The following is a 72,089-nucleotide window of genomic DNA, read 5'->3' on the forward strand; positions in this document are numbered from 1 at the left end:
AAACTTGCTCCCAGTCACTGAAGGTGCTGAGTGATGTCCCAAATACAATTCAATGCATTCTCTCAAAATATAAGTTTTATATTAGGGTAAAGCTTATAATAAACTATCAAAAAACTGATATGTTTCCCCATGTTCAGTCCAACCTACCTTCTTCTTTCTGGTCAATTTCAGATACAACTCATTCTCCATCTTCAGTGTCTGCCTAAGATGGATTAATTAAATAAATTATTCTTCTGTCTACGTATCCTAGCAATTTGAAGCCTCCATTCATCTAGTTTTGGCTCTGTGAATTATTACCGCAATCTTTTCTGAGCAGGGAAATCATTGAGAAGGCCCTGTGGTATTCTGAGGTTTGAAAAAAGCAATATGTCATCAACAATCAATAATATCTGGGAAAAGGAACATAGAAAGTAATTTCATTAAATGATCTTTTGATTATTAATATCAAATGAGTTGATATTAATTAATATTAATAATTGATATTAATAATCAAATGATCATTTAAGGAAATCCTTTATATGTTCTTCCTTGAAGCAATAATATGATCATTCTTGAACAGCCATTTCTAAAAACTAGAATCTTTAAATTCCCAGATTGATTGCATCACTTTTTAAAAAACGTTTTTTTTAAAGTTTTGAGTTCCAAATTCTATCCTCGCCTCCCTTCCTCTTTCCCTGAGGTGTAAGCAGTAAGATATAGTTTATACATGTGCAATTATGTAAAACATTTCCATATTAATTATTTTGTACAAGAAGACAAAAAAAAAAGAAACAATGAAAGAAAGAGAAAAATAGCGTGCTTCTGTGCATATCCAATCAATATCAAGTCTTTCTATGGAGTAGGCTTCATCATTAGTCCTTTGGGATTGTCTTGGGTCATTATATTGCTGAGAGTGGCTAAGTCATTCACAGTTCTTCATCAAACAATATTGTGCCTACTGTATACCAAGTTCAGGTTCTATTCACTTCACAATGCATCAGTTCATATAAGACTTCCCAAGTTTTTTCTGAAATATCCTGCTTGTCATTTCTTATAGCACAATAATATTCCATTGCAATCATATACCACAGCTTGTTTAGCCATTCCTCAATTGATGGGCATTCCTTTCATGTTCAATTCTTAGCCACCACAAAGAGTTGCTACAAATATTTTTTGAACAAATAGGTCCTTTTCCCTTTTTTTGGATATCTTTGGTATATAGACCTAGCAGTGATATTGCTGGGTATGCACAGTTTTATAGCCCTTTGCACATAGCTCCAAATGGTTCTCCAGAATGGTTGGATCAGTTCACAGCTCTACCGACAGTGCACTAGTGTCCCATTTTACCACATCCCTCCAAAATCCAACTTTTTTTTTTTTGGTCATATTAGCCACTCTGATACATATGGAGTGTTTTAATGTGTTGTTTTAATTGTGTATTTTAATGTATATTTCTCTGATTATTAGAGGTTTGGAGCATTTTTTTTTCATATGACTATAGATAGCTTTGATTTCTTTGTGTGAAAACTGCCTGTTCATATCTTTTTAACATTTATCAAAAAGGGAATAACTTGTATTTTTATACATTTGACTCAATTCTCTACATATTTGAGAAATGAGACCTTTATCAGAGATATTTGTTGCAAATTTTCCCCCAGTTTTCTGCTTACCAGATTGTTTTGATAATTACTGCTTTATAATACAGTATGAGATCTTGTACAAATAGACCACCTTCTTTCGCATTTTTTCCTTGAGCTTTTGTTCTTCCAGATGAATTGTGTTATTATTTTTTCTAACTCTATAAAATAATTTTTGATAGTTTGATTATGATGAATAAATTAATTTAGGTGGAATTGTCATTTTTATTGTATTGGCTTGGCCCACCCATGAGCAATTAATATTTTCCCAGTTGTTTAGATCTGATTTTATTTGTGTGAAAAATACTTAATATTTGTATTCATATAGTTTCTGGGTTTGTCTTGGCAGGTAGATTTCCAAATATTTGATATTGTTTACAGGGATTTTAAGTGAAATTTCTCTATCTCTTGCTGCTGGACTTTGTTGCTAATATATAGAAATGCTGATGATTTATGTAGGTTGATTTTGTATCCTACAGCTTTGCTAAAGGTGTTAATTATTTCAAGTAGTTTTTTAGTTGATTCTCTAGAATTTTCTAAGTATAATATCATATTATCTGTAGAGAGATAGTTTTGTTTCTTCATTGCCCATTCTGATTCCTTTAATTTCTTTTTCTTCTTTTATTGTTATATAATATTTCTAGTACAATGTTAAATAATGCAGGTGATAATGGATATATCTATTTCATCTCTGATTATATTGGGAAGTCTTCTGTCTTATCCTCCCTACAGATAATGCTTACTGGTGGTTTTAGATAAATACAACTTCTCATTTTAAGGTAAGTTCCATTTATTCCTATATTCTCTAGAGTTTTTAATAGGAATTGGAACTGTATTTTGTCAAATGCTTTTTCTGTCTCTATTGAGATAATCATATGATTACTATTAATTTTGTTGTTGATAAGGTCAATTGTGCTAATAGTTTTCCTAATATTGAACCAGCTCTACATTCTTGGTATAAATCCTACCTGGTCATAGTGTATGAGTACCTGAAAAGGCCTTAGCCTAAAAGGTCATTGTCTTCCATTGTATCCTGGGCCATCTCCAGTCATCCTGATAAATATCTGATCACTGGATCCAGATGGCTCAGGAGGAGAAAATGAGCCTGGTGACCTTGCACAGCCCTCAAAACAAAGTCAAGTACAAGTCATGTCATCATTTCTCTGATGTCATGGTCCTCTTCAAAAATGAAGAATGAACAAAGGCTCTAATATATTATTGAAATCTCTTATTTTATTCTAAAATTTTGTATCAATACTAATTAGGGAAATTGGTCTAGAATTTTCTTTGTTTTAGCTCTTCCTGATTTAGGTTTTAGTACCATATTTGTGTCACAAAAGAAATTTGGTAGAACTCCTTCTTTGCCTCTTTTCCCAAATAGCTTACATAGTATTGGGATTCATTTTTCTTTAAATATTTGGTAGAATCCACTTGTGATTCCATCTGGTCCTAGTTTTTTATTAGGAAGTTTAAGTTCACTGATGACTTCAATTTATTTTTCTAAGATTGGGTCCATTTAAGTATTCCTTTCTTCTATTAATCTGGGTAATTTATATTTTTGTAAGCATATACCCATTTCTTTTAAATTGTAAAGCTTATTGGCATATAATTGGGCAAAATAGTTCCTAACAATTGTCTTAATTTTCTCTTCATTGGTGGTAAATTCACCCTTTTCATTTTTGATACTAGTAATGTGGCTTTCTTCTTTCTTTTTTTTAAATCAAATTAACCAATGTTTTATATATTTTATTACTTTTTTCATAAAATCTGCTTCTTGTTTTATTTTATTAGTTCAGTGGTTTTCTTTCAATTTTATTGATCATTCTTTTGATTTGCAGGATTTTCAATGTAGTGTTTAACTGGGGACTTTTCATTTCTTCTTTTTCTAGTTTTTTGTTGTTGTTTTTGTTGTGTGTCCAATTCATTCTCCTGCTTTTTCTATATTTTATTAACATAAACAATTAAAGATATAAATTTTCCCTTAAGGACCTCTTTGACTGCATCACATAAATTTTGGTATGTTGTCTCATTGTTGTCATTTTCTTTAATGAAATTGCTGATCATTTCTATGATTTGTTCTTTGATCCACTTGATTTTTAGGATTAGATTATTTAATTTTCATCTCTCTTTCCAGTGTCCATTATTGAATGTAATTTTTATTGCATTATGATCTGAGAAGGATGCATTTATTATTTCTGGTTTTTTTTGCATTTGGTTGTGAGGTTTTTATGGCCAAATACATGGTTGATTTTATGTAGGTGACACATACAGCTGAGAAAAACTTATATTCCTTTATGTTCCCATTCAACTTTCTCCAGAGATCTATTTTATCTAACTTTTCCAGAATTTTATTCATTTCCTTAACTTCTTTTTTATTTATTTTTGTTAGATTTATCTATTTCTGAGGCAGGAAAGCTGAAGTCCCCACTAGTAGAGCTGTATTATCTATTTCCTCCTGTAACACATTCAATTTCTTCAGAAATTAGATGCTATACCATTTAGTGCATATATGTTTAATACTGCTATGACTTCATTGTCTATGATACCCTTTCAGCAAGATAGAGTTTTCTTCTTCATTTCTTTTAATTATATCCATTTTTGCTTTTATTTTGTCTGAGATCATGACTGCTACCCCTGTTTTCTTATTTCAGCTGAACCATGACAGATGCTGCTCCAGCCCCTTACCTTTACCCTGTGTGTATCTCACTGCTCCAAATGCGTTTCTTGAAAACAACATATTGTTGGATTCTTGGTTTTAATTCATTCTCCTATCCACTTTTGTTTTAGGGGTAAATTCATCCTATTCATATTTAAAGTTTTTATAAATAATTGTGTATTTTCCTCCATGCTGTATTTTGTTTATTTGTCCCCCTTTCTCTGTTCCAACCTACCCTTTCCCTCCTCACAAGTGTTTTACTTCCAGTCACCACTTTCCCCAATATAATCTCCCTTCAATCAGTACCCTTTCTGCTTCTATGGTTCCTTTTCCTTTTTACTTCCTTATAGGGTAAGATGAATTTCTATATCAAACTGAGTGTATATGTTATTCTCTCTTTGAGTTAATTTTGATGAGAGTTAGGTTTAAGTTTCACCCACTTACCTCCATCTTCACCTCCATTATAATAGTTCTTTCATTCCTTTGTGTGGGAAAATTTACCTCCATTCATTCTCCCCTCTCCTTCTTCTTCCAGTGAAATTTTCTTTCTCATCCTTTTATTTTGGGGGAGGGGTAGATTTTTTCCCATCAATGTCACTTTACATTCCCTTCCTGTATCTACATATACTCCTTCTAATTGTTCTTATAGTAATAAAATTTTTAAGATTTACAAACTTTATCTTGCCATATAGAAATATAAACAGTTTAACTTTATTGAATATCTTATGTTTTCTCTTTCTTTCTTCTTCTTTTTTTACTCCTTTATGTTTCCCTTGAGTCTTCTATTTGGAGGTCAGATTTTTTATTCAGTTCTGGTCTTTTAATTAGAAATGCTTGAAAGTCCCTTATTTCATTAAATGTCCATTTTTCTCTAAAAGATTTTATTTAGTTTTGCTGGGTAGGTGATACTTGGTTGTAATCTTAACTCCTTTGCCTTACAGTATTTCATATCCTAAGCCCTCCCATTCTTTAAGATTTTTTTTCTTATTTTTAAAAATTAATTTTTTTTTATTTTTAGTTTTCAACATTCATTTCCACAAGATTTTGAGTTTCAAATTTTCTCCCCATTTCTCCCTTGCTCCCACCACAAGATGTCATCCATTCTGATTACCCCTTCCCTCAGTTTGCCCTTCCTTCTATCACCCTCCCCTTATTTCCTTCCCCTTTACTTTCTTGTAGGGCAAGATAGATTTCTATACCCCATTATCTGTATACATCGATGACCTTTTAATTGCCAAATTTAATGGTCTTTTCATAATCCCCATCCTTTGATACTGCTCCTCACCATCTCTTACTAGAAGCTCTTTCCTCTCTTTTTGTGACTTTTCTTTCTTGATTTTCCTTCCCTAACTGTTCTTTCTCAATCTCTTTTTTCTAATTAACTTATTTGTTTATTTTTAGTTTTCAACATTCATTTTCACAAGATTCTGAGTTCCAAATTTTCTCGCCATCTCTTTTCTCCCCTCACACCAAGACAATATACATTCTAATTACCCCATTCCTCAAATCTGCCCTCCTTCCTATCACCCACTCCTTCTCTTATCCTCTTCACCTCTCTTTTCTTGTAGGGTAAGATAGATTTCTATACCCCACTGCTTGTATGTGTTATTTACCAGTTGCATGTAAAAACAATTTTTAACATTTGTTTTTAAAACTTTAAGTTACAACTTTTCTCCTTCCCCGCCCTCACCAACCATCCCCACTGAGAAGGCAAGCAATTCAATATATATTATACATGTGCAGTTATGCAAAAGACTTCTATGAAAGTCATGTTGTAAAAGACTAACTATATTTCCCTCCATCCTATCATGATCCCATTTATTTTATTCTCTCTTTCAACCTTGTCCCTCCCCTAAAGTGTTTACTTCTGATTACCCCCTCCTTCCATTTGCCCTCCCTTCTATCATCCTTCCCATCCCCACTTATCCCCTTCTCCTCTACTTTCTTGTAGTGCAAGACATATTCTCATACCAAATTGAATGTGCATGCTATTCCCTCCTGAAGCCAAATCCAATGAGAGTAAGGGTCACTCTTTCCCTCTTACCTCCCCCTCTTCCCTCCATTCAAAAATTTTTTCTTACCTCTTTTATGTGAGAAATAATTTACTCCATTCTATTTCTCCCTTCCTCTTTCTCCCAACATATTCCTCTCTCACCCCTTAATTTTATTTTTTTATATCATTCCTTCTTATTCAATTCACCCTGTGTCTTCTGTCTACATGTACATAATCCCTCCAACTACCTTAATACTGAGAAAACTCTCAAGGGTTACAAATATTATCTTTCCATATAGGAATGTAAATAGTTCAATTTTCATAAGTCTCTTATGATTTCTCTTTCCTGTTTACCTTTTCATACTTCTCTTGATTCTTGTGTTTGAAAGTCAAATTTTCTTTTCAGCTCTGGTCTTTCCTCAAGAATGCTTGAAATTCCTCTATTTCATTGAATGACCATTTTTATTCCCTGAAATATTATACTCAGTTTTGCTGGGTAGGTGATTCTTGGTTTTAATTCTAGCTTCTTTGATTTCTGGAATATCATATTTCAAGCCCTCTGATCCCATAATGAAGAAGCTGCTAGATCATATGTTACAATGATTGTGTTTCCACAATATTCAAGTTGTTTTTTTCTGGCTGCTGGCAATATTTTCTCCTTGACCTGGGAGCTCTGGACTTTGGCTACAATATTCCTATTTCCTTATTTTACCTCTTTCAAGAGGTGATTGGTGGATTCTTTCAGTATCTATTTTTACCCTCTGATTCTAGAATATTAGGGCAGTTTTTCTTGATAATTTCTTGAAAGATGATGTCTAGGCTCTTTTTTTTATCATGGCTTTCAGATAGTCCAATCATTTTAAAATTGTCTCCCCTGGATCTATTTTCCAGGTCAATTATTTTTTCAATGAAATATTTCACTTCTAATTTTTCATTCCTTTCTTTTTGTTTTATAACTTCTTGATTTTTCATAAAGTCATTAGCTTCTATCTGCTCCATTCTAATCTTTAAGGAATTATTTTCTTCAGTGAGTTTTTAGACCTCCTTTTCCATCTGGACAATTTTGCTTTTTATGACATTCTTCTCCTCCTTGGCTTTTTGGATCTCTTTTACCATTTGGATTAGTTTTTTTTTTTTTTAAGGTGTCATTTTCTTCAGCATTTTTGGGGTTGCTTTTAGCAAGCAGTTGACCTGGTTTTCATTATTTTCTTGCACCACTCTCATATGTCTTCCCAATTTTTCCTCTACTTCTCCTACTGGATTTTCAACATCCTTTTTGAGCTCTTCCATGGACTGAGATCAATTCACATTTTTCTTGGAAGCTTTGGATGGAGGAGCTTTGACTTTGCTGTCTTCTTCTGTTTGTGTATTTTTGTCTTCCTTGTCATCAAATTAAGATTCTATAGTCTGATTCTTTTTCTGGTTTTTGCTCATTTCTGCAGCTAGTTACTTAACTTTTGAGCTCTTTGTCAAGGGAGCCCTCTGCTTCCAGTGGGGGTAGGAGGAATGTACAGTCAGTCATTTGATTCCCCCACAATCTATGGGCCTAGAGCTCCAGAAATAGCCATTGGCACTGCTCCTGCTGCTGTGGCTGACATGGGCACATCTGCCCCCTCTGCTGGCCTGGAGCTGAGACCAGAACATACTTCCCTCTTACAGAGGTCCTACAGGGTTTTTTTCCACTGACCTTCTGAGGTGTATTCTGTGTTTTGGGGTCAAGAATTCTGGAAACTACCACAGTTACCAGTGATTCAATCCCCCAAGGCCTTCTCAGACTCCATCTGTGCTGATGATGCCCACGCTGGAATGGACTCAACTCCCAACCTGTTGACCTTCCAGACTGTCTTGGGCTGGAGATTTGCTACATTCTGTGGGTTCTGCAAGTCCAGAATTTGTTTAGAGTCATTTTTACAGGTATTTGGTGGGGTTTGGAGGAGAACTCCCTCAAGTCCCTGATTTTATCCTGATGTCTTGGCTCCACCCCCACCCCCACCACCACCACCCCACACCAGTTCTTTCATGTAAAAACTTACCAAATCCTGTGTAATCCTGATTAGCTCCATGGTACTTGAATTGTCTCTGTTTGGCTGCTTTCAATAGTTTACCCTTGATTTGTAAGCTTTGGAATTTGGCTATGATGTTCCTGGGACTTTTCATTTGGGAATCTCTTTCAGGTGGTGATGAGTTGATTCTTTCAATTTCTATTTTACCCTCTGGTTCCAATATTTCAAGGCAGTTTTCTTTGATAATTTCTTAAAAGATGTTGTGCAGGCTTTTTTTTTGTAAGTCATGGCTTTCAGGTAGTCCAATAATTCTTATATTATCTCTCCTGGATCTATTTTCTAGAGCAGTTATTTTTCCAATGGGAAATTTCACATTTTCGTGTATTTTTTTTTTTACTTTTTTGATTTTGTCTTATCATATTTTAATGTCTCATAGAGTTATTATCTTCCACTTGTTCTATTCTATTTTTTAAAGAATTATTTCCTTTAGTGAGCTTTTGTACTTCTTTTCCATTTGATCAATTCTCTTTTTTTAGGGAGTTATTTTCTTGGTAATTTTTTATGTATTTTCTCCATTCTATTGACTCTTCCTTACATGATTCCCTTATATTACTCTCATTTATTTCCCCATTTTTATTCTACTTCTCTAATTTGCTTTTCAAAATCATTTTCAAGCTCTTCCAAGAATTATTTTGAGGCCTGAGACCAAATTACATTTTTCTCTGAAACTTCACACATAGCCCTTTTGATACTACTGTCCTTTTCTAAATTTAAACCTTAATCTTCCTTATCACCTTAGTAACTTTCTATAGTCAGGCTCTTTTTTATTTTGCTTTTTGCTCATTTTTTTCTGCCTTTGTTTTGGGATTTAGTGTTTTTATGTGAGAGTTGGGCTTTGGTCTTGCATTGTCCCAGGCTTTTTGTACTGAGTCTGGGTCTTTCTTCTGGCTTTCCCTGGGCTTCAGGGCTTAGCTACTTGCTTTCTCTGGAGGGTAGGCTTCCCTTCTGGCTTGTACTGGAGGGTGAAATCTCCCTGTTGGCCTCCCCTGGGTGTGGGGTTTAGCTGCTAACCTATTCAAAGAGTGGAGCCTTGCTGCTGAGTTACCATGGGAACACTCTTTCTAGTGGCCCGAAGGATGGATCTTGTTACTGGTGTAGCCCAGGGTAGGGACCTTCTCCTGTGTTGCCATGGAAACAGGGTCTCTCTGCTGGTAGGCCTCACCAGTAGGGTCTTACTACTAATCAGTCCTGGAGTGGGACTTCATTACTGGTAAGCAACGGGGTCAACGTCTTGCTGGTGATTTGTATTGGGGATGGGGTTGCTGGGGTGGGGGGCCTTAACGTGTTGCTCATTTGCCTAGGGGGCTGTTGGCTTTCAGAAAGGGGAGGACCTTGCTGGTTGATTGCCCCAGGCTTGGAGCCTGTCTTCAGGCTACCTACTGTGAGGCTGACTCCTGGCTCTTGGACTTAGCTCCCTTCCCACTCCAGTGAAAGAGATTATCCTCCTGCAGAGATAATAAGTTGCTTCCTTGCTTCTAGATCAATTCTCAGGCAGTTTTCTAGTTGTTTGGAGGGGAATTTGGGAGTATTTAAGAGGGTTCCTTTCTCACTCCACCATCTTGGTACCAGAAGGATTTTCTTATATGAAGCAGAGAAAGGAAATTTTAATATTGCAGTTTGTTCTGATTGAACACAAATAAGCACATGGATTTTGTTTTCTTTAAGTCAGTTTTCTTATTAGCTGTCTGTTCACCTGGATAAGACATAATGTTCTAGAAGCTTTAATATTTTCTGCTCTGAAATCCTGCTCTGAGGTTCCAGCTGTTCTGATTGGTGAGTGCCTCATGTGGCATACTATATCCAGGTGTGTTTTAGTCATCACTCACTTTAGTTTCTGTGTCATTAACTACCTATGTGCTATACCACCATACCTGCCCACTTTCCATTCCTGGAACCATAATTGACTCAATACAGTCATGGCTATTGGAAGGCTTATGTTGATGTGCTTTCCTATGGCTTCATTCACCATCCTTGAAATTTTTGAAACCAAAATGCCCTTCCTTGACCACTTCTCCCCACATGAGCTATCTACCACTAGAATGTTAATTCTTTGAGGGCAGGGACTGATTGGTTTCACTAAGGAATTTCTATGCCAACACTTAACACAGTACTTAGCATTTACTAAATACTTTGTTGTTTTTTCCGTCATTTTTTTCACTCAAGTCTGACTCTTTGCAGCTCTACTTTCTTGGCAGAGATATTGGAGTTGTTTGCTATTTCCCTTTCCAGTTCATTTTACATATGAGAAAACTAGGGCAAACAAACTGGAGCTAGTGAGCCAGATTAGAACTCAGGTCTTCCTGACTTCAAGCCTGATGCTTTATCCACTGCATTACCTAGCTGCGCCAGCAAACACTTAGAAGCTTTTTTCCCACTCATTTATGCATTTGTTATTTATTCAAGAAATGGTCTACAACACAGTATTGTCACGAAAGTCTTTCTCTTCCCTTCATTTTATACGTATCCAATTATAACCCAAAATTGTAAATCAAGGGACTCTCCTCCAATTGGGAAATGGCTAAATAAATGATGGTATATAAAAGCAAAGGAATATTATGAGCCATAAGAACTGATGAAAGGATGGCTTCACAGGAAACTGGGAAGACCTTGATGAACTCATATGGAATGAGGTAGATAGAACTAAAAGAACAATTTATAAAATGAATACAATAGTATAGAGAAAAACAGCTTTGAAAGACTTTGGACTTAATCAATACAATGCTAAACTATGAGTCCAGAGACTGAAGATGAAACACACTACTCATCTCCTGTCAGAGGGGCGATAGAATTAAAATGCAGAGACACACATTTTCAGGCACAGCCAATGTGGGAATTAGTTCATGGTAAGGGTTCATCCATCTATCTATCTATCTATCTATCTATCTGTCTGTCTGTCTGTCTGTCTGTCTGTCTGTCTATCTATCTATCATCTATCTATCTATCTGTCTGTCTGTCTATCTATCATCTATCTATCTATCTATCTATCTATCTGTCTGTCTGTCTATCTATCTATCATCTATCTATCTATCTGTCTGTCTGTCTGTCTATCTATCTATCATCTATCTGTCTATCTATCTGTCTGTCTGTCTATCTATCATCTATCTATCTATCTGTCTGTCTGTCTGTCTATCTATCATCTATCTATCTATCTGTCTGTCTGTCTGTCTGTCTGTCTGTCTATCTATCATCTATCTAGCTATCTATTTGTCTATCATCTATGTATTTGTTTACTGTTCTTGGTGGAAGAAGATGCATTAAGGGAAACAAGCTATAAATGCATGTAAAAACAAATAAGCAAATTTATTTTTCAAGTATGCATTTGATTCACATAAAAATTTTCTAATAAAGATTTGCTAAAAGTTAGAAAGTAGGAATATGGTTTGGTAGTTGTTGAAATCTTCTCATTTGCCTTTTGGGGGTGATAATATAATACATCTTTTTTTCTGATCATTTAGGATCCTGCCCTTTTTCAAGTGGCTGAAAATTTTATTGTTCAGTGTTTTCAAAACTGTGTCACTTTGAGAGCAATTGACTTCTGACTGGACTTGACCTCATCCAGTCTTAGGATTGCTGCACGATGAGTCCATTGATGTCCACTTCCATTTTCAGAAGTTCTTTTAAAATTGAAAATGTATAGAGAAATCTGTGAAGGTATATGAAAGATTTATAGAAGAAATAAGAAAGCTAGCATTATCAAAGATATGTCCTTCTAGTTACATAGAGAAGTAGATCAAAATGCCCAGTAAATATAGCAAAGATGTCCCTTTTTGTTAGGTTAGTTTTCTGTAGAGACTGAGTTTTACTCTGTCTCAGATCATTCCTAGTTTACATGATGTTGTTTCATATAGAACTGGCAGCTAATAATCCAGAAAGGGATGAAGGATTTTTTTTCTTGGAGATTTATACTCATTTTAAAAAAAAATCTCTCCTATAGTGTGACATAGTGGGATGCTTCAGCCATATATTCTCAGAATAGCAAGGTCAACTTTCCTAATAGAATGCTAGCCTTCTTTCCACAGGGTTGTGGAAATGTAAGAAAAACATTGGAGTCTAGGTGGCCAAAACTGGGAGGGAACAGTTTTTAATTTAAGCATCTACTAAGAGCCAACAAAATACTTAGCAAATATAATTTCATTTGATCCTTACAACTGTGCCAGGGAGGCGTCATTGTTCTCATTTTGCAGTTGAGGAAAGTAAGGTAGATAGAAGCATCTGAAGGACCTCATCATCTCTATGGAACTCCTCTTCGATTTGGATTCTCTGATGTTTTTTCTCTATGAAGGTGGAAAATACCTTTAGCCAGAATACAAGCCTATGTTTTCTGCTCAATTAATATTAATAATCAAGAATTCATGCAACATTACATGCATACTTCAACCTTGTATTCTCTTCAATTTATAGTTTAAAAATGACTATAACATATAGATTTCTGGAAAATATCATTTGCATAAAATCTTTAGAAGACATCCAAAAAACTCTATCATATTTTCTAGACATACATATAATGTAAGAAGATCACTTCCTGCTCAATATTAAATGGCTAAAATGGACATTCTCCATTTCATTCATATCTTTCTTTTGGATAAACATGGGAATTTAGGGGTACCATCTGACAGAGAACAGTTACTAGCAAATTAAGTACTTTCCAAAACAATAGAGTTATTGGCTTTTGCTACAGATAGGCAGGATAAATAAATCCTTGCCCAAATGGAAACCAGTTCCACCATCTTGCTGTACGTTTTAACTCATCAAAGTCAAGTTTTAAAAGCCTCATTGCTTCATAAACACTGTCTAATAATAGGGATAAATGCAGTGTAATGCTGGTAAGTGTTTAATAAGAGACTCTCTGGGAAAAAACATGCCATGTGACTTATTTTTCAAGTTTAATCCACATCGGTAAGATTTTCCCTATCACTTTCTTAAGGATAGTCAGTCAATGAAACAAGAAATCAAGCCCTGATTTGTAGCATTTGCTGATTTCTGGGGTGTAAATGCTCAAAATTTGAAATTTTAACAATTGGCTTTTGAGAATCAGTATAAGCTAACTCCAATATACCCTTAAATAAATGTAAAGTTATATTTCAATGCAAATTTCAGCTCCACAATTATAAGGTAGAGAAAATGGATGGCTACAGAGTAGTTTGTCTGATAAAGATCTGGCGGTTTTATTGTACAACAAGCTCAATATGGGCCAATAGTAGCCAAGAAAGATTACGTAATCTTAGATTTCATTAAGGGAGGCTCTGTGTCCAGGACTGGTGAGACAATAATATTGCTTTATTCTTTCCTGGACAGACTTCATCTGAACTACAGTATTGAGTTCTCCGATTTTCATTTTGGAAAAAACATTGATAAGTTGATGAGCATTCAAAGGAGGTTAGCCAATCTGCCTAACCATATGAGGATCTATACCACACGAGAATCAGTTGAAGGAGATTTGCTTTATGTCAAGATGAGTAGACTTGAAAGTAGGGTAATGGTGGTAAAGAGACATGATAGCAATCTTCAAATATTTGAAAAGATGTCAATTGAAATATAAATTTAACTATTTTTTCATGTCCCAGAGGGCAGAGCTAGGGTTTACGGGTGTAAGTTGCAAAGATTTTAGCCTCTATGTCTGGAAAAAAATTTCTCATTACAATTAAAACTACACAAAAGTGAAATATGCTACCTTAAGAAGGAGTGAACTTCCTCTCCCAGGAGAAGTGTATGATGACTTGTTACAGGGTAAAGACACCATGGGGATTGCTGTAAGCGATGTTCTTGATCAAATTTAGATTGGTCTGGATAGCCACTAGGCCTCTTTAAACTGAAATTCTGAGATTTTAGGTAGATTATCTACTGAGAGCATATGGAAAAACCATTAATGAAACTCAAAAAGGATGAGAAGATGTGGAGGAATTGGGATTTGCAATATTGGAAGGATTAGCCCCATCCATGACTTAGCATTTACTGAAGTTCTAAGAAGAGTTCATTGTTGTAACTCATGTTTGCAGTCTTAATAGACTACTTTCAAAGATGTCATTCCTGTTGGTTTCTAACAGGTACTACTATTTTTCCTAACTGAATAGGGACCATAGACCAATTGGAATATAAATTTTTCAAAAGTGTAAATCTACTTTTATGCCATAGGTGTGGTTATAGTCATGTGCTATGTGAATCAACATAGACTTGTTCCTTTAAAGAAATAAACACATTTCCACGAGTAAAATAGTAACACTGTAGGCCTGCATTGAACTTCATTGCTTTCCCTACCTCCTCTCTCCCCTCTCAAAAGTCCACATATCTGCAAGTGCTATTCCTTAAGCACAAATTCTTAAATGCCAATGTGTCTCTATTATCTCTAGGATCAATGCAAACATTCCCACTTGGCATTTAAAGCCCTTCACGATCCGACTCTGACCTAAATTTCTCTGTTTATTACAAATTAATCCATAGAATCTACCTTCCAAGTAATCTACCTGTCTTGTTTCTCACACTTGGCATTCTCTCTCAAATTTGTACCCTTGAACCTGTACATAGTTCCTGGTTCCTGGAATGACCTACCCTTCTACCTTTGCCTTTTAGAATCCCTAGTTTCCTTGAGAATTCATTTTAAGGAACACATCCTACTTAAAGTCTTTCCCTTAGTTGCTAGTGCTTCTTACAAAACATTTTTTAATTAATATGTATTTATTTAGATTCTTTATATATGTATATGCTATTTCCCTCAGTTGAATGAAGGTGCCACAAACTCAGGGGGCTATTTCATTGTTTGTCTTTACATCTTCAGGGCCTAGTATATAGGATCATAAGTTTAGAGCTCAATAGGACTTTAGAGTCCATCTAGTTTAACTTCCTACTTTTAAAGATTGAGGAAACAAGGCCCAGTGAGGTGAAATGAAATGTCCAAGATTGCATAGTTAGTAAATGGCAAAGGTATGAATTAATTCTACATACCTTGATACCAAATGCCATACCCTTTCCATTCTACCATGTTGCCTCTCCTAGAGTTTAATAGATTGATTTTTGATTGATTGATTAGTATATCTTTTTATTTCTCTGTTTCTAGATCAACATCTTACTAAACCATAGTTCATTACTAGATTTGTCTTGCAACCTGATTTCACTTTTCTCCATGATGCTTATGCCAAAAACCCACTGAGTTGGCACTGATCACCTGTGGGTGCTATCTTAGAATCACAAAATCATAGAGTCTTAGAACTGGAAAAGAAGTTAGAGCTCAACCAGTCCAACTTGTACTCTTCCCTCCCAAAAAAAATCTCTCTACCACAAAGGCAACAAATGGTAATTCTGCATTTGGTGAAAGGCTTTCAGTAAGGGGAAAGCAATTACCTCTCATCATAGACCCTTCCACTTCTTCCTGATGGTTCTAGATGCTAAAATGCTTTTTTCTCTTAGCCTAAACTTCACTTTTTGGAACTTTATTCTGTTACTTCTAGTTCAACTCTATAGGGTGAAGTTGACCAAGTTTCATCCATTTTCCCCAATGACTGTTCTTCAAACATTTGAAAACAACTATCCTGTCCCTCCCCCCAAGTCATCTCTTTCCTAAACTAAATATCCCCACATAACATGTACTTGAGACTCTTCACCATCTTAGTTTCCTTTCTTTGGATCTTCTTCAGCTTATCAACATCCTTCTTAAAATGTTATGGTCAGTCAGTCAACAAACAATTATTGAAGACCTACTTTGTCCCAGGCACCATGGTTGTTGTCCTTTGTTCTGGAGGAGGACCAAAATGACATCACCATGATAAAGCCAAGTGTCAATGTGTCTGTCTGACTGTGGTTGATCAGACCAATATGAGCTCAGAATGCTCCACCACAGGTTGGGCACAGATAATTCGTTTGAATATTTGAGGTAGATATCCAAAATTTGTGCATCCTTTGTTTACTTTGTGCTGTCTCAATTCTGCTTTGGTCAAAGAGCACAGCATCTTTTCTTAAGTGGGCATGCCATGCTGAGTGGTCCTGTACCAGTGTCTCCCACGTTGCGTGGTCAAATCCAAAGTTCTTGAGAGAGACATTGAGAGTATCCTTGTATCGTTTCTTCTGGCCACCATGTGATTGCCTGCCCCATGCAAGTTCTCCATAAAATAGTCTTTTTGGCAAGTGTACATTTTGCATTCAAACAATATGGCCAACCCATCGGAGTTGCATTTTCTGAAGCATAGTGTGAATGCTTGGCAGTTTAGTTCGAACCAGACACCACACTAAGCATTGAACTACTCAGAACTGAACCCAGTACTTCAGATGGGGCCTGATCAGGGCAAAGTACAGTAGGATAATTACCTCCTTGTTCTTCATGTCCCTTGTTTACCCTGAGATATCATGACCTAAAAACATTTGCCCTTATAGAATGTTTGCAAATTAGTACCTTGATAAAAACTTAATACGACATTTGGAGTTTTCTTATTTTGTCATTCGAACAAGAGCCTAGTGCTCACTCTGTGGTTTGTTCCATTGTTGGTGAAATATAACAAATCTGAAATGCATTTAGTCTAGCAGGAAATTGTATGGCCTCCAGGTGCTGGACAATTAGATAATCTTAACATGTAAATGTGTACCATCTTGCCCTCTGTCTACTCTGTCTATAAGCTCCTGATATTAGTAACTATTCATAACTGCATCTTGACATCTTCATGAAATAAAAACAGATTAATTAATTTTGTTTTGAGGACAAAATAAGGAATTGTACAAGCTCATTGAAGTTATGAGCCTTGGAATTACCACCCTAACGAAAAGAGTGTATAGCCTGCAGTAATGAAATGATTTTAAAATTGTGTCCTATAGAAATACATTTAATTTGTCACTAGTAGCTTAAAGATACAAATTTTAATACTTTCCCTCATATTACTATGCTGCTTTCCATATTTATTAACAATGTAATTTTTCCCTTATTAAGACTGCTAAACTAAGATATCATTTTAATAATATTTCTTTTATGTTAAAAAATCCTCTTACAAATTAGAAGAGAATCAGATAAGGTGACTTTTATCATTATGGCTTGGGGTTAGGATTCTTAAGCAAACAAAAGACAGAGACAGTCACAAAAGGCAAAATAGATCATTTCAGTTACATGAAATTGAATGGCTTTTACAATAAAGGTTTTAATGCAACTAGAATTTTTAAAAAGAAGCTCATAACTGGGGAGAAAGGGAAGGAATCTTTTCATCAACTATGTCATATATGGGTCTAATATCTAACCTATACTGGGAACCAAGACAAATACCAAGAACCATTCCCCAATGGACAAGTGATAAAAGAATATAAGCAAACGCTTTGAAAGAAGAATTTTAATCTATTAACAACCAAATTACTAATAAAAAGAGAAATCTAAATAAAAACAACTAAGTTTTCAGAACACATCCAAAAATTTGGCAGATGACAAAACACGGAAATACTTCATGTTGGAGGAGATATGAGAAGATAGACGCAATAAAACAATGTGGAGATGTGAATTGGTTCAACCATTTTGGAAAGCAGTTTGAAATTTTCCTTTTAAAAAGGGACTAAAATTCCATATCCTTTAATCAAGAGTTCTCATTGGTAGGCATATGCCCCCATTGTGATCACAGGTAGAAAGAAAGGTCCCACAAACACCCCAAACTATCCATAGTTGTACTTTTGTGGCAGCAAGAATCCAAAACAAAGTGCATGCCCATTGATCTAGGACTAGTTAAACAAGTTGTAATAGGATATTATTTTACTCACCAACTTTCCATCAAATCCTCTTCCTCTCCCCTATAATATGTTCCTTGAGGTTTAGCAGAGAAGAGAAAAGAGCCATTAGTGCCAATCTTGTGCCTCTTTCCATTCTCCCTATGCCCCAGGCTCATGGACTTTACTGTGGGTACTTCCCATAATCTCTACCCTGGAGATCATAGACTTGAAGAAAATTAAAATTATCTCCTCACAAAAGGTTAAGCGTTCTGGGGTGTGGTTGGTATAATGAATAATAGAGCCCTGGATTGAAATTCAAGAAAATCCAAGGTCAAATCCCGCTTTAGACACTTACGAGCTGTGTGACACTGGCCAAGTCACTAAGCCTGTCTGCCTCAAAATTGCAAAATGGGAGTCAGAATTACGTCTGTTTCTCAGTATTATGAGGGTTAAATGAGAAAATGTATATAACGCACTTTTCAAACCTCAAAATGCCATTTATATTATCTGTGTGTGTACATATACACTTGTTTATTTAGGTACCTGTGTGTGTATATATGCATATATATTTAGATAGATATATATGCTAGCTATTATTAGATACTGAATGATAATATTCTCTATACCCAGCAGTTATTAGTGTTTCTCACTCCTAAAATTACTTTAATAGATATTAAGTAAATAGCTAGCATTTCCTCCTTATTTATTTGTGTACTTTTATTCACTTAGTTTATTTAATTACTCTTTATTTACCTAGTCTATTTATTTAGCGGTGTATTTTTATTGCATTTTTAGTTATTTATCATTATCTCCTTAATTGAATGTAAGCTCCTTGAGAACAAGGGCCATTTCATTTTTATCTATCGGAGCACTTAGCACAGTGTGCCGCATAAGATGAGTCAATAAATGCTTGTTGATTTGTAATGATTATATATTATTTCTCACAATTTGTGATTACCTGTAATTTATAATAATCAAGAACTTGAATGGGGAAGGGGGAATATGCTAGCAGAGGAGAACGACGATGAGTTCCATGGTCCAACAGACGATGCATTAGTCAATGAATCACAATTTGACTTTTTTGAGAACTTGATGTTAGTCCTAGGTGACATTGGGCAAGTCATTTAACCTCTCCCTTGCCATGAGGCTAACCCAAAGTATCATAGAGAATAGCTAACAGATGTAAAACTAGAACCAGATGTCTGAACTCTCAGTACAGAGTCCTTTCCCATAGAATCCATTGAGTATGTAGAGTATGTGCACATTTATGAGTGCAAATACTTGGATTTATTCCTCAGTTTATAAAAGGACTCTAACATTGGCTAACACCTTCATTACAGGATGCTATAAAGACACGTGGAATAATAGATGTTTGAGTGCTTCAGGGAAACTATACACAGAAATCCAAAATTATTCAAGGAATCTAAATGACCACTGACATAGATTCTACTTTGAAGACTGACTTTGAGGAATTCCCATCAAAATCTTGATTTTTCTCATACTTATTCTATATTCTGTGTGGAGTTCAATATTAAGATACTGCAAAAAAAAAAATAAAGGATAGGTTGGCACGAACTAATTTCTTGAAGAGTTGAATTTCAAGTCAGATCTCTTATGTCTGTCTATTTTTACTGTATTTACATGTTGGCCCCATTTGAGGAATGGGATTGAAGAAAAAGAGGGAGGGGGGCGATGTCCATTAAAAGTGCTTCCAGGCCGAAATGATTTCCTTATTGGGCAGTCCCATACATGTGTAAATAAATTGAAATGACATTGTTTCACAGAATTTAAAGTAAAATGTGATTTATTGAATACGAATATAAACAATACAGAGTATTAAATAACATGGCCCCGTTACATGAATATCATATTTCTCTATGTATTGTGTTAGAAAGATCTCTACAGAGCTGCAGAATAATCAGAACCAGCTCTTGACTGTGGAAATGACATTTTGCTTCCATTTCAAATGAGGGAATGGTCTTTGGGCATCATGTGACATTGTCAAAATGTTTCATGCAACCATTTCTCATGATCCTCTCTCTTTAAGCAGCTTGCACAAATGTTGTTCCTCATGTGGCAGTGCTGTCCTAAGAAGAAAAGACACAGCAATGTCCTTTAGTTAGGAGCTTAGATTCCATATATAGGTTCTTACTTTTATTTATATGGAGGTATCCCCACTTTGCGGCAAGGAAACAAATAAGGTTAAAACATAGGTGTCATTTGGAATCCAGCTACAGCTTAGTCCCTGGTGCTTGTTTATGGAATGTCTGCAGCTGTTATTTCGTTTTCTGCTGCCTGCTGCTACTACCACCATTAACAGAACTCAATTGTCAGTCATTCTTCAGAGTTTGCCTCTTCTGTGTGGTTGAGCTTTACATTCTAATTGCTGGGATCATCTTGCCCCCATTAATTAGTGAGAGTGCTTTTCTCTGCAAAGTATTTTAAAATAAAAAACATGCCCTGAAATATCCTCTTGGTTTTTTTTTCTTTCAGTCATTACTTTTGTCCTGTAAAAAAACAAATGCATGAGCCATAAGTAATAAATTAAAATAAAAACAAAATCAAAGGAAGAGAAAACATTTCAGCAAGTTAGGGAGATTTTGATCAGATTTTAGCTCTTAATTCAGAGAAACTTGGGATGATTTCTTTGAACTGATATAGAGTAAGGTAAGTCAAGTCAAGAGAGCAATGTATGTGATGACTTCAGTTATGTAAAGGAAAGTACACTGAAAAATTTTAGAATTCCTATCAGTGCCACAATTTATCCCCAAAGACTGATGGAGAAACCTAATTCTCCCTTCTTGATAAAAAGCTTTAGTCTTAAGAGAATGACTTTGATAATTCAGAAAAAAATTTTTTTTAAAAGATACCCTTTGGAGTGTGATTAGAATTACGAACATGTGCTATTTGTTGGTTTGTTTTATTGCAAAGTTCTTTATCACAAAGAAGAACTGTCTTTGAGTCTATGAGTATTGGAACATGGCAGTGGTGTTTTTTTAGAAAAGAGATTCATTGAATATTTAGTAAAAAATCAATAATTAACAGACATGCAAACAAAAAATAAACAACTTTTTTTCTTTCATTTTAATCAAGTTCAAGTCCATTATAGTATTGGTTCTGAAGTTGGAGTCAGAAAGCTCTGGGTTCGAATTCTAGCCCTCTCACCTATTGTTTGTGTAATTTGGGGTAGGTTATTTAATCTATCTGGGCTTCAGTTTCCTCATCTGGGAAATGAAAGAGTTGGACTAGAATTCAGTGGTGTCAAACTCAAATAGAAACAAGATCTCTATGAGGGCCTCGTGTTGACTCAGAAAACCACAAATTAACATTATCTATGTTACTGTATTCTTATTTATTCTGTTGAATATTCCCTAGTTTTATTTTATTTGGGTTTACCCCACAATTCCTGGGCTAAATAACCTCTGAAGTTTCTTCCAGCTCTAATTCCATAATCCTATAAGTCATTAAAAAATACTTCCAAAATTGCATTTCTTAGAATACTTTGAATTCCAAAAATGTGTTTATTTATGAGAAGTGTTTGGCATAATATTTTCCCATGAAAAAAGAATCATGACTGGAAATGTGCCTGTGATTAGCAAGGCCAGTGATGGGAAAATTTAACTCCATCTTTTAAAAACTAATTTTAACCATTAAAGTCCTGATTTTCAGATTGTTTCAAATGACTTCTCATTCTGCCAGAGATCTCTTTTTTTCATCCAGTTTTTCTTTAATTAAGCACTAAGCCCCCTTTCCATTCATATATTTTCCCACTTCACTATTTCATTGATGGCCAAATTAAGGGAAGAGTTCTCCTTTCCAATTTGGTAACTAAAGAGTCAAACAGATGTTTTCCAATGTTAACCTGTATAATGGCCACTCTATGCCTGTCATAATTAGGGCACATAATATGAAAAATGAATGAGGCTAGAGATCCCAATTTTCTAATCGCCTACTGAGTGAATAATGTCCTTTCCCCTATGAAACATATTTCTTCTGTGTTCCAGACAGGAGTCACACCTGTTTCCAAATTCTTTATACTCAAAGTTTTCATCACCATTTGAACTCATTGATACTATTAGACCTCTGTGCACCTATCTTATTTGCATTCTTTTGACCTGGAGTCCATGATGATTTTCAGTACTCCCAAACATGTCTAGCCCACAGGTGGTTCTCATTGCAATTCCATTTAAGAATATCAACAGTGGTTTAGTAACAGTGACTTTGTTCAGCCAAACAGCTCATGACAGTCCATGCACAGATTTTATCTCTTTACATAAAATGCATCCGTGGTGCCTGCCCAGACATAGATTTCTGAGAAGCATATGTTTCTGATACTTGAATATTTTCCACCAAGAACTGAAAGAAAAGTCATTTTCCCTACCTCTCTACTCTTAAGGACTCACACAGCCCAAAGCCATTTTGGATAGAGGTTTTCTCATCACTTTCATATTTGTAAGTTATTTTCAACGTTATCAGGTTTCATTTTTAGTGCTATTATTTTTCTGGTATTGAGTAATTGCAAGCAATGAAATACTATAATCTCTGAGAAATTAAAATTTCACCATCCCACATGCTGAAAAGATATGAACAGGCATCCAGCTTTCAAATGAAGAAATAAAACCATCAATGATATAAAAATGTTTGACAATATTGTTGAGATGGAGATCATCCTTGGTTCATTCATAGGGATGGATTTCCCTTCTGATGAGCTACAAGTATTCTGGACCTTTACTAAAGAAAATGTTCAGGAGCTTCTAACAGTGGTCAATTAATTCTCTGAGAACTGAGAACCAAGTCATTGGGAGAAGCTCCTGTTGGATAATCTGTATCCAATTCATTGATTCCTTATGTCCCAAACTCAAGAAATAGCCACTGAGTCTGGAAACATCAGTCTTTCAGGATCACTTTTCAGTAACAGGTTTAGAGAAGGATATACAAAGCAAAAGTTGGCAGGGACTTGAGATCTGGTCTCAGCCTCACCTAGGTAAGAATATGTCTTTAGCCACCTTCCACTGCTGTTGCTGTTGCTGCTGCTAGGGAGAGAGAGAAATCTCCTTTTCCTACTTGGGGCATCAAAGGGAAAGTTGGCATTGATTGTGATACAAACAAAAAGATTCCTCAAAAAGGACTCAAAGTTGTCTCCTCTTATTCCTCAGGGTTCAAAGAGTGGATTACCTTTTCTGGCTCATTCACCAAATGTCTACAAAGTTAAAATCCCTGTGCTCCCATCATGCAACACATAGAACCAGGAGACCCTGATCGTACATGCCCTTTGGTACTCATAGCTCAGAGTTTTTAAGCCTTTCAAAGTTGTTTGTATTTACCACATTGTTGTTGTTTTATAAAATGTTCTCCCGGTTCTGCTTATTTCACCCTGAATTTGTTCATATAAGCTTCCTAGGTTTCTCTGAAACTCCCCTTTCCATAATTTCTTATAGGTCAATAATATTCCAATGTATTTATATGCCGCAATTTGTTTAACTATTCTCTATTTGATGGTCATGCCCTTAGTTTGCAGTTCCTTGCCACTACAAGAAGAGGAGTTACAAATATTTAATACCTATAGGTCTTCTCCTTTGTTCTTTGATCTCTTTAGGATTCCTTTCTTTTGAATAATCCAAATATATCCACATACACACATATATTATATATAGTTGCTGTTCATTCATTTCAGTCATGGCCAAATCTTCATGTCCCCAATGGAGTGATTTGCCATTCATTTTCTTTTTCCAGCTCATTTTATAAAGAACTGAGGCAAACAGAGTTAAGTGACTTACCCAAGGTCACTTAGGTAGCAAGTATCTGAAGTCAAATTTAAATTTAGGAAGATAAGTCTTCCTGACTTCAGACCCAGTACTCTATACATCATACTACATAGCTATGTGTGCGTGTGTATATGCGTATACATGAATATATATGTGTATGTGTGTGTGTGTGTGTATAATCAGATTTTAATGGATTATTAAAAGCAAAGAGATTTGATAGATAGATTCTAATAATCTAATACTAAAGAAAAGGGGGGAGAGAGAGAAAGAAGAAAAGCAAAGACAGAGACAGGGAGAGACAGAGACTGAGAGAATCCCACATTTTTAAGATTCTTAAAAATAAAGTGTGGGCTCATGAGAAGGGAGATCCATCTCTATGCATGATCCATAAGATGGTCTCCACCTCAGTAATATTTTGAAGCATTCTTATACTCTTATTGATAGCTTTTATTTCTCTTTGAAAACTGGGTCCCTGTTCATATCCTTTTACCATGTGAGATGGTAAAATTTTAGTTTCTCAGAGATTTTAGTCTTTTATTATTTGCGTTTATACGATGACAGAAAAATATTAGTATTAAAAATAAAATCAGATAACATTGAGAATATCTTACAAATGTGAAAGTCATGAGAAAACCTCTGTTCAAAATGGCTTTGGGTTTTGTGAGTCCTTAAGAGTATGTATGTGTGCATGCATGGTATTAGCATGTATATATTCCATACCTCCAATAATTGATATCTGTAAATATGGTATAGTGTATATGTATATAGATTAGTATGTCAAAATATAATATGTAATTATACACATATTTAAGTTGGATTTTTAGAAGCAGAGATCACATAGATATATAGATATAGAAATATTCTAATAATTCAATATTATAGAGTATACTCACATATTTGCTCTATAGCTCCAATAATCTATAGCTACGCATAGTATACCATATAGAAAGTAGTATTTCAAAGTATAATACATAATTGCATACATATTTATTTTGGATTTTAGAAGCAAAGAGATCAGATAGACATATAGAGATAGATATTTTCTAATAATTCAATATTACAGAGTATACTCACATATTCATATATGTTCTCTATAGTTCCAATATATATATAGCTATAAATATATATATTAGTATATTAAGATTATATATATATACTGTATATATGTATATATTGGATTTTTAGAAGCAAAGAAATCCAATAAATATATTGATAGATATAGATATAGTCTAATGATTCAATATTATAGAGTATACTCATATGTTATATATATGGATATATATATATATATATATACTGTATTGTTCCAACAGTCTACAGCTTGAGTATACTATATGTAGAGTAATATCTTATACATATTTATGTTGGATTATTAGAAGAGAGTTCTATAGATATAGATATATACTAATGATCTAATATTACAGAGTGGGGCAGGAGATGGAGAGGGAGAGACAGAGAGAGAGAAGGGACAGAGACAGAGAGAAACGAAGGTTTTTAGGCTCCTTAAAAACAAATCTCCGCACCAGTTCCTCTTCTTCTTCCATACCTACCCCTCCAAAAAAGAATTTTTAAAAGTCCTCACAGATTCCTAAATCTCTAGTCCAGAGAAATGGCAGAAGGGGAATTGCCCAGCAATTTACAATATATCTTTCGGAAGTGGCCTTTTAGGGCTCTCTGACATTCTGTGGAGCCGTGGAGTAAAAGGAAAGCTGAATGTCTGAAACAGCTCCCTGCTACAGAATGACAGGTAATTTAAGGTTCTGGAAAAACTTTTGCCCTAGATAATACTTGGAAATCCAGCCTCATATCAAGACCTGATTTCTCCCATTTAAATCTGTTCTGAGTCCTCTATTCCTCATTCCCTAGCCTACATACGCTCTCATATATAATGTCTCTGGAAATACATTGATTTCCAGATCTAGGCACCAATAGAATGGGGCTTTTTCCAAGTTACACTGGTTTAACTACTGATCTCCTATGTAATTGCCTCTGAGACTTGAGTAGTTGAAACTGAACACAGTTCATCTCACGTGGAGAAACTTAACTGCTCACTTTAGATACTTTCTCTCCTACACTCAGGCAAACACACACACAAATTCCTTTTGAAGTGGATGACAAACCAAGCAAATGGCCTATTTGTGGGTGAAAGGGGCAACTCCAGGAAAGTCACAACCACTGTGTACCATCTCAAATATTCTCAATCTATAAGACTAGTTCCTTGCCACAGCTATCCTGGGAGTCATAGATCTTAGGATAGTCATGGATTTTAAGAAGCACCCATTAACTTTTGACCTGTTGGTTTTGAGCAGGTATGTGAACAAACAAAGGTGAACATATTTCACTGAAAACCTGCAAAACACGCCACAATAATGAAGCCAGAGGGCTAAGTAATGATTTCTCCGGGAACATCTTAAAATTTTCTTTGGGAATATCATGCCTCTCCTTAATATGTATATTTCTCTATGAAAATATTTAGAATTCCTCAACTGCATCTTTTCATAAAATTTCAAAGCACTTACATTTATTTGGATTGTTTCTTTGCAAATCACCTGAAAAGTAGTTATAGTCAAGTATAATTATTTGTGTCCATTTTCCAAATGGACAAATTAAAGCCTTACAGATTCATGATTTTACCAACATATCAGAAAATAAACAACAAATCCCAGAATTAGATCAGATTTCTGGACTCTCTCAATTAAGTACTTTTCCTTTTGTCAGTGGGATATGGTAGTGTGGCACCTATATAACTACTCCTAGGTTCAGCATGGTCATTTTGGGGATGATAATTATTCAATGCACAGTTCATGCAAGGGTGGAGGGAGGGAGTGAGAGAAACAGAAAGGCGGACAGATAGAGAGACAGAGACAGAGACATACAGAGAGACACACACAGTGACCGAGACAGAGAGACAGACAGACAGACAGACACAGAGACAGAGACATACAGAGAGACACACACAGTGACTGAGACAGAAAGATAGAGGAAAAAAGGAAGAGAGGAAATATAAATGTGTATTTATTACTTTTACCCCTCTTGATTTGGAAAGTTAAGTGGATTATTTCAGTAAACTAATAAGCTCTGTTCTGATCTAAATGATTTTTTTTGATTCTACAATTTGATAGAGATAAAAGTAATATATGTCCATTTATATTTTCTCTTTTTCGTTCTCCCTCTGTCTCTCTCTGTCCCACTGATGAAAGGAAAGGCACTAGACTGAAAGTTTAGAAATCTCATATATTGGCCAGATCATTGTACCACACTATCTTCCTTGCTACGATGTTAATTCATGGAATACTTTCCCTTCTCAAGTACTTTTAAATCATTGTTTTCAAAAATTTGAGAAATTATAAAAGTAATAATAATAGCTCATATTTATAAAATGCTATACAACTTTTAATTTTCCATAGACAATGGCCCAAAGTGTATTAAAATCTGAAGTCTCTATCTAAAAAAAAGAGAAAAGAATGCAAATTCCAGAAACAAGAAATTATCTTAACTCTTATACTTTTTGATATTATTATATCTAGCTTAGATACATAACCTCATTTGATACTAGGACCACTTCACCCAACTATACATACTTTTCTTCTTCTCCTCCTCCTCCTCCTTTTTCTTTTTCTTCTTCTTTGATAGAGACTCCAGGCTTTAATACTTGCACTTTGGGCTGTTGCACATCTACAACTAAAAGTATGTCATGCATTAGCAACATATTAAGGAAAATAGTCTGGTACAATGTCTACAGAGGTATCACTGGAATCAGAAAGAGCTAGACTCAAGCTATCTCAGTAATATCTAGTATTTGGTGGTGCTGAACAAGATTTGTAATTTCTCAATAACTTAGAAGCACTTGACACATATTGGTATTTATTCGCATAGGCGCTTGTTTTTCTCTCTCACAGAATGTAAGCTCCTTTAGGGAAGGTATTAGTTAAATTTAGTTCTGTGTATTTGGTACCTAATTAAATTGAGTACCAGTTAAAGATAAATTGACTATCTGTATATGTGGTGGGAGTTTCACATTAGGGTGTTTCCTGTGCCAATGCAATCACAGGTTCAATCACAAAACAAAACCCCAAAAGAAGACAAAACACAACCCCAAAACACAGAAGTAGCTATATTAAATATTTGATGTTATTCTCATGGTCCTTACCCATTATGAAAATAAAATATTCCCTTGGGGCAGTTAGGTGGAGTGCATTGGATAGAGCACCAGTGCAGGAGTCAGGAGGACCTGAGTTCAAATCTCACCTCAGACATTTGACACTCACTAGCTGTGTGACCTTGGGCAAGTCACTTAACCCCAATTGCCTCATTCTGGGTCATCTCTAGTCATCCTCATGAATATCTGGTCACTGGATTCAGATGGCTCTGGAGGAGAAGTGAGGCTGGTGACCTGCACAGCTCTCCCTCACTCAAAACAAAGTCAAGTACAAGTCATGTCATTATTTCTCTGATGGCATGGTTTTCTTTGGTAACGAAGGATGAACACACACAAAATATTCCCTTACTATACAGAAAAGAGAAGCCTTAAGGAACTCATTAAAGTTGAACTGTTTACATTCCTCCATGTGAAGATGTTATTTTTAACTCATGGGACCTTTTTCAGTATTTGGGTAGTTGGTTGTTGTCCTTCATTCTCAAAGAGGACCAAAACGACATCACCATGATAAAGTAAAGTTTCAGAGCATCCAACTGTGGCTGATCAGACCAATACAAGTTCGGAATACTCTACCACAGGTTGGGCACAAATAGTCCATGTGAATATTTGAAGTGGATATCCCAAATTTGCACATCCTACATTTACTTTGTGCTGTTTCAATTCTGCTTTGCTCAAGGAGCACAGCACCCTTTCTGATGTGGGCACACCATGCTGAGCGGTCCTGTGCCAGTGTCTCCCATGTTGCATAGTCAAATTCAAAGTTCTTGAGAGTGTCCTTGTATTGCTTCTTCTGACCACCATGTGATCACCTGCCCTATGCAAGTTTTCCATAAAATAGTCTTTTTGGCAAGCACACATTTTGCATTCAAACAACATGGCCAGCCCATTGGAGTTGTGCTCTCTGAAGCATAGTTTGAATACTCTGCAGTTTAGTTCAAGCAAGGGCTTCAGTGAATTGTACCTTATCCTGCCATGTTATCCTCAGAATCTTCCTAAGACAATTCAAATGGAAGCAATTCAGTTTCCATGGTGCTGGTAGACTGTCCATGTTTCACAAGCATAAAACAATAAGGTCAGCATAACAGCTCTGTAGACCTTCAGTCTGGTAGTCAGTCTAATACCTCTTCTCTCCCAGACTTTTCTTTGAAGCCTCGCAAACACTGAGCTAGCTCTGGTAATCAACCTCATTGTCAACATGTACATCCCTGGAAAGTACACTACCAATGTAAGTGATCTTATCCACAGCATTCAAAAGTTCTCCATTTGTTGTAACCAATGGTTCCACATATGGATGGTGTGGTGGTGGCTGATGGAACACCTGTGTTTTCCTGGTGTTAATTTTTAAGTCAAAATTAGCACAGGCAGCAGAGAATTGATCTATCCTTTGCTGCATCTCATCTTCAGAGGCTGTATTAAGTGCACAATCATCTGCAAAAAGAAAATCTTGCACCAACACTCCCTCCACTTTGGTCTTGACTTGAAGCCTTTTCAAATTGAAGAACTTGCCATCAGTGCAGTAGTTGACCTTGATGCCATGTTCATTCTCACTGAAAGCATTTGACAACATGGTTGAAAACACCATGCTAAAAAGCCTGGGAGCAAGCACAGAGCCCTGTTTCACTCCATTGGTGACTGGGAACGTACAAGAGCATTGTTCATTATTCAAAACCCAGGCAAACATGCCATCATGAAATTGACATGCAATACTGATGAACTTCTCTAGGCAGTCAAATTTTGACATAATTTTCCATAAGCCCTCATGACTAGCAGTGTAGGAAAGCCTTGGTCAGATCCACAAACGTTGGGTACAGACCTCTGTTCTGCTCCTGGCATTTCTCCTGCAGCAAACACCACATCAACTGTTCCTTGGCCCTTTCTGAAGAGGGAATATATATATGTAGGTGGGTATGGATATATGTTTGTGTTTATATTATATATGTATAGGTATGTAGATGTACAGGGGTGTATGTGTGTGTGTGTATACATACATACATACATACATAGACAGAGGGCACTGAGTGAGCTGAATATGAGGGGAGAATACCTAAAGAAAATAAAATTTACTACAGAATGGAATGTACAAGAAAGAGTAAGAGAAAGGGAGGGGTACAACATAACAAATCATCTCACATAAAAGAGGGGAGAAAGAGCTTTTACAATGGAGGGGAAGAGGGAGGAGATGAAAGGAAATAACTGAGCCTTGCTCTCATGGGATTTGACTTAAGGAGGGAATAACACACACTCCATTGGATATAGAAATCTATTTTACCCTGCAGGAAGGCAAGGGGGAAGGGGATAGGAGAGGGAAGATAATAGAAGGGACAGCAAATTGGAGAAAGGGATAATCAGAAGCAAATACTATTGTGGGAAGACAGGTCAAGGGAGAGAATGGAATAAATGAAAGGCAGGAGAGGACAGAGGGAAATGTGGTTAGTCTTTCACCACATAACTATTATGGAAGTGCTTTGCATTATTACACATGTATGACCTATATTGAATTGCTTGTTTTCTCAATGAAGGTGGGTGGGGAGGGAGGGAGAGAATATGGAACTCAAAGCTTTAAGAATGAATGTTAAAAATTATTTTAGTGTGCAAGTGAAAATTAAGCTATACAGGCAATGGAGTATAGAAATCTATTCTGCCGTATAGGAAAATAGAGGGGAAGGGGGATGGAAGAAGGGTGGGTAATAAAAGGGAGGACAGACTGGAGGAAAGGGTGGATGAGGTTCATGCTGTTCTGGGGAGGGGGGCAGGGAGAGATGAGGAGAAAATTTTGAATTCAAATTCTTGTAGAAGTGAATGTTAAGAACTGAAAATAAATAAATTATATATTTTTAAAAATATTCCCTTACACATGAGAACATTGAAAGAAAAAACACAAGAAGACAACACTCTACAATTTGTGTGACTTAATAAATATTTGACCAAATGTTCTCTTCAATTAAAACCCAGCATGCATTTCTACATGGTCTGACCATCTTCAAAGATGAAGGGCCAACCAAGATTTCCTGCCTCAGGGGGTTTATAGCATTTTCTTTCTCTTTCTGAGGAGAGCAACTTTTCATCACGAAACACTAAGAATTTAGAAGCTTTTGTGATCGAGAAAGCAATGCTATAAAGGTTCCCAAGCGGGCAGAGACACTCAAATAAAATTCCAAAATGGTGGCAGATAATTTTGCCTGACTAAACCTCTACAAACGCGCTGTGTATAAGCTGAGGAACACACTTCCATACGCCTGTTTTCCATAAATACAGAAGTCTAGTAATTACCTCAAGAGCCATACATTATTTATTTACTCTGAAGCTTTAATGAAGGAAGACTCAATGTTTATTATATTAAAATGGTTTCGGAGGGTGGGGAGCATGAAAAGCCTTCCTTCTCCCATTAATGAATCTGGCCTTATGTTCCTTCGATTTTTTATCAGCAATTTTATGCTCCGCAGGTAGTAAACAAAAATCGTGACAGCCAAACATGCATTTTGCATCACAACAAACCGTCAGATCTGCAAACAGTCGCTAAAGGTGCTCCCTTCCTCCAGCAGGAAAAAACAATAGCGTTTATTAGCAGCGTTTCACTGTGCTCCCATGATTTGTGTGTACCTCTCTCTGAAAGTGTCAGCTGTCAAATGAAATGATGAGGACTGACAGTTTCGAATTGTAAAAGTTCAGCTCCTTTCAAATGTACTAAATGAACAAGAGCTGCCTAATTTGGGCTGAAGAGAAAGCGACAAAAATCCCCTGTAAGTATGCAAGGTTTTATTCTACTTTTTTGCATGCTTAGTATGCACAGGGAATGTTAAATACTCTTCAGCTGGATACACTGTTAATTCTAAGAGTGAGAAAGATTTCATTAGGTAGGCTTCAGGCAAGAGTGGTCTTCAAATGGAATTCCCTTTTATTTTCTGAAACTCACAGTATATGACCCATATCCAATGACAAATGGTCTATAAACTCTCCTGCAGTATTTAATTGCGTAAACTTCCATTATATTCTAGCATTAACGGAAGACCACTTTGACATGAGATGTCAGATGAAAAGAAGTAAAAAATAAACCCCTTCCCTATTAAAAAAAAAAAAAAAAGCTAAAACAGTCCTAAAAACAGCAGAATATCTTAAACGGTGATATGTTCCTAGCTTACAATTTTAACCTTTTTTGCAACCAATTAGTTACTTTTAATTTTGGTGGTGCAAAAAAAAATCTATTAATCACTATTTAATTATCTGGAGCTCTTGCTTGCCTAATTAGTGCTTTCCGTATTGCATCTCCTACTGAACTGGAGACCCCATCAACTCATTTATCTGATACGTTTTTTGGTGTACTGGTGAGTTAATTAATGAAAAGAAAAAGAAAAAAAGCCCCTTGTGTTTAAATGGTTCATTCCTCTTTTAAAAAAAGCTTATTAAACACTTTGAACATTAAATAAGCCGACTGATTTTATAGGGTTTTTTTCTTCCATTGCACTAAAAAGCATAGTATAAATGCAAAATCCCATGTGACATTTTTGGGTAACTATACTCAAAGAGAATGAATCAGAAGAAACTGATCGGTTGAGTAACAATCATCCTTAAGTACACAGCCTAGGGCACGAAGCTTTTGAAAAATATTTTATACAGGAAAAAGGAAGGAAAGAAAATGAAAATGAAAAGGGGATGAGTGAATCAGAGATTTTACTTGGGAGTTTGGGGTTATGGTTTGATTGACCAAAGCAGGTAGGAAACGAAATCATGTTGTTACATAACAAACAGTATACTATGAAGTTGACTATAGCTCTTGGACTCAAGAAAATAGAGGAAGCATCAAGACAGTAAAGAGTTACTCTTCTGTGCCTGTCCCACCTACCTCATCCTTGCTGACCTTGGCCATGGAAAAAAATAAATAAATGAATAATTTTTTAAAAATTGGGCTAAATGTAGAAGTTGAGGGCCATGGGAATCTATTCCTACTCTGTGAATGAATGAACAAATGAATGAAAAGGCATTTAATAAATAGCTAAAAAGCACTGGATATATATTCAGAAGACTTGGCTTGAAATTTCAACTCTGCTTTTTTACTGCCTGAGAGATGTTGGACAAGTCACTTCAATTCTGGGGATCCCAGTTTCTTCATCTGTAAAATAAGTAAGTTGAACCAGAAGATTCGTGAAGATGCTTCCAGAGAAGCTCCAAAGTCTTTCTACACCTTGTCTCACTTCAAGATCAGCCCAGTCTCTGACCTCAGTCATCTGGGGTTTACTCTTTTTTGTAAGCCTGTGTTTTTGGTATACTTTGACAACCATCAGGATACATTGAATTAGAGCTCTGCTTCCTGTTTGGTACGGTAAAAACATAATCTAGTTAATGTTTAATAACTGACTGAAAAAAAATTAATATCTGATACACTTTTAAGTTGAATCTGCATTACTATCATTTTTTCCATCACTTTATTAAGTCTAGACAGTCAAAACAATAAATCAAGCCCTGATTTATAGCATTTGCATAATTCCAAGGTAGGTATGTTCACACTGAAAATTTAACAATTGACTGTCACTGAAGGAGCTATCTCTAGCCTACTCTTGGATACTCCATAACCAAAATCAAAACCAAATCAATACATTTTTATTAAATAAGACTATGTGAAAGACATAGTTACTCACCAAAGAATATGTGAAAACATTTTTTTAGAAGACAGCATGGCATAGACGTTAAAGTATTATACCAGAACCAAGTTAAGTAAGACCTCCATTCAAATCACTGATACTTCCTAGAATAAATGTGGTCATAGGAAAATCACTTAACTTTTATAAGCCTCAGTTTCCTTATCTGTAAAATGGGGTTAAAATGCCTTTAGTGTTGTAAAGTATAGATGAGATAATATATGAACATTTTTTTCAATATTGAAAGCATTCTATAAATGTCAGTTAATAACTACTGTGGTAATATAAGAAATTTATAATTCAGTTCAGTTCAACAATCAATTATTGGTTATGTGGAAAGCTAGTCAAAGAAACATAGATATAGAATGGGAAGATACTAAAGGGTTGGTATACTCAATCCCTTAACTTTACAGGCAAGAAAACTGAGGCCTAGAAAAGTTAATTGACTTGTATAAGATTACATACGTATTAAAAGAAAGACTTAGGAGATGAACCTGGGTCCTCTGATTCCAAATGAAGTATTTTTTACACAGCATCGTGTTGCCTCACTATCAAATACCAGAATGTCTGATAATCTTCACCTCCCACCCTTATCCTTTCTTGCAATTGTTAGACAATTAAGATTTCCTGAATATCTTAAGATTCTGAGAAATCCCTAATATTCAAACCACTAAGAAGAAAATATAAAAATGCAAAGGTGTGATTTATATCTCACTCCTAGAAACATATTGAAGTTTAATATTCTAAGAAGACTATTTTGCAAGTACCTTTCAGCCAAGCAATATCTATTTTATATTTTAGTAAGTATATATGCATGTCCATAATATGTATATTTATATATATATAAAATCTGTTTTTCAAATATGCCAAAACAAGTACTTTGGTTTCTTAGTGAAGTAATTGAGGAAAAAATATAAATAAATTCATTAGAATACTAAAAGCAATCTCCCCACCCCACCCTACTCCATACACACCTCAGACTTCTTGTCAACCTGGTTCAACTCTAACTTGGGCATATCTCCAGCAGATCCGAGAGTGCTATTTACTGATTATCTTTTCTCCCCATTGGGATCATAAGATTTTAAGTGAAAAAATGTAAGAGATTTATTGCTAATGGGATTCTACAAATGTTATCTTTGTTCAGAGCAAAAATAAAATATAGCCCTAGCTTTTTGTCGAGCATTCTTAATGTAGCTGTTTTTGAATATGTATAACTCATTTAGGAGCCAGAAATAGACGGTAACTCATCATCTTCGCTACCTGCCTTAAAATGTCTGTATTATGTCTGTTTGAAAATAATATAAACTTGTGATTTAATTGATGTCATAACTTCGATTCATCACCGCGCTCATGCTAAACAAAGAGAGTCTGAAGAAACGAGCAGAATGTTCATTGTTGAGCAGGAGAGGTCATAACATGTTGTATTTACATTTGTGTCATGCCTTATTACCAAATCTGGCTAAACCATCTTCCTTCATTATTTCTGAATAGGAGACTGATGATAAGTGCTGTTTTCAGGATTTTTTTTTATCCTTTTTTATTTGTCTGGCTAATTTGTGTGTCTGCAACATGGCAAGGCTAACTCCATGTTTTACTTCTTAAGTTATTAGGGGGGTTTAACTCCTTAAGATAAAGAACAGGGTCTTAAATGTAATATTTGCATGGGTCGACAGCTTCAGGGGAGAAAGGTCAGATGCCCCTGTGAAGGAAGAAGAAATCTGTCTGCATGATCCCAATTTGCTTTGAATAACAGACATGCAGCCCAGGATCAGGAATGATTTGTTGTTAGGTTAAGCAGCAGGGAAGCTCATGGCTGATTATTTCTACTGCTGATACAACTGGGGTAATGGGTGAGTATTGCAAGTTCCACAGATAATCATAATGATACTAGGCAATGAATTGTGTGCATCTGGGTGAGAGTGCTAGTTTTATCAGACTGTGATGGCCAGTAAACTAATATAATCCATAATATTCAGATTAACTGAGATCTTTATTACATCTGCAAAGAGCTACTGGGGTGCTTTGCTGTCTCCTAATATCTGCTTTGTTTTCTCACTTCAAGCTGGTTTTTTTATTCCAAACAATCTTAAATTAAAAAAATACTGATGATTATTCAGATAGGAAGAAGAAAATGCACCCAGCAGTGCCGAGTACTCACAGAATTAACGAACAGCCACCTAAGAGTCTTGTTTTCTATTCCCGAGGCACCTAGAAAATGATTTGCTAGAGCGTAGTAAAGTGGTCATCTCCCTGTCTAACTGAGCTCTCCTAAGATTTTTCATTTGCTGTGCTCTGTCCCATGGTGAAAATGGAGAGAATACAAGATCAGGTCCCTTTCTTCTCAGCTGTAAAGTCTCTTCAGGATCTGATTCAATGAGATTGTATTTGCTACAATGAGCATAGATGGTTCAATGGGGCAGATTGAAGAAATTCTGAAAAGAGTTCAGGGGGCTCCTGGAGGTAGGGGCTCATAGTAGGGTGGGGGGAATGCAGTTATGTACATCATCCTGTGTTTGTTAAGGCCTAAAAGCACTGAAAAGGGATTTATTCTGTTTGTGTAAAGGCCCTCCGTGCTCTGGGTCTCTAAAATGTCACTTCAAGCTTTTTAGCACGTAAGCTTACTCTTGATCTTAGGCCTGACATGACCAAAACCCGGGAGATCAGGGTCTCGCTGACTGAGCCACATTGTTGTTCAAATTCTGCATCTCTAAGGCTGCTGCCAAAGCCATTGGTTTTCTAAAATGAGCAATTGGTCTATATTAATATGAAGTTTTCTATGGTGATTGCCCCCCATATTCTACTAATTCAAAAAGCAGAGAGAGGCATTTTTTGCTTACTCAATATTTTTTTGTTGATCAAATTAACTGTAATTAAAAGGCCTAAGCTCACCCACGAGAATAGTGATCTGTGATCTTCTAATGAGTACAGTCAATAATTAGAGAGTCAATGACAATGACAGTACCAACAGCTCTACAGAGAGTTTTAAAATCTGAGGTTCCATGATCCACAATATAAAGGATGATGGGTTCCACTTCTTGGCTCTTTCATTGACATACTGTCTGCGGCTATAAATTCAGTTCTCTAACTCAGGACTAATTAACAAGTTTAACGTCTCAAAAAAAAAGGGGTTGAACTCAAGAAATCAATATTGGAAAAGTAAAAACTTTTAATAAGAATTTAAAATATATCTCAGAGTACCATACTGCCTTTCTTTGCTTTGTTCAGATACCAGAATCATCATCTGTGTCCTTCTTAACTCTGAAAGTCACTATTATATTTTGACCACGATTTCAGTTCAACCCCTCAATGATTCCGTTTTCCTATTTCCCTATATTCCCCAGGTACATCTAAAAACAATTTTTAACATTCATTTTTAAAACTGTGAGTTCCAAATTCTCTCCCTTGCTCCCTCCCCACCCTTCTTATTGAGAAAACAACCAATTCGAATTAAGTTATACATGTGTTTTCATGCAAAACATTTCCATATTAATCATACTGTGAAAGAAAAGATCTTTAAAAACTCAAGTAAAAAAAGTGTGCTTCAATTTGTATTCAGACACCATCAGTTCTTTCTCTGGGGATGGATAGTATTTTTCATCATAAGTCCTTCAGAGTTGTCTTGATTCATTGTATAGCTAAGTCATTAACAACTGATCATTATACAATATCCCTGCTATGCTGTACACAGTACATTTCACTTTTCATTGGCTCATGTAAGTCTTTACAGATTTTTTGGAGAGCATCCTACTCATCATTTCTTATAGCATAATAGTATCCCATCACAATCATATACTGCAATTTGTTCAGCCATTCCCCAATTGATGAGCATTGCCTCCATTTCTAATTCTTTGCCACCAGAAAAAAGCTCTCGCTCTCTCTCTCTCTCTATGTGTGTGTGTATGTGTGTACATATATATATATATATATATTTTGTCCATGCATACTTTTTATTTTTTCTCTCTTCTGTGATGCATACCTATAAGTGGTATTGCTAGGTCAAAGGATATGCATGATTTTATAGCCGTACTCCAAATTATTCTACGAAATGGTTCAATCAGTTCACAACTCCACCAATAGTGCATTATTGCATCATTTTTCCCACATCCCCTTCACCATTTGTTATTTTCATTTTTCTATCCTATCAGACCATCTAATATGTGTGAGATAATACCTCAGAATAGTTTTAATTTGCATTTCTCAAATCAAAATTGTCAGAGCATTTTTAATATATGACCATGGATAGCTTTGATTACTTCATCTGAAAACTATTCATATATTTTGAACATTTATCAATTGGGGAATGGCTCTTACTTTTATAAATGTGATTCAGTTCTCTATATGTTTGAGAAATAAGGTCTTTATCAGAGAAACTTGCTTCAATTTTTTTCATAGTCACTATTGCTAACTGTATTTCCCTCCATCCTATTTCCACCATGCTTATTCTCTCTTTCTTTTCACTCTACCCCTCCTCCAAAGTGTTTTTCATCTGACTATTCCCTCCTTCATTCTGCCCTCTCTTCTATCACCCCCCTTTTATAAACCTCCCTTTTCTTATTCCCTTCTCCTTCTACTTTCCTGTAGTATGAGGGAGTTCTATACCCAAATGAATATATGTTATTCCCTCTTTGAGACAATTCTGATAAGACTAAGATTCACTCACTCCCCCTCACCCTTCTTCCCCACCACTGTAAAAGCTTTTTCTTGCTTCTATTAAGTGAGATAATTTATCCCATTCGACCTCTCTCTTTCCCTTTCTCCTAGTACATTTCTCTCACCCCTTAATTTAATTTTTTTAGATATCATCCCTTCATATTTAACTCATACCTAAGAATTTAGAATTTGGAATTCTGTATATGCTCCCTCTATCTGACTTAATAATGAGAAAGTTCTTGAATTACAAATATCATCTTTACATGTAGGAATGCAAACAGTTTAACTTTATTAAGTCTCTTATGATTTCCCTTTCCTGTTTAAGCTTCCTATTGGGTCTTGTATTTGAAAGTCAAATTTTCTATTCAGCTCTGGTCTTTACATCAAGAATGCTTGAATGTCCTATATTTAACTGAATGTCTATTTTTTTATCCTAAAAGATTATACTCAGTTTTGCTGGGAGGTGATTCTTGGTTGTAATCCAAGCTCCTTTGTCCTTCACAATATCATATTCTAAGTCCTCATATCCTTTAACGTAGAAGTTGATAAATTTTGTGTTATCCTGACTGTAGCTCCATAACACTTGACTTGTTTCTTTCTGGCTGCTTACAATATTTTCTCCTTGACTAGGGAGCTCTGGAATTTGGATATAATATTCCTGGAAGTTTTCATTTTTAGATCTCTTTCAGGATGTGATCAGTGGTTTCTTTTAATTTACATTTTACCCTCTGGTTCTAGAATATCAGGGCAGTTTTCCTTGATATTTTCTTGAAGGATGATATTTAGACCCTCTTTTTGGTTTTCAGGTAGTCTAATAATATTTAAATTATCTCTCCTGGATCTATTTTCCAGGTCACTTGTTTTTTTTTTTTTTTCCAATGAGATATTTCACATTGTCTTCTTTTTTTTTTCATTCTTTTGGTTTTGTTTCATCATTTCTTGATTTCTCATAAAGTCATTTGCTTCCGTTTGCTCCATTCTAATTTTTAAGGAATTATTTTCTTCAGTGAGCTTTTGTATCTCCTTTGCAGTTGGGCTGGTTCTACTTTTTAAGGAATTTTTTTCAGTGAATTCTTGTGCCTCTTTTTCCATTTGGCCACTTCTGCTTTTTAAGGCATTTTGGCTTTTTGGACCCATTTTATCATTTAGCCTAGTCTGTTTTTTAATGTGTTGTTTTCTTCAGTATTTTTTTGTATCTCCTTTCCCAAGCTGTTGATGATTTTCTTGCATCACTCTAATTTATCTTCCCAATTTTTCCTCTCTTACCTGATTTTCTAAATCCTTTTTGAACTCTTTCATGGCCTGAGACCAATTCATATTTTTCTTGGAGGTTTTGGCTATTGGAACTTTGACTTGGATATGTTCTTCTGAGTGTAGGTTTTTATCTTCCTTGTCTCTGTAGTAACTTTCTATGTTCACATTTTTTTTTCTGTTGGCTCATTTTTGCCAGCCTCTTTCTTGACTTTTAACTATTTGCTGAAGTGGGGTTCTGAGTCCAGGGTAGAGCACACACTCTCCCAATCTTCAGGGGTTTGTGTAATTGTTTTCAGAGATATTTCTACAGATGTGTAAGTTTTCAGTTTTTCTACAATGATCTGTGCTCTAATCTGTGAGTGACTATAAGCACTTTTTCCTGCCCTGGAACTGTGACAAGTGTCCCTGCTCCACTGCAGTTGCAAGCTCTAGCATGCTAGTGCTCCTCTAGCCCTGGGACTAACACCCAGTACTGTGACCCAGATCCAAGTATGGAAAAAGTAACAGAGTCTTGCCTCAGTGCTGTTAAAGAGGCTCCTATAATCTCCTTGTGATCAGATGTTTAACTCTTACCATCCATGGACTGAGAACTTCAGAAGCAGTCACTTCCACTGCCATTGCTGATTCAGTGACTCCTAAAGCCTGCTTCTGATTTACTGATGCCCAGTCTTTACTGGCATTGCATGTGCTAGACTGAACTCCACTCTCCTTTAAGTGTAGCAGACCTTTCCTGCTGATCTTCTAAGTTTTCTTTGACTGGAAAATTATTTCATTCCATCCTTTTGTGGGTTCTGCTGCTCCAGGAGTTACTTTATCCCATTATTTAAAGGTAGGGGTTTGGGGGAAAGCTTAGGTGAGTCACTGCTTTTTGTTCGCCATCTTAGTTTTGCCTAGCAAGTCACTTCTAATTAAATAAATAACAGTGACAATGATGATAACCCACACAAAACACATCATTAGCTGTGTAGTAAAGGAGTGACAAAGAAAAAATGAGAAAATAATAGCCAAGGCACAGTATAGCAAGGACTCTTTATGTTATAAGACAGCTATAGTAGAATGAAAGACTTGCAAGTCTCTAAAACTTGGACCAATTATCATCAAGCAATCCTCCCTACTGGGTTAACACCTTAGCCAGTAGGATGATGATGATGCTACCATGAATCTAAGAAATAGACAGGCAGCATGGAAATTGATTGAATATGTGAATACTTCTGTTACACACCAGTACTAGATCACAGCAAAATGGAAAATAGTTCTTTCTAATTAAGAAGTTCATACTGCTTTTTACCTAAGATCTAAGTTACACAACAAGTTACTACAAATAAATGCAGGGCAATCATTAAAAAAAAAATCAATTGCTATGTATAGATGAAAACAAATAATAAAAGAAATTGCAGAATTATATAAATCTGAAGAGGGAAAAACTTAAAAACCTAAACTTATTGAAAATCCACATATGGCACAAACTAAATAAGTGCTATTTAATAATATAATAAATAACTGTTATTCAATAATAATCCTTTAAAAAAATTTCTGTACATTGTCACTTAATACAACTTGGTTACTATGTAGCTGTCAGCAATTATTTTTAAAGTTCACCAGATTATATTTATTGAATGCAACTTGGCCATTTATCTGTGAGAGAGAGAGAGAGAGAGAGAGCGATATGACAAAAATATTCATGATGCCTTACAGGATTTTAAAAAGGAGATGGGCATACTTATATTGGAATTTTAAAAAAAACCCTTCTTTCATGGAATCAATCCAACAAATAAACCAACTATAACAAAATACAGAATTTTTTTTAAAAGCTGGCATAAGTTGTATCAGTATAAACAAACACATCTCCAAAGTATTTGACAAATACTGAAAAGATATTCCAGAACGTGCACACAACAATGTGTGTGTGTGTGTGTGTGTGTGTGTATATACAGGTATATATGTGCATATGACAGCTCTTGCCAATGTGAGCTCATAGGAAGAAAAGTAGACCTATTAGGAATCCTCCTAAGGACAACCATGAAATGTCACCATTTCAGAAACTGCTCAAGAAAACTATTGGAATGATATTGGAAGTTGACAACAATATATAATTGGAACATGCAGCAGAAAACTTGAACACCATAATGCTCAATCACAAGAATTGATCAGGAAGTATGCTTGAAGTATAGAATTGGAAAAACAAAGTTATATCAAGTTTCTTTTCTCATTTCGTATTTAAGTTTAAAATTTTAAAAATTACAAAAAAAGAAGGCATCATATATTTATTACCAAAATATGGTCACATCTTGTGATTCTTCTAAACCTAGGTCAATTTTATGCTTATATACTTTATGCAAAGAATTCATAGGTTATATAACTATATAATCTGTAAATCCTTACACTTCAAGAAAAAAATATATTGTATGAAAAAAAGTGTGGGAAAAATTTCTAGTAGTATAAATAACAATTCGTTGCAGAGTCCATCATTATTGAACAAGTCCCCAAAAAGCTTCATGACATTTATACCACCTTTATTAAATATCATAAAACCTTTGACCCATTCCCAGACTCATGGCTTTTTTGTGTACTATAAATTTGTAAAACCAATCCAAGAATAGTGAAAATGCTAGAATATTTAATGTCCAAATGTCAAATTGTACTCTAGTTAAAGCGTATTAATAACATAATATCAAAAACAGCCAGTGGGAAAAGTGGATTTATTCAGAGAGATAGTTTAAGTTTACTAGAGTTTCTCCCTAACCTAAAGTTTTCATCACTATTAAATAGAACTGCGAGTGCCTTTCAAGACACAGAGGAAGTTGTTCCAAAACACCATATTTATCTTTCCATGGTGATATCATATTATATACTTCCCTAAAAATTACATGAAAAAGCTACTTTGTCTCATTCCAACTTTCTCTAAAACTATAAAATTGCTACTTTGATTCTGTAAGTAAGTTTTTAATGTACAAAAAGGAAGAATAAAGACAAGGCTTTGAGCTAGATCTCGTAGATGAACTGAGAATTGTAGGAGCAGCATTTATGTGCTGCAAAAGTAATGAGCAGAATAGAAAAATTTGAATCTGCAATGGCAAAGTGACCAAAGAAATGAAAGAAAATACAATAGATTAAGAATGTTAATACACAAAATTGAAAAACAAAAGGGGAATAGCACTTCCAGATCTCAAAATATGCTATAAAACAGCAACCATTAAAAAATCTGTATTGTTTTCAAAAATAGAGAGATAGAGCAATGAAACAGACTAAACCAGGGAAATTAGGAAGCAACAGGACTAAGTAACCCAGTAGTTGATAAAGTGAAAAAAACACATTACCTAAGGAAAAATTTCCTATATGATGAAAACTGTTGGGAAACCTGGAAAGCAGCCTGGCAGAAATTACACTTAGAACAATACCTTACACCATACTTCTCAATAAATTCCAAGAGTATATATAACCTTCATATCTTCAAAAAAACCTTTAAAAAGTCATACCAAAAAAAATCAAGAGAAACAAGTCATGTACTTCTTATAACTATGGATAAGAGATGTGTTCTTAGCAAAATATAAGATAGAAGCAATTACGAAAGATAAAATAGATGGTTTTAATTCATTAAAACTAAAACAAATAACTCACAGGTGACATTAATGCATCCGGGATATGAAGGGAAATTGTCAAAACGGAAACATCTTTGTATCAAATTTCTCTGATGAGGGTTTGGTGTCCAAGATATATTAACTTATTGACTAGTTGATTAGAAAAAGCATGCAATGAAAAACTTTCTCATTTACAAATCTATTTGTCTTTAAGAAGAGAGCACAGTTAAATCAAGAGGAAAAAGTTCATATCCCAACCACTTACAAAGACTAAATACCTGGATTGATACAACCTTATGCAACACAATGTTTTTCTTTTTAATCTATCTCTTACAAATATACTTGGGCCCTTATGGGGAAAATGTTAAATAAATTCACACAAGACAAACTTTATTAGCCTCTCTGATTATGGTCTATATTACTGATAACCCATAATTTAATTTTGCAGAGGGAGTGCTTGTGATATCCATGTTATTCTACAGATCATAAGCATGTCATTTATTTTAATTCCCAGAGTGGTCTTTCAAGTAGATATTAAGACTGAATAATTGTCAAGTGACAATATATAGAATCTTTCCTTATAGGACTCTGTTTTTTTTCACAGTGGAGATGATCAAAAATTACTACTGGGTCAAATGAAGTGAATTACTAACGTGTTGTGAAAAGAGTTTCAAAGTTATTTTGTCACCCATCCCAGTATCCTTTCCATCATTACCCTCTGGATAATAACAGAAACATACAAAAACCAAAGTCCATGCAGCCCCAGAAATTTTAAAAGTTCTCCTACCTGAATATTGGAGATCAGAGGAAACAGAATCTGCTCTCTGTGGATTTACTCCCAGAAGGAAGAAAACAACTTTTACCATCCTACAAAAGCAGCAAATGAAAAGTTTTCTCCCTTAACTTCAAAGGGTATGTATTTGGAAAAGCATGAAGAACTATGTTAATTCAAGGTGATCTCATCATTATTGTTATACCTTGTGGTTCCCTTAACGTTTTGACTTCTAATTGTAATTGACTTCATCTAGCCTTGGAAAAAGTTTCCAGATGACTGTGCAAGGTCCATTTGACATTTTATGACAGCAGCCTTGCCTAAGACCATGTAGAGCCTGAACGAATAGTTCCCCAAATTTTTAGATGTCTTAATAACTTTTTCCCATCACATTAAAGCATAGCATTTAAATTATGGGTGCCTCTTTGCAAGCCCCTTTAGTGGATGTTAGTTTTAAGAGAACAAGAAGCAAAAAAGGTAGTATGGTAGCTTAAAAAGTCTACCGTCTCAGGTGTAAGAGGGGATGGTACAGATCCTGTTCCTGAAACTTCAATACTTTGGGCAAGTTATTAATTTCCTTGTGTCTCAGTTTACTCATCTGTAAAATAAAGAGGTTGGATTGGCATCTGATACATCTTCCTTTTTAGAGATATAATCACATAAGCTTGCTATTCAGAAATCTTTGACTGGTGACAGGGATTTTTGTGCCTCAACTTTTCCACCAATGGAAAGAGAATTTTTAGAAAGAAGGCTTAACTCCTCAAGACCCGTCACTGCTGAAGATTGGAGAATGGCCTTTGTCAGGAAGCCAATTTTCTGTAGAGTAGATCATTTCCACCATTGGTAGCCAAGGGAGCCTCTGTTTTGCTTTGCTTTGTTTGGTGTGCTTTGAGAGAATGAATTCCCAGTCTTTAACATGATAAGGCATATTTATGACATCTGGCTCTTAATAGTTAAACAGATATTTTTTTCTCCACTCTATGTTTATGACAGCACACAGAAAAATATTAGGGGGCCATACTACTTGACTGTTTTGGTTTCTAAGTATTTGAGTTCTCTGCCCTTATTTTGGCCCTGGTTAAGAGAAATTAGATATGTCAATGCAATACTCCCGAGTTGCTTGACTGCTTTTATGTACTTTGAGAAAAGGTTTCCAAAGCCAGAGAATCATGTATTTGTTATTTCTGGGTCCATTAAATATCTCCCAGTAATTAACATTAGCTATCTTAACACTTACAAAAGCGTGCAGATGACAATGTTCTTCTGAGGTACAGCCGTTTCAACATATGTTTGTATTTATGTGGTGCCATCTAATCACCTGCATGACAAAAGAGGTGTAGAATGCCAAGATCACGCTACCCTGCATCCAAATGGCACAGAAAATTGTTTGGAGACAAAGTCACAAACAATGTGTCATGTTGCCCAGAGAGTTGTGGGAGAACAAAGGAAACTCCTTAAATCATGACTGATAGCTTTGGGGGCACTTTAAAGAAGTGTACAACCTGTGCCCAACATTAATGCAAACAGAAAACAAACCATATTACTTTTAGACAGGTCCAGAATGTAATCAAAAATCAAGCTCTGGCCTTGCAGAGTCTCCATTTGTAAATCTGTTCCTTTTCTAAAAAGCTGCAATTCATTACCAACCAGTTTGGATGCCGTTTTGCTTTCCCTCAATGTGCAGTGAATTCACCCTATAAACTAATGAACTAAAGGGAGGCTAAATAGAGACCAGCTGGCAGAATCACTAAGTAATTTTAAACACATGATTGACTTTATGATCCTTTTTACTGAAGTAACTAGTCTGTATTCTCACAATCAGCACCAATGACAATTCAAGGGGGGCGGAGAGGGAGAGAGTATTAAAATTAGAGGATGAGGAGCAGTCTGTTTGCTGTGGCTCACAACGTGTTCTCAGACTCTCTCTCTCTCTCTCTCTCTCTCTCTCTCTCTCTCTCTCTCTCTCTCTCTCTCTCTCTCTCTCTCTCTCTCTCTCTCTTCCTCTCTCTCTCTTCCTCTCTCTCTCTCTCTCACACACACACACACACACACACACACACACACACACACACACACACACACACACACACACACACACACACACACACACACACACACACACACACCCCTCAAGGGTAATAGGTGCAAAATTACAGGTCATTATGGCCTCCAAAGTAACGCGCTGAATCGCTACCTCACAGACATAATAAGCCACCAATGCCTAAATAATCGCTACAGATACTCCATTTACAGCATCTCACTGTGTGGCTTTTAACCATACAAATTGTTTTCTGACAGCTTGTAACCTTTTCAAATAGTTTCCTTTGGGCATTACACCACATTTTGCACTAATTTTAACTTTTGCTTTGTCTTTAATTCATGAGTTCCTTTGGAGATGTATAATGTATTGGAGTGAAAAGACATTCAAATAAAGCTAAAAAACCAAATCAATTGCTGTTTTAATCCTTGAAACCTTTGCTCACTGGGAGATAGCTACAGTTTGATGAAACAAAAACAGGAGGAGGAAGGGGAGACTAAATGACCTAGAATTCCCATGGAACCTGTTTTGAAACTAGTAAAAATCTGTTTAATTTACTGAAACAAGGCATAAACTTTAGAAAAATAAAGTGTTACACTCATAAAAATAAATCTTTTGAAACTCATCCTGTGATCCTTTAAATTTGCAAGACTATTGAAAAAAATTATAAAAGAGCTTATCCACAACACCAGTAGTGAGCTCAGAAAGACATAATAACAACTCAGAAAGTCTCAGAAAGACTTTATAACAACAGGTTGACTAATATGCCAAGCAGCGAAATTTATCTGAGGTGAGGAGGAAATGATGTTCCAATGTCCTTTCAAAAAAAAAAAATCAACCCTTTGTGATACTGCTTACAGAGAATATGTGTCACTAACCCTGCTAGATGGAATCCTCAAGGACCTCACACTGGCCATGTAGTTCCTGTCAAGATGCTTCATTGGGCAAGTATCCAAACCACTTAATTGAACTATAGGTGCCCCACCAATAAAATATTAGAGTCTCACTGTTGGAAGAGTCCTCAAAGGTCATCTCTTGCAGCCCATACCTGGAGAAATTATTCTATAGCCAATATTGCCACTGATTATAAAACTTTGCTTGAAGATTTCCAATAAAAGAAGAGAAGTCCAAGACTTCCAATGGAAACATTTTATTTTAGGACAATTTTCATTGTCAAGATGCTCCTTATATCGAGCCTGATTTCTCCTTTTTGCATTTTCACCTCATTGTTCCTAGTTTTACCCTCTGAGGCTCAGAACAAGTCTCAAACTTTTTCCACGTAAAAACCCTTCAAATACTTGAAGATAACTGACACATCTCCCTAAGTCTGCTCTGCTCTCAGCTAAATAGACCCTGTTCCTTCATATTCACGGAATGTGATCTTCAGGTCATTTTCCTATATGGTTACACTCCTTTTAACTTCATCATACCCATGACCCTCATCCTCAAACTTCATGATCATTCAAGATCACTTCAGTCTTGGTCTTGATTCCTAATCAATACTCTATGGTCCTGGTAAACCTTTGGGTAGAAAAGAAAGCTCCTCCCAAAATTTCCATTTAAGGAAGGCATGCAGGGTAGTCGTGTCTTCATTTACCATCTGGAAGGAGTCTATACTCCTTTGGACTTCTTCATGATGTCCCATAATGAATATCTTCCCTTCCCACTACTATCCTCTCCATTTTTCAGCTATTAGAATGTAAGATTCTTAAAGCCAAGGACTACTTTCCTTTTTCATATTTGTATCCCTAGAACTTAGCATAGTGCCTAGCACATAGTAGATACTTCATAAACAGTTATTGACTGATTGGTTATTGTCCTGGTTTCTCTCTTCTGGATAACCCAAAGCTTAACAGTGTCAATACTAAAATATGGTATCCAGAACTGAACATAATACTATAGATATGGCTTAATGAAGGCAGAGGACCACAAGACTGTCACATCCCTAACCCTGAAAATTATTCATATTTTAATGTAGCTTGAGGTCACATTAGCTTTGGGGGCTGCTAAATCATATTTTTTACTCATATTCAATTTGTAGGCCATTAAAATCCCAAATCTCTATCAGACCAATTGTTATCTAGGCACGTTTTGCTCACCTTGTGCTCGTTAAGTTTCATTTTATGAACCTATATATAAAACTTTACGTTTATCTTTATTATATTTCATTTAATTAGATTTGGCCCAAAGTTCTGACCTGATCTGTCAACATCATTTTGAATACTGACTGCTAACTATTGAATTAATTATCCCTCCTAGCTATGTGTTACCTATATATTACATAAGGATTTAAAGAAATTGATAAAAATGTTCAATAGCATAGAGCCAAGTATGGATCCAAATTGACTGGAAAAATTAATGATTATTCCTTGTTGCATATCGTTTAACCAGTTCTAAATCACACACACTATATTATCATTGATCCCAAATATCTTTATTTCATCCATAATAATAGCATGAGAATATGTTATAGGCTTTATTAAAATTGGGATAACAAATGTTTTCAGCATTTCTCTCATCTATTCATTGAGTAACCTCATGAGAAATAGATAGAAGTTTGGTCTACTGTGAGCCCTTCTTGCTTCTTTGACCCTTGTGTCACACAATTGACATCTTGAAAATGTCTTCACAAATGTTTTTTTTCTTCCTTATCAAGGAAATAATCAGCAGAATTAGAGGGAGAAAACAATGCTATTTAGCTTACATTTTATGCCAAATTAACAGTCATGGAGCAGATTCATAAGGAAGAAAAAGAGATTTTTGTAGAAATAGCACTCTATCACTGAAAACATATAAACAATAAAAACGATAAAACAATAAAATACAAAAGCAGCCCAGATATCACGACTTTTCCTTTCCCATTCTCATGAAATTATATTCATTGTAATGTTGCAAAACCAGCATTACATATCAGTCAAAAACCATTTAATCCGAATGTGTGCCAGACACTGTACTAGGTACAGAGGAGGAAGAGACAGAAAAAGGAAGTATCTGCTTTTGAGGAACTTACATTTTATTGGGGAAGACAACATCTATATGTATAAATGTGTGTGTATGTGTGTGTGTGTATGTGTGTGTGTGTGTGTGTGTGTGTGTGTGTGTGTGTGTGTGTGTGTGTGTAACACAAAGTAGTTAGGCAGGAAGTGCATTGGTAGTTGGGGGTATCAGAAAAAGCTTCATGTGAAAGTTTAATAGAATTTCAAAGAAAGTGGGAGATTCCATGAACAGGGTATGGTCAGTGCAAAGGCAAGGAGATTTAAGATAGATGGACTAACTTCATCCTGAAACAAAAATAAAGATAATTTGACTCAACCATGGAGTGCATAAAGAGGAAGGATCATATCTTACCTAAACTTTGTATCTCCCCTAGCACCTAGCATAGTATTCTGTACACAATAGGTATTTAATAAATAGTTGTTGATTTCCATGTTCAATAATATGACTAAATGTTTAGAGTTCAGAATGAACAATTTGTTCAGGGAATTGTGAAGACTCTAATCTGAATTGAATAAATGGTTTTTGTTGGGAATGTTGGGGGGATATGTATGTATGGATGGATGTATGGATGAATGTATAATGAAACTAGCTTGTAAAGAACTATAAATGTCAAATTCATGAGTTTGGACTTTATCATCAATGAATACCCATTGGAGCTTCCTGTGAAGAGGAGTTAAAGAAAATACATGAAGAAGAATAGTTTAGTAGTGATGTGTAAAAGGAGACCATGGAGGAAGCCATTGCTAGATAGGATCTTTGAGCTACAGTGGATGTATAAGAATGAAGAGCCAATGAAAAAGACATTTTGAAGGATGAGCAGACAGGACTGGCTAGATTAAAGAAATTCAAAGATTATTCTGAACTTTTGAGATTAGGAGGTTTCATTAATGGAAATAGAGAAATCTGAAAATAGAGCTGATTTTCTTAGGGAGAAAAAGAGAATAGAATAAAATTCAGCTTTGGAAACATTAAGGCTGAAATAACACTAATGGAGCGCAATGATAAAGTCTTATGGGAACCTGAGACATCATTTGCTGGTTGTCTAGACTTATGAAAGTGATGGAGAAATATTAATAAATTTAAGATTAAAATTAAGAGTGTATCATGCTTACATTTTCCCCCCATCCAGCTGTTAAACATTTACCAGCACACCTCTGAGCCCAGTTTTGGTGGTAGTTACCCATTGGAGTTTTTTGATCAGGGAATGTTTTGAACCTCTACAAATTATTGCTTCAAGTTAAAGACCCAGGTCACTGAAAATTCTCAGAAACTAAGAAGAAACAAGACTCCAACAAATAGCACTATCTCCCTTTAAATATGGCTAAACTCAATTTCTAAGACATAACTAAGGTGCTTTCTTTAGCTTTTTGATTTACATTAATATCTTTAATTTTGAGGCCTCGTTGATATGGGTTGCCTTCTCACTTTATCCTACTCCTGTCCACGTTCACTCATAAATCATCTATTTGGGTCCCACCCAACATTCTGAGAGTCTATTTCTACATCTATTAAAATGTGTGGATATCAATAGAGCACACACAGGCTGTCTCCTGGTTACACTTGGCTCTCATTTTCAACGTCAAGACCAGCCCATTTCTTTTTCTGTCTATACATTATTGTCCATATGCTGTATCTGACCAAAATACGTCTTGCTGGATCAATGCTATATAGTTTGTCCATCCAACTGAACAAAAAGCATTCTTTATCCCTGACTTTTTTCTGTGTGGTTAGGCCAAACTTTTTTGAGTGATTATGAATCTTATTTAAGAGATTCTGGGCTTGAAGCAATCAGAACAATGTCATCTACAAGCAGAAGCATCTGGAAGATTTCCTCTTATAGGGGAAATTTCTTCCATTTGGCTTGTATATTGTAATGCTTTACTATACTATGATAAATCCCAGCCCATAAGAGGAAAAGTAAAATTAAAATGACTAATAGAAAATTTGCCAGTTGGCAGAGGAGAAATTTTATAAAGACTACGTTTAGTGATATTAGAAATATTCAGCTAAGTTGTAGTTAATTCTTAATTTTAAAGAGCCTAAATATTACAATTAATATTAATGGATTATTCAGCTTTTCCTATGAATTAATTCACTAGTTCCAACTGGAAAGAAGTGTACAAAGCCTTTAAAAATTAATAAAGCTTTATTAGTGCCCTGTTGTTTAAAAATAACTATTGTTTTATTTTTATGTCATCTGAGCTGTGATTACATTAACATAAGTAACTCCTTTTGTGGAAATCCCTTCTTTTCATCAGCAATCTGTGCGTTATTTAGTCTTAGAAAGCTATCTGAGGTTCCAAAAAGTCAAGTAACTTTCCAATAGTCACTCAACTAATATGTCTCACACACAAAACTTGTACCCAAGCAAGGCTGACCTTCTCTTATACCACACTGTTCCTGGATTTTATCCCATTAATTATAGTAACATGTCCCATAAATATAGACATCCAGTTTTTAAGCATGTGAAATGATTACTTAATAAATGGGTTACATACTAGGTTACTAATGCTAATAAGGTTGGGGTGATTTTCCAAAAAAATTTGATAAAAATAAACTCAAAATTTTATCACTGCGAGTGAATGCACTAGTTCTAAGTTCTTATTCTTTACATTTAGCAGGCATAAAAATATTGTTGTAGTCATATGAATTTGGTGATCTAGAGTCTAATAAAAAGTGAGAAGCATCTTACCTAAATATCATTTAAGAATTATACTGAATCCTACACAATAAGATGCCTTAAAATGTGAATACCGAGAGGCAGGAATAATAACCCTCATGGTCATATGGAGTCAGGTGAGTCTTTGGCAAATTGAACGTTAGTGGATATCACAACACTTGTAACATATCTCAATCCAGGTTATAGCAAATTATTATAAAAATACTTTAATTTACAATAATTTCCAAGCATTTTCATAACCCCAAAAATAAGTCATTTCAGGTTTGTCTAATGTCAGAGCCAAAACTAAGATGAGAAGACTAAGGATTCAAGTTGCCTCAAATGACAGCTTCCTTCCCATGATGGTCCAAACTAAAGCCTATTTGTGTCCTCATCCTCCTCTTCCATTTTGTTGTTGCTGCTGCTTTGTGGTGGAACTCCAGTCCCTTATTTAGTATTGGACCATGATCTCCAGAGTTCTGTTACCATGGCATCATTCCTCAAGAGCCTATAGACTTTCCAACAACAACAGAGAATATAGGATGTGTTCCTTCCTGCTACAATTATGTTCATAGAGTCTACTTTACCACACAATCATCACTCAACTGTTTTTGTCCCAGGTGAAAAAAATTCCTAGCTATGACTTTGCATAATGTCAATATCCTAAGCCCACAGAGAGATTGTCTTCATTCCATTGAAATTTGTGGGTAATTGGTCATATAACCTGGTCAAATCATATCTTTCTCTGATCTTGTTAGCTACTACTGGAAGGGATAGAAAGGGAATAAGCATTCATATAGAGAGTTTTAGGTTCCAGGCTAAGCATTACTTACAAATATTATCTTATTTGATCCTCACAACAACCCTGCTAAGAAAATGTATATTTCAGGAAACTGAAGTAAAGAGATTAAGTGACTTGTCCAAGGTGACATCAATATTAAGCATCTGAGGCCACAGATGAACTCCCATCTTCCTGACTCCAATTCCAGTGCTCTCTATAGACTAAGCTTGCCTCATCCTGGGTCATCTCCAGTCATCCTGACAAATATCTGGTCACTGAATCCAGATGGCTCAGGAGGAGAAAATGAGGCTGGTGACCTGCACAGCCCTCCCTCACTCAAAACAAAATCAAATACAAATCATGTCATCATTTCTCTGATGGCATGGTCTTCTTTGGCAACAAAGGACGAAAACACACATATAGACTATGCTATCAGCTGTCTGAATTACTTTTAACCAGAAGGAAAGGAACCATTTCAACAACAAAATATTTCCCATCAGACAAAATTAATTCTTTCTGAAATAAGATTGGGTAGACTATGATATTAGATGATAAAATTTGAGTCATTGGCATCTGGGCATAAGATTCAAGTGGGAAAAAAGTTTAGTTTTATTGGAACTGTATGCTCATCTTTAGTGAAGCTTGGAATTACATTTCTAATTATCTTTCTCCCTCCTCCATAGTATAAAGAAGGAATGAAACAAGCATTTATTAAGTACCTACTGTGTTATGGGAACTTTTCAAATATTACCTTTTTTGATCCTTACAACTATTCTGGGAGTTAAGTGCTATTATTTTTTTCATTTTACTACTGAGAAAACTGAAGTAGACAGCATTTCAATGAATATTCCATGAAGTTTCTTAGTCTAGATTTGAACTCAAAGTCTTTTTAACTCAAGAACCAGAACTCTATACACTGTGCCACCTAGTTTTTTCTAGACACCTCATTTATTAAGCCTCTACAAGATAGTTTCAGATAAAAGGATAGAAGAAAATATTAGAATATTTTATTTTTAATTTTATTGATACCTTTTGTTCTTTATGTCACAATCATTTCCTGAACACACATACACACACACATACACACATTGAACCTTCTTGTAACAAAGTTTAATAGTTAAGCAAAAACAACTGATAAAATGATTATATGTAATAGTCCTCCACCTCTCTACAAAGAAGAGGAAATCTAATCATCTATTACGTAGAACCAAGATTAATGAACACAATTAATCTGAGTTCAGTATCTGCCTTTCAGTATTGTTTTTCTTTATATTACATTCAACATATTATTTTTGCTCCTGGTTTTGATTTCTTCATTCTGCCTCAGTTTACTTTAATCTCCCATGTTTTGCTGAATTCCTCATTTATCACTGTACATTAACACTCCCAAATTTGTCTAAACATTCCGAGTTGATGGGCAACTCTTCTGTTTTCATTGTTTGCTACCATTACAAATATCTATGAATACTTTGTTATACACACTTCTTTCCTTCTATATTTGACCTTCTTTAGGTAGATGCTTAGAAGTAGGATAGATTTCTGAAAAGACATGAACAAATTGCTTTTTTGTTGCATAAGGAAAATATTTTTTTCCTGGGTGATCAGACTAAATAATAGTTCTACCAATAGTATATTAATGTACCTTTTTATAGTCTCTCCAACATTGGTGATTATTATCTTTTATTTTCTTTGCCAACCTATAAAATAGCTTAAAATCACTGAGTCACAAGGCAAAGAAAATTGTATATGTAAAAACCACATACAGACTTCATATACACATGATTTGAGACAGAAATAAGTTGACTAAGTTGAGTCTGCAAGTAAGCCAACATACTTTCTGAATCCTAAAAATCTGTTTTGTTTCATCTCCATGCATACAAAAGGAAATAAAAAAAGTTATCCTCAACTCAGATCAGTCAACATATGGAAATTATATATTATATATACATACACCATTTATGTGTGCATTTGTGTATATATGTACATATGTGTATAAATATAGATATAGATACAAATATATAAATACCAGCTCTGAAATTCACGTGCTCTTTATGTAGACAATACTTTCAAATAGTTGTTCACATTATCCTATAATACCACAGAAAGTTCTGTGAACAGATATTTCCTAAAGAAAATGTAAAGTTGACCAATTTAGATCACTACGTGGGGTAATGATTTCACAAAGATGAGCCAGTCTTAAAAAAAAACTCAGAATTTATGAAGCCCAAGAGAGAAAGCTAGCTTGTTGTAATACTTTTCTCTTTAATATATTTGGGGATTGTAAGCAATATGAAAGTCCAGTTGCATCTGAATTATTATTCCTATTATGGGCTCTGTTGTATGTGTATGGTGGATGCACAAGATAAGGCTTTAGAGACTCAATTGCCAAAATTTCTTCAGCATCTACTTGCTTTTCAATATATGATATTCCTTCATTAATAGCATTTTTAACTGGTGCAATGTCTTTGAAGTCTTTCCTCATGCAAATTGGAGAGTATTATTCAGAAAAATAAATCTTTGCTCAAGGAGCAGACAGGTTTAAGCTTAAAAAAGTTTTTGCTGGTATATACTTAACTTACAAAATAAGAGTTGTGTCAAGTACCAGGTGCTAACATACAAGTTTCTGTTGAATGGATAAATTATTTCACCATGAACTTCTGTTATGGGATCAGTGACACATTCTCCTGAAAAGGATTGTAGAGGGGTTATTTAGCTTCTGGAGGGAACACAATAAATTTTTAAAAATCACATGAAAGCAATTCTTTTTTTTTTGCTAAATTTCTCATTATTCAGACTTAACCATTTTCCATAATGTTGGTTTTGACCCTAAAATCCTCTGGCAATACTTCCCATCTCTGTCCCTTTCATGCTTCTTGCCTGCTTTGTTCACTTCCTAATATTTATTTGGTGCCTCATGTCCCTGACCTCTAACTTTCCTCTGACTTCACTGATACTCTTTTTCTACTTCCCCAAAGTAAAGTCCAATCAGCAAACTGAACTCTGATAAGCCACATACTTTGCCAGATGTCAGCCCAAGTGCTGCAAGGGAAAAGGACAAAATAAAACAAATGTGTAGAAGGTACCCGAGCACATGAATTGATGACTAAAGGGGACATCCATGATGGTATACCAAGCTCCCTAGTCCAGAAATTTAAAGTTCTTTAGAATATATTTGTAAATACTATAATTATGTATATACGGAATTTCATGTATTGGAGAAAAGAATTGGATTAAATGACAACTTAGATCTTTTCCTACTCTTGAGATTTCAACCATAATATCTTACCATGTGACTTAATGAACAAAGGTAAACATTTTTGGAACAGGTAATCATGGGGATGGGTGAAATTTTCATACACTGGAAAGAACAAAGCTAATTCCCACATGAAGACCAAACTCATAGGATTCTAATAGAGTGAGCCAACTGGTCTCAAAAATGTTACTTGTTATGTAGAAGGCAAAGCATAGATAGATAAATAACATTTATGGGAATCTGAGTGGGTGCAGAGCCAAGACAGAGGAGTAAGACTTGTCTTTTTTGCCTTAGCACCCACAAAATGTGTTCCACAACAAACATGAAAAGTACCCCAGACTGAATGTTGATTGAGAATGGCAAGAAATAGTCACAATGAGTCATTTTTCTAGGTCATGGCAGCCTAGGAAAATAGACAGAGAAGTCCACAAACAATGAGGCATGGGCTAACCAGAAGTATAGTATTTTGGCAATGATGGTACAACATGAGCAAGAAGTATTCTAGCACCCAGGGATGGTAACGGGGCTAGGACTGGACACCAGGGCAAAAGGCGCCAGGCAGAAATATATCCCAGGGACCACTGAATTAGCACTGGATGAAGAACAAGTACAACTTGGCAGCTCTTTCACCCATTACCCAGTCCCAGGTCACAGTAGCAGAGTGGAAAGGAGTGGTTGCTTCAAAAAGAGAACTGTGTATGAAAAGGAACAGGGCTCTAGAGACTCTGTGAGCCTAAGAATATAATGGAAATTTAATTCTAACAATTAGTCCTGAAGTCAAATAAACTAAGAAAGGAGATCAAGGAAAAAGGTAACTGGCAATTCATTCACTCTGAACCTACAGAAACTTTCAGCAGACTAATGGTTACTACGTCCAAAAGCAATCTACTGAAACTCAATCACATACAAGCCAACAGACCCCTACCTGGGTTAAGAAATTGCAGAGCTAACACAAAAAGAGCAAGGAAGAGATATCTCCCCAGAACATATAACTTTGGAAGCACTGAAAAATTAAAACAGTAGGACATAAAAAGGCAGAAACTTAGGTCAGACATCCTCCTCTAAAAGTGAGCAAAGACCAATAACATAAATTCCAAAGTCAAGAAGCAGGTTGGAAGGATGAACAAGTCAAAAGGGAACTCAATAATAAAATGCTACTGTAGTGATAAGGAAGCACAATATAGAAACACAGAAGTAGACAATGACTTAAAGATATCCTCAAGCAAAGCTGCAAAGAAAAATGTAGATTAGATATATGTTCAACAAGAATTCCTAGAAGAGTTAGAGAAATATTTTTTAAAAAGAATAAGAATGACTTAAAAACAAGATAAGAATGATAGAAGAAAATTAGGAATAGAAAAGAGAGCTAGTTCTGCAAGACTATTATGAAGAGAAAATTAACATAGTAAAAAAATTGAAGTTAATGACTTCCACAAGACAACAAGAAACAATAAAACATTGCCAAAAACTGAAAAAATATATAAAAAATGTGAAATATCTCATAGGAAAAGTGAATTACCTTGAAAATAGATTAAGAGGGGATCTGAGAATCATTTAACTACCAGAAATCCATGAAAAACAAGAAGAACTTAGATACAATATTTTAAGAAGTTATAAAAGAAAACTGGTCAGATATTTTAGAAATTGAAAGAATCCATCGATCATCTCTTAAAAGAAACCCCAAAATGCAAACCCCCTGATATATTTTTGGCAAAATACAGATTAATATCAATACTGAATATATATACACCAAAGGCACAACTTTCAAATTCTTAAAGGAAAATTTAAATGAGCAATAAGAGAAAATAGTAAAATTATGATGAAAGGGACTTTAATTTACCCTTCTCAGACTTAGATGAATTTAAACATAAAATAAACAAGAAATAAAACAAGGAAATAATTAGAATTTTAGAAAAATTAGATATGCTAGGCTTTGGCAGAATACTGAATGAATATAAAAGAGTATATCTATTTCTCAGTTGGGCATGGCACATTCACAAAAGCTGACCAGGTATTAAAGCATAAAAATCTCATGCACAAAAGCATAAATATTGAGGACATCTTTTACCAAACATAATACAATTTAAAAAATTACATTCAAGTAAAGTGCCTTTGAAGTTTGGGTAGAATACGAAGTTGAGACTACACAGCTTAATCCTAAAGAATGGGTAGGTAAAACCACAAAACATAGAAATAAAAATTTAAATAAAGGTAATGACAGCAATGACACAACATATCAAAATTTGTGAGATAGATACAGCCAAAGCAGTACTTAGGGTAAAATGTATACCTCTAAATACTTATATCAGCAAAAGAAAGCAGCTCAATGAACTGATCACACAACTAAAAAACTAAAAGAACAACAAATTAAAACTTCTAATTAATAAGAAAAGTATGGAAAATTAAAAAACGGCTAATAAAATCATGTTTAAAAATTGGACTCATAAAAGTGAGTTAAAAAAATAAATGAACCATTAAACAATTTGTTTTTTTTAAAAAAAAGAAAAAATCATATTATCAAAAATTAAATGTGAATTAACAACCAATGTAGATGAAATAAAAGCAATTATTAGGAGTTAATTTGCCCAACTATATGTCAGTAGAACTGACAATCTAAATGAAATAGGGGAATATATACAAAAACGTAAATTTCACAGATTAACAGAATGGGAAATAGAATTCTTAAATAATTCTATCTTCAAAATTAAAGAAGACATAAACAAATTTCTTAAGTGGGGAGAAACAGGACCAGATCAATTTACAAACAAATTTAAAGAACAATTAATTTCAATACTTTGTAAACTATTTGAAAAAAATAGGTAAAGATAGAGTCCTACCGAATCCTTCTATGTCACAAATATAAACTTGACACCTAAATCAGGAAGAGTCAAAATAGAAAAAGAAAACTATAGACTTATTTCCCTAATGAGTATCAATGAAAAAATGCTAAATAAAATTTTATCTAGGAGGTTGCAGAAATATATCACAAAGATCTTACATTATGGCCAGGCTGAATTTATATCAGGAATGCAGGACAGATTCAATATTAGGAAAACTGTAAACATGATTGATCATATTAATATCAAAAAACCATATAATTATTTCAATAGATGCAAAAAAAGCTTTTGACGGAATACAGCTCCCATTTCCCCTTAAAAATATTAGAAAGCTAAGAGATAAATGCAGCTTTCATTCAAATAATAAGTAGTATCTATCTAAAACCAAGAGTAAGCAATATCTAGCCATAAGCTAGAAGCTTTTCCAGTAAGATTGAGGGTGAAACAAGACTAGCCATGAGCACCACTACTCCAGTATATTCCTAGAAATGCTGAATTTAGTAATAAGACAAGAAAAAAAACAGGACTAAGCATAGGAAATATGGAAACAAAAGTATCGTTTTTTGCAGAAGAAAACCTTAGAAAATCCTAGAGATTCAATTTAAAAATTAATGAGTACAACTTCAACAAAGTTGTAGATCAAAAAATAAGCCCAGGAAATCATCAACCTTTCCGTATTACCAAAAAAAAAAAAAAAAGAAAGAAAGAAAGAAAAAAAAAAGAAAGAAAGAAAGAAAGAAAGAAAGGAAGAAAGAAAGAAAGAAAAGAAAAGAAAAGATTAAAAAGAGAAGTTTCCTTTGAAATAAGGATTGACAATATAAAATATTTGGGAATCTACTTGCCAAGTCACACCTAGAAACAATATGAACACACAATTTTAAAGCACTATTCATGCAGAGAAAAAATCTAAGTAATTGGACAAATATTAATTGCTTATTGGTATGCCAATCAATATAATAAAAATGACAATATTATCTAAATTAATTTACTCCTTCAGTGTCATACCAATCAAAGAATTACTTTATAGAGGTGGGGAAAAAAATCAAAACAAAATTTATCTGGAGGAGCAAAAAAAATGTGAAGGAAGGGCACCTCCCAACTATACTACCAAGCTATAATCACCAAAACAATTTCATACTGTATAAGAAACAGAATGATTGGTCAGTGGAAAAGATTTGCTACACAATATATAGAGAAGCAAATGAGCACAGTAATCCAGTGTTTTATAAACCAAATAATCCCAGCTCTTGGGTCAACAACTCACTATATGACAAAAACTGGGAAAACTGGAATGTAGTCTGGCAGAAATGAAATAAAAAAATTCACATCATATACCAAGATAAACTTAAAATAGGTATATAATTTAAACATCAAGGGTAATGTCAATGGCACATTATTGGAGCAAGAAAGAAATTGTTTGTCAGATCTAGGAATACAGGAAGAGTTCATGTCCAAACAAGAGATAAGTTCACAGGAGACAAAATGGATAATTTTAATTATACAAAATTTTAAAAGTCTTGCAAAAATAAAAGGAATTTCAGTTAAAATTAGAAGGAAAGCAAGAAATTGAGGTGATGAAGCTTTGCAGGAAGTTTATTTGAGAAGGGCATAATTTCTAAAATATACAAGGAACTGATTCTAATTTATAAGAATAAGGATCATTCTGCAATTAATGATCAAGGGAGATGAATAGGCAGGTTTCAGAGAAAGAAATTTAGCTTGTCAATAGACATATGAAAAAAATGCTAGAAATGACTAGTAATTAAAGAATTATGCATTAAAAATAACTCTGAGGTACACACACATCAATCAGATTGACCAAGATGGTCACAAATGGAAAATTACAAATACTTCAGGGGATGTGGGGTAATAGACTCTCAAATACACTATTATTGCAACTGTGAACTAGTTCAACCATTCTGGCAAGCAATTTGGAACTAAGTATAAAAAACTGCTAAACTGGTATTTCTGAGTCAAATGGGTATATATGTGTACGAAAAAATGTTTGTAACAACTGTTTTGTGACAAAGAATTGGAAACTTAGGGGATCCCCAACAATTGAAGAGTGGTTGAATAAGTTGTAGTATGTGAATATGAAGGAATATTATAGTGCTTTAAGAAATGATACACATGGCTTCAGAAAAAACTGAAAAGGCTTTCATGAACTGATACAAAATTAAGTAAGTAGAATCAGGGGGACAATAAATTGTTCACAGTAATAGTAATATTGTAAATATAATGAACTTTGAAAGACTTAGTAACTCTGATCAGCACAGTGACCCATAACAATTCCAAAGGACTCATGATGAAACATGTTAGCCACCTCCAGATAGAGAACTGAGAAGCTCAGAGTACCCACTGAAGCATGTTTCCTTCTCTGTTTTTAAAAAAAATTTTGGAACATGAATAATATAGACATTTATTTTACTATATATAAATATATATATACATATTTGTAATAGATTTTGTTTGTTTTTGCCTTTTCAATGGGTGGAAATGGGTAGGTGAAGAAAGAATTAAAGAATGAAAAAACTTTTTATGCAACTGAGCAAGATCAGAAGACATTGCCAAAGTCATTTCAGAGTGAATGTAAAGATGGGAATAACAGACAGAGTACGTTACAACCCAAGGTAAGATAATTTAAACCACTAAAGTTAGGAGTTATTTTCATTTCCCTTTTTGGGGAAGAAAGTGGAGAATTCTTATAGCTGGACAAGCTGGGCCCTAGCCTCTTTCTTCTTTATGTTGGACTATGCCAAACCACACAGTGGTTCCATCTGTAGCTGGGTACAGCAGGCAAGAAGAAAAAGCATCATTAGGTAATGCAAAGAACACACCTTCAAGTCCTTACACTATAACTTTGGCCAAGGCAGGCAAACTCTCTTGCCTCACTTTCTTCACCTTTAAAATGAGGAGGTAGACCATATGATCCCAAAGGTCCCATGCCCCTCTAAAATTCTAAAGTAACAGAACAGCAGTTCTCTCCACTATTCATATGGAAGGATGCCTAAGGCATTTTTGTGACAGCCCCCATAAGCACCTATGTGAGAAGATTAACCATTGGAATTCAGTTTATCTCCCCCAAAATGCTAAGATTTAAATAACCTTCAACAAATTATAAAATATAAACTTAAGTGCGTTTTATATTATTCAGAATGTAGACCTTACCATCCTTAGAATATCATTTGAAAAGATAATTTTAGATTTCATGAAATGTGTATATACATACCTACCACTGGACTTTTCGTGATGAAATATAAAGGATTTAAACAAACAGACCCACAGTCATTAGCCCTGATCCTTCTGCCAGCATCTGGTACTGAGGGTATGTTTATTTTTCCGAAGTCAATGGAATGGACACACTGCATTACAGTTGATGGAACAATGTATTTTTCTTAGACATAAATTAGATACTGGTGTCTAGGGCCATGCAACTATTAGTAAACTCCACACCAAATAAATTAAATTATTCACAACAAAGAAAATGACAGAAGGCAGATTTTCTTGCTCTTGGACCTGTCCTTAGTACTTTTGAAATGCAGTTGATAAAAGCTCAATTAGAAATAGTTAAAGGAAAGGGCTCCATTTATTTCGTGAAATAGACTATCATTTTCAAAAGGAACAGAGCTCAGTCTGGTATTGGTCGTGAACATCTGTAATATTTGTTTTTCATTACTTTTAGTTAAAAATTTATTCCTTCCTTTGTAATCCACAGGAAATTATCATTCTTGCTTCACTCATACTGACCCAAATATAATTCTTGTCCTTTCTGTCATCTATAAAATTGATAGGAAAACCCACTTAATGGCAGTTATTGAACAGAAACTAAAGGGCAGGAACTGGAAAGAAGACTAACTCACTTATGCCCACAACAGAAAGAGAAATCATGGGTCCAAGAAAAATTAACAATACCAAAATATTTACTCTTTGGAACTAATTTATTTTCTTGAATGGTGGCATGTCATACTGTTTGGTATGATTTAAGAAGAAGTAAAATATTCTGATACTCATAACCTGTATTTAAAGAACTTTGCCTCCAGGGAACTATGAAAACTAGCTTCTAATTTCCCTTCCTGCTTATTAAGACACAGGCCTCTTCACAAAGGAGTTCAACATGTGCCCAGAGTTGGGACCAAAAAAGTCTTTCTCAATTTTCTGTAATGGTGACTAATATAAAATATGAGTAGTGTTAACATGTGTTCTATTTGTACAAAACCATAGCAGTGTGGGGGGAGGGGAACAGCACCAAACCTGTCTCCTTTCTGATATGCCCATAGGAGAGGAAAATAAATAAATAAATTGAAATTAAATTCAGCAGTCATCAACCCCAAAGCCCTCGTTCAATGCTTTCTACTCTTTTAAATTCCAGTGCCAATGATGCCATTGTCTTCCAAGAAGAGTAAGATTGTAAAACACATAGATATCCTGTGAGATCCCCAAAATCTAAGCCAAATGTGCCTAGCCTACTTTAACTATAGCTACTCAAGTGTCTGAAGATGTTATTTTACCTTCTCTTTATTATTATTTTAATATTTGTTATTTACATGCTGTCCCTCCCACTAGAATATGAGCTTCTTGAGGGCAAGAAATGGTTTTGACTTGTTTCTTTCTTTGCCTCAGTGATTAACATAATGCCTGGCACATAGCAAGTGCTTTAATAAGTTATTTTTGACTGACTAACTAAGTGAACATCTCCCTAGATTAGGCTCCTGATGAATCCCCATCTTCAAAAACAAGTGATTTTATTTTATTAAGTGAACCTAGAGAAATTGAGAAGGGATCAAATCCTTTCTAGGTTTGACACTGTCATTCTCAGATTGGTTTCAAACAAGGATCCACCTATTCTCAACAGAGATAGGTCCCACCTACCCAAAAGGAACATTTATCTGCATCAGATTTTCCTTTATCCAAGGTTGCATAGCTTTTGGGCAGACTTTAGCAAAACTACCTCTTCCCCATTACTCTTCCCTCTTGGTACCATTTCAACACATCCGTGGACTCATGTTCTCTTCTCCTTGCTTTTTCCTTACTCTTATCAAGCCTAATTTTTTTATTAAATCTGCTTGACAAAGGATCTAATAAGGTTTTTCATAATATGATAAAAATGACTGATATGACTGAATAGAATGTAAGGTCCTTAAGAGTACAGACTATTTCATTATTCATATTTTTAACAGCTAGCACAATATCTGGCACATACTAAACATTTAATAAATGTTTGTTGACATTAACTTATTGATTAAGATATAAGTGAAACTGATAAGGAAAATGCCTCAGCAAAGTGTGTTACTATCTTCTCATGGGACAAAGTGGTTTGGCATAAACCAAGGGAAGGAAGCTCTAATGATGGCATTTGGGGCACCAGGGAGTCATATGGAGATTTTGTTTTGTAAAAGGACTTCTGGTGCCTTTTAAATCATACCACACTGGCAGCCACCCACTCTGCTTACTGGTCAGACTGACCCTGCATAACAACATGCCTAACCAGTTATGACAACTCCCACAGGCCCATTCTTTTAAAGAAACAGAATCGCTAAGAGGAGTTTTCTCATAAAAATAGTTCCATACAATGTACTGCCATGACTCTTATAAAATTACTAAGAAAAGAATGGAAATGAAATAGTACCTAAAATTTCTCTACAAGAGAATAACACCTGGAATTTATCCTAGAATCCAGTAAATATTAGAAATACAGGCAAATAGTTTTTTTTAAGCACTAAGCCTTTTGATACTCAGAGAATTCAAAACTCTCAGCACTATGAATACCATGGATCCAGTTTAAGAAGTTTTCATCTACTCGTGTATCCAGTCAGAGGGAGAGGCTACAGGAGAGGGGGATCCATCCAATGTGTGAATTCCAGGGATGGAGTGAGCTTGCAAGATGAAGAGGTTTCTAGGGCAGGGTAGAAAAAGTCCAGCATGCAGCCTGGGGAAGAATGAGACTGATATAAACATCCAAAGGGAAGCACAAAATAACACAATTACTCAAAGGAGCCAGAAATGTCCAGTGACTCTGGATAATTTAAAGAAAAAATGGTGTTGACTGTGTTCTTTCTTAAAATCATGGGATTTTAGAGGTTTAAAATATTTTAACTTTTCCCTGAAATGAAGATGCATCTTCTTAGCATCAATCAACTTCTGATGATGCTCTACAACTGTGAGTAACAAAATAAAATAGGATCCCAAAAAATTAGAGTTCTGGGTGTACTTAATGGTGAGGCATATGGTAGGTGTGAAGAGCCTGAGAAATCTTATCAATAAGGGAATTTATGACAGCAGGGTACCAGTACAGAAATGTATGACTAGAAAATGACATGAGTCCATCATGTACCAGGAAGAAGGAATAATCATGTGTTCCATCTTAAAGATGAAGAAACCAAGGACTTTGAGATTAATTGGGTAAGGTCATGAAAATATTAATTAATTAATATGATTAATTAATTATTATATTAGTTATATATAATTATATATATTAATTGATATAAATAACATTAATTAACTCATCATATAATGCCAGGCACTATGATCAACATTCAAGGAAACGCAGTCATAGTCTCTGCTCTCAAGGAGCTCCTGTTCTAATGGGGAAGACAGCCTGTATAAGATATATACAGAACCGATGGAAGGTAATCTCAGAGAGAAAGTAACAGCGGAAGAAGGGATCTGAGCTAAGTCTTGAAGGAAGCCAGGGAGACTAAAAGGCAGAAGATGAAAAAACATTCCAAGTACAGGGCATAGCCAGTATAGAGGCATGGACTCAGTTGTTAAGAGTATCAAATGCAACAAGCAAAAAGTAGATCAGGGTAGCTAGATTGCAGTGTGTATGGAAGCTGGAAACCTAGGAAGGAGCTGGTTATAAACAGCTTTAAAAATCAAACAGAAAATTTTACATTTTTCCACTGGAGTTTACCAAATAGGTAGATGATATGGACAGATCTATCCTTCAGGAAAATTATTTTGACAACTAAGTGGAAGAAGAGAGTGGAGGAGTAGGGAATGACTTAAGTCATGAAGAACAGTTTAAAAGCCACTGGAATATAGTCAGAACTAGAACAAAGGGCTACTGATCACTCAGAGTTTTCTTATGGGGCATCATCTTGCTTTAGCAACACTAAACATCATGATCATGCCATTCTTCTGGGAACTCAAAGCAATAAACACATTGGAAAGAACCCTAGATCGGATACCTAGAACCTATCTTGGATCCTCAGTTTCTTCATCTTTAAAAAAAAGGAAACTCAGTGACTTTTCTAAGGTCACACCATTACTCACCAAGTCCTAGTGCTCTGTCTCCAAATCCAATAACCTTTCCTCCGTACCACCCTACTTACTATCTGTGTGATTTTGTGACTTTACTTCTTCTTTCATAAAATAAGGAGTTTGGACAATGTCGACTAGCCTAGAACACAATTTCTGTTTCATGTATCAGAACTCATCACCTGTTAGGAAGTGGCATTTTGTTGTGTGGGTGTTCTTTTGTTTTGTTTTGTTTTGCCAAATGCATGCACATAAATGAACTCCCCCCCTCCCTAAAGCACTTTCTTCTTGTAGATCATAGGTTGTCCCTCACAAGAAAATAGATCTTTATTTACCCACAACTTTAAACACAAATCTTTGCTGTTCCACACAGTAAGTACTGTCAAAAGGGTTGATGTGAGAGTTACCACTGGGAGATGATTACTTGTTTCTGAAACAGAGAGGGATGAGAAGTGTGGGTCATCAAAGGCCGGGCACAAGGAGAAAGAACAAAGCTGATTCTGAGATGCTTAGCCTTTTTCTGTCTCCAGCACAGCACTTTAGCCTATCTGGATTCTGGCCATTGCAGAAAGCTAAAGAAAGCTGCAGAAGCGATTTCATTCCAAGAACAAGAATAAAGGTTCACGCTGATCACATCTGGCTGTCCAGATGTGACATGCTCTGTGTTGTTCTGCGTTTCTTTTTCGCTTTCTCATCCCTCACAGTCTTTATGTAGGAGCCATCTCTTGTATATGGTTCTTGTGACAGGACCCAATTACTTTACAGAGATTTCACCACTTTTTGAGTCTAAATGAGGTATGGAACAACTACTCCTCAAAGGAAGGAGCCGGGGCAAAAGGAGAGGCCCCAGCTGGGAAAGATCAGCTACACTCAACAGGACCTCTCCCACATACATAAACAGAGCAGACATATGGGAAGAGGGTGGAGAAATAAAATACTGAGGTTTCTGAGGGTCGTTATAAGCTTGGGCCTACTCAGTATGCATGACCATAGGTCACAAGCCCATGGAACCACAGGTTCCAGTCCATTTGCTGAAAATCATTGCCTGCTCCTGAAAGGGTAGACTTTCAATTTCCCAGATGAAACAATCAAATGCTCTAGATGTATAGCACTGGCTTGGGAATTAGGAGTCCTGGAATTTAGCCCTGGCTTTGGCACTAACCAATGATGTGACCCCAGGCAAGTCCTCATCTGTAAAATGAGGGGCTGGATAACATAAGCTGTAAGAGTCCTTCCATATTTAACTTCTTTACTTGAAGAAAGGAAGAAAGAAAGAAAGAAAGAAAGAAAGAAAGAAAGAAAGAAAGAAAGAAAGAAAGAAAGAAAGAAAGAAAGAAAGAAAGAAAGAAAGAAAGAAAGAAAGAAAGAAAGAAAGAAAAAGAAAGAAGGAAGGAAGGAAGGAAAGAAAGAAAGAAAGAAAGAAAGAAAGAAAGAAAGAAAGAAAGGGAGGAAGGAAGGAAGAAAGAAAGGAGGGAGAAAAAAAAATGGAGAGGGAGAAAGGAAAGGAAAGGAAAGGAAAGGAAAGGAAAGGAAAGGAAAGGAAAGGAAAGGAAAGGAAAGGAAAGGAAAGGAAAGGAAAGGAAAGGAAAGGAAAGGAAAGGAAAGGAAAGGAAAGGAAAAAGATCTGTACAATGGGCTATGTTCATAAGGGTATATGACTGTAACATGCATGGGAAACTAGATGATTAAATTCTCAAATCGATTTTTTTCTCTTTACAGAACTATCTCCTCTTGAGAATGGACTTTCTTGTGGGTTTTGAATTTATGATGTTATCAAATCTGAATCCCACTTGCATTCCCTAATAGAAAATGACTAGGTTACTGAACTGAACTGTATAGGATGTGATGAATGATGTACTAAGTGAAAAAGGATAAGAATAATTTTGTTTAGTATTTCCCAAGTACAGCCAAAAAATGCATTCTGTTTATGGGCAGAAACATTTAAGAATATAATGTCTGTCAAGTCATCCTGTACCTGAACTGTAAAGGGAAGCTAATGCCTTTAGCAACTGATTATGGCTTTTTAAGTATCACTTTCCTTGTATAATGCTACAATAAAAAGAAAACATCCAAATGAGATATCACTACTTTGCCAGAGACTGTGGGAAAAATGTTTAATTCTCTGGTTGTGCTTTACATTCAGCCAGCTACCTATCATGGAAGTATTTATCCCCTTCAGGGCTTGCCAGGTCCATGTTTTATTCATCTTTACATCCCTCTTACCTCGAAAAAAGAAATACTTTGATTTGACAAATATTTATTAATCACTTGATATGTGTAAGGAATTGTCCTAGACAGTGGGAATATCAAGATAAAATACCCACTCTCAGTAAGCTTATAATCAACTTCTCTACCCTCTTGACACCCTCGGTCATGAACTGTGATGTTATCAGTTTTGAGTACTCCTAGTGAGGAAACTCCCTCCATCAATGCATATCAACAAAGTGATCAACACCTTATCATCTTAGAAATTTGTCTGAGTGCTGTAAGAAATGATGAAGGGTATGGTTTCAGAAAAACCTGGGAAGACATAGGAACTGATAAAAAGTGAAGTGAGCAGACCCAGGAAAACATTGTACACAGTAAAAGCAACATTGTAATGATATACAACTGTGAAAGACTTAGCTACCCTAATCAAAGCTATAATCCACTACAATTCTTAAAGACTCACAAAAATACTATCTACCTCCAGAGAGTGAACTTATGAATTCTGAGTTCAGATTGAAGTATATTTTTCCACTTTTTTTTTTTCTTTTTTCTTTTTTTTTTTTTTTTTGCCACATGGCTAAAATGCAAATATGTTTCATATTGCTTACTTTCTCAATGTATAGGGGAAAGACTGGAGGAAGGGAGTGAATTTGAAACTGAAAATAAAAGTTAGAAAAAGGAAAGTTGCCTGGGGTACTGAGAAGTTAAGGGACTTGCCCAGAGTTATACAACCAGTTAGTAGAGGAGACCTGAACTTAGTTCTTCCTGACTCAGCAGTCAGTTCCTAATCTATTATGACACTATGCCACACTCCCTCTCACAACCTACAGTAAGAGAATTTTTATTTAAATATATTATTTATATGTACACATATTATAGTATATATAAATATATATGTGCATGTATATATTCAAGGAGAGAAATATATTCAAGATATCTCTATCTTGAATATATGCATATATTGTAAATATTATCCCTTTACAGTAGTTTGTAAGAGAATATGTGGTATAAATAAATAGACATACATGTGTCTATGTTCATACATGTAGATATATATTTATGTGTGTAAGTTAAATGAGAAAAGAATAAAAAGGTGCCTTCTAAAAAATTTGAGAAATTTAAGGAGGGAGACATTACTTTCATCTGGTGGTCTTCATGGAAGAGATGATATCTAAGGTGAGAGCCTTCATGGAAAATAAGGAATGTACCAAGTATAAATTAGGAAAGAATGCATTCAAGGAAAAAGGGGAGAAGATGACAGATATGAATGTATAGAGATAGGAGAAGGAAGTTGCTTGAGATATGTTTGCTGAAGCAAACTGAATTGGGTTGATATTTTAATAAAGAGTTCATTTCATTTCCACTTGCCAAGTAGGTATTCAATTAATGTTTGCTTTTGGCTAAGAGGAGAACAAGGCATTCATTCAAAAAAGCATTGTTATTTCTCTTTCTCTTAGAGAAAGTGAACATGATTTCTATTTTTATTTTCAAACTCTTGCTGCAAAAGGTTACACTCAGAGTAAGTCTGCTTTAAAACAAACAAACAAACAAACAACCCTCAACTAAAGTTTTAATTATCAACTTCCAGTCCTTTAATGATGTGGTTGAACATAATCGAGAAAAGTAGCAGGAGAGAGCAGTCTGAAGTTTTGCCTAAGGGCTGCTTATATCATATAAGTCAAGCTTCAGAATATTTTCATGGTTACTGCCTCATACTTTCTGGGAATCACAGAAATCATTAGACACAATTTTGAGAGTAAAGATTATTTTGAAATCCATATCCAACCTTTTTACTCTCTTTCCATATAATCATCCTAGAAATGGTCAGAATCAAAACTGGAGGGAACTTAACTAAATCTACATAGTATAGTAGAAAAAATTGAAGTATCAAATGATCTATGTTCATTCGTATCCTATCTTTGCCTCATAATACCTCTGTTGCCTTAGGCAAGATACTTTGCCTCCCTATATCTTGATCTCTTATCTGCAAAGTAAGGAAGTTGGATTAGGTGACCTCTAGGATCTCTCTGATCTCCAAATCTGTGAACCTATGATCATCTAGTTCAACTCCCTCATTAAAAGGTTGTTATCTCTATTTTGCAGAAAAGATAACAGAGCCCCATGAAAACAAAGTCCCTTGCCCAAGTTCTCATAACTAGTATATGGCAATTGTTGCACTTTACTCCGTAACTGGTATAATACTGATCCACTATCCTATACTGAGAAAATTCACAACTTGCTGATAAGAATGATTTTTGAAAATACTGTCTCAGCATGCAAGTTTCCCATCTGGTTTAATTGCAAATGCATTCAGCTAAGAACAACTCATCTGCTAGGAATATGATCCGCATATTATTCATTAAGGCCTTGCACTAGAAAAGATTTTTAAATGGTAACAATTTGACAATGTTGTTGGTATAGAGATACGAGAAAGTTTAGGATATTTGGTGGACAAAGGAAAATACTCAAAGATCTACTCCAGGGCTTAGGTGCTTTATTATGAGGTTACAAGTGGACAGATTATTAGAATCAGAGATGAAGAGGACTAAGTTAATTCATCCAAACATTTTATTTAATAGATGTGGAAATAGAGATAAAAAGAGATGAAATGACTTGTGCAATGTTGTAAAGACTAGAAAAAGTTTGGAGATTATGCTTTGAGTTCCAGTTCTGTCACTCTCAGGATTGAATGACTTATCCCAAGCAGGACGGTCAAACTTGCATCATACCAAATCATTAGGCAGGATTTCTTAGATCAATAATTGTTAGGCCAGAAGAAGCTTGTTTCCACCTGTGGAAAAAATATATTCATACTGTGCTAATGTCTTAAAGGTCAATGAATGAGGTAGGTTAACTCTTAATAACCTCATTCTATGGGCTATATGGGAAGTGGATAATGCCTTTTATGACTATATGGAACCAAAGTCTACTTGTGTTTTGATATGGTTACTTGAAAATACATGTTCTTATCACACATGACTCCCTTTCATTCAGTTTAGCTCAACAAGCATTTATTAAATTTCTTCTGTGCAAGATATTATGCTACATGCTAGTATACAAAGGCAAAAAAAAATGGAACAGGGATCCTCTTCTCAAGGAGGTTATACTCTACTGAGTCTACATCCACGTATTCTATGACTCCATCCTCCATACTCATTTTATCACATTCCCATCCCACTTCCTGTGCTGTGAACTTTTACTTATGCTTTTACAAGCTTCTGAAAGACTTTGTTCTTCCACCTTTCCCTGGTTCCTGAAAATCTTGTCTTCCATCACAACTGAGGTGCCACCTATTTCATCAAGCTTTTTATGGTCAGTCAACAAGAATTTATTAAGTATTTACAATGTGCCAGGCATTGTGTTAAGTACTCTCAAGAAGCTGACTAATGGAGGAGTCTAATGGAGGAGACAACATAAAAACAACTAAGTCCAAACAAAATGTCTACAAGATAAAAAATGAACTCTTCCCAGACCTTGAACTCATCACATTATCCCTTATATTAAAGTTATTCACCTCCTATTCTTCCCTAGCAGTTATGTGGTAAAGTCTTTCAGGAGAGGATCATATCATTATCATATGTCATATAATTTTAAATCCCCAATACAAAGCACTGTGTCTTGCACGTAGTGGTGTTTAATGAATGTTGGTTGAATAGACTCAATTGTTCTAGTAGCTAGAAATATAAAAATTAAAAATACAAATATTCATCATCTTTTAATCTCTCACATTAGAAAAAGCTGAATATTTGTTATTCATGACCTACAAGATAGAAGATTTAGACAATGACCAAGCACCCTTGAATCCTCTGCATTAGAAAATGTCTACAATGGACATCTTCTCTCTGGTAAATTTGTTTCCCAGTTCAGAAATAAGAGAGCAGTGATACTGAAAGAATTGCTATAAGTCTCAGAATTCAAATTAACATTACTGAACAAGGAACTTTTCTTTCATTTGGACAAGGTTCAAAAGAATCCAAGACTTGCATGGTACTTGAAGAAAAGTGAGGTAATATCATTGATGTCAGTAGCTTCTGAAGGAAATAATCCAACTGCATATGAATCATTCTTCTACCACATGTGGAGACTAACTTATGTAAGGTCCCTTAAAACCCAGAACATATGTCATACTATTTGCAAATGATCAGGCAAATAATTCCATTGAATTGCAATGAAAGAAGGAAGGAGAGAGGGAGAGAGACAGTGAGAGACAGAGAGAGAAGAGAGACCAACTCTATAATAAAAGAATCAAAGCCT

General features: G+C 35.1%; 1 long non-coding RNA gene across 1 annotated transcript; it reads right to left on the minus strand.

Annotated features, from left to right (window-relative positions):
• Window positions 1-19,780: 19,780 nt before the first annotated feature.
• Window positions 19,781-44,517, minus strand: LOC140513208 (uncharacterized). Its single transcript, XR_011970114.1, has 3 exons — window positions 43,821-44,517; window positions 27,341-27,440; window positions 19,781-20,081 (listed from the first exon to the last, which is right to left on the minus strand). It is a non-coding gene; the product is annotated as an uncharacterized lncRNA (long non-coding RNA).
• Between the last annotated feature and the right edge of the window lie 27,572 nt (window positions 44,518-72,089).

Source organism: Notamacropus eugenii, chromosome 7 (assembly GCF_028372415.1).
Source record: "Notamacropus eugenii isolate mMacEug1 chromosome 7, mMacEug1.pri_v2, whole genome shotgun sequence".
Classification (NCBI taxonomy): Eukaryota; Metazoa; Chordata; class Mammalia; order Diprotodontia; family Macropodidae; genus Notamacropus; species Notamacropus eugenii.